At 33.5% G+C, this 72,089-nt stretch overlaps 2 protein-coding genes across 3 annotated transcripts in view; one reads left to right on the top strand and one right to left on the bottom strand.

Moving 5' to 3' along the window:
- Nucleotides 1-2,272, bottom strand: part of LOC123667525 (methylosome subunit pICln) — a 4,788-nt gene extending 2,516 nt beyond the window's left edge. The window contains exons 1-3 of the mRNA XM_045601412.1: nucleotides 2,151-2,272; nucleotides 1,939-2,079; nucleotides 211-300 (exon numbers count right to left, since the gene is read on the bottom strand). Of these exons, the coding sequence (XP_045457368.1) occupies nucleotides 211-300; nucleotides 1,939-2,079; nucleotides 2,151-2,272 (353 nt within the window). The remainder of the gene's footprint in view (nucleotides 1-210; nucleotides 301-1,938; nucleotides 2,080-2,150) is intronic.
- A 34,129-nt stretch (nucleotides 2,273-36,401) lies between these two features.
- LOC123667591 lies at nucleotides 36,402-70,195 on the top strand. Of its 2 annotated transcripts, XM_045601468.1 has the most exons (7): nucleotides 36,402-36,468; nucleotides 37,084-37,274; nucleotides 64,701-64,854; nucleotides 65,410-65,944; nucleotides 67,434-67,496; nucleotides 69,483-69,641; nucleotides 70,093-70,195. In XM_045601468.1, the coding sequence occupies exons 2-7, from the start codon at nucleotides 37,271-37,273 to the stop codon at nucleotides 70,177-70,179; spliced, it is 1,002 nt and encodes a 333-aa protein (XP_045457424.1). In that variant the 5' UTR covers nucleotides 36,402-36,468; nucleotides 37,084-37,270; the 3' UTR covers nucleotides 70,180-70,195. The 2 variants fall into 2 exon arrangements, 1 of the variants encoding a protein (XP_045457424.1); XR_006745451.1 differs by lacking the exons at nucleotides 36,402-36,468; nucleotides 64,701-64,854; nucleotides 65,410-65,944; ... (1 more) ...; nucleotides 69,483-69,641; nucleotides 70,093-70,195 and adding an exon at nucleotides 38,095-38,382 and having other exon boundaries at nucleotides 36,769-37,274.
- Nucleotides 70,196-72,089: the final 1,894 nt, after the last annotated feature.

The following is a 72,089-nucleotide window of genomic DNA, read 5'->3' as shown; positions in this document are numbered from 1 at the left end:
CTTATTTCTCAACCTAGTTACATAAAAAGTTATGTATATATGACATACTATGTGATTTACCCGTGCATCCCACTACACAATAAAAAAATACTATGTGATGAATCATGGGCACGCTCCCTATTTGGTTAGAAGCTATAACGCAAGGAACTTTCTACCAGTTTCTACCATTACAGGATTACAATAATTAGAGGCAAATGGTAAAATACTTACCGCAACTGTGTGATGGGTTGATCATCAGCATCAAAATCATCATCGTCATCTTGTTGTGCGTCTCCACTGCCTTGGTTTAGTTCTGGTAATCTAAAAACATTTAGGAAATGTGAATATAAATCTTTTTATCTTTGACGTCCAATTGTCCAATTGCCAAAAATTGCCAGAGAATTAATTTCATGCATTTCTTTTTATTAAAAAGAATATAATCAGCCTCAGCCTGTAATATCCCACAGCTGGGCATAGGCCTCTTTCCCCATGTAGGAGAAGGATCAGAGCTTAATCCACCACGCAGCTCCAATGCGGGTTAGCGGATATATTCCCTACTATAAGTAATGATCGCTATCAGGTCTACATGATAACAACCGGGACCGACGGCTTAACGTGCTCTCCGAGGCACGGTGGGGAGACCCACAAGGACTGCACAAACACCCAGACCACGGCAAACACCTGTATGGCCAATACAAATGTTTATCATGTGCGGGGATCGAACCCGCAACCAAAAAGAATATAATACCTAAAGTAAATTTTTCAGTGCAAAATTATATTAATATTAAACATGTGTGGACTTGTGGTGCTGTCTGTGGTGATCTCATGCAGGATTTTACTAATTTATAATAAAACAGTTTTATTTTTTTAATAACCTCAGATTCTTGCCAATTCTTCTTAGCAGAATATACATTTCGAATTTCTGGTTGATTTAATTATCACTACGTTTAATTCATCATCATCATTACAGCCTATACAGTCCACTGCTGGACTCATGTGTTTTGCCCATAGTCAGCACGCTGGGCAGGCGGATTGGTGACCGCAGTACTGGCTTTGTCGCACCGAAGACGCTGCTGCCCGTCTTCGGCCTGTGTATTTCAAAGCCAGCAGTTGGATGGTTATCCCGCCATCGGTCGGCTTCTTAAGTTCCAAGGTAGTTGTGGAACCTTGTTATCCCTTAGTCGCCCCTTACGACACCCATGGGAAGAGAGGGGGTGGCTAAATTCTTTAGTGCCGTAGCCACACAGCACTGCTGTGTATATGATAAACATATTTATTTAAACTTAGGCATTTTAAATAGATAGATAGATACTCTTTATTGTACACAACAACAATCAACACAATCACATAATACAAATAAAAAAACAGTGTACAAAGGCGGTCTTATCGTTAAAGTAGCAATATACTGTACAATACTTATTTATATTATATTTACTGTACATTAATGTGGCTGATATTTATATACAAAAATGGTATTTTTAACATGTTTTTTATTGGTTATTATTACTTTCCAGTAATTGGGTGCTAATGCATGGTAATGATGATGATGATGATATACACAGCTAAAACACAGTAACAACTGTATAAAATAGATAGATTTAATAAACAGACTTTAGATTGAATTAATGTTAAATAACAACCAAAATCCAGGCAGTAATGGAGCTCAATATCTGAAGCAGAAAACACGGTCACGCTCCTAAGTTTGTAAGATAAAGATAAATTATTAACACAGCTATATGGCATGTAACAAAGAAATTAAATGAATGATTTAAACTTTCTCATAGATTATGACAAAACACAGTTCATTTCAATGAAGACACAATTATTTTAAGCTAATTACCATAAAATAACACTTATACAAAGAATATTGTTCCAGTTATTATTATTGACTAACTAACATTTATCATAAAAGAAAAACAAAACAACAAAATATAACAAACAATGAGTTTCTTTACTGACCTTAGTTCGTAGTTAAGAACCATGTACAAAGCAGGCGAGGGGTCCTTTTGAATGGCGTGGAGAGAAATCGTGGGGTAAAGAAGAGCTATAGTAGGTGTTGGAGCACCCGAAGTCGTCACTCCACCACCCCATAACACGTTGCTAAAATAATTACAATTTTAAACATTCACACTTATTTATATTGATAAAAAATTTCTGATATAGATGCGTACTTTTCTGTTATACATAGCGTTGCTGTGCCTAACTCTTGATCGTTCACAAGTAATTTCGTTGAGGGTGCTTGGAATAACACACCTTCAGCCGGTACAGAGAATGTTGAGGATACAACGACCATTTTAACAACCTCTACGGGATAATTGATAAATTATAATTTGTATTATAATGCAAAAGTAGGCGACCAAAAAAGGTTTGTAGTTATAAATAAGCTAATTGTGAAAATGTAGAAACAAAATAAATTCACAAAAACACGTTTACTGTGAACTGCTAAAGAAAATAGACAGCTTACTTTATATAGGTATATATATATTTTGAAGACAGCCAATCAACTATCAAGGAACTATCCATGTAGCCAATAGAAAACTTTCAAAGATAATAGATAAAGAAGTAGACAATTACAGACATTAAATAATTAAAAAATTCCTACATTTATTAACAGAAATAAAAATTATAAAAAATATAAATAGCACGAACGCACGAGATAATCTAAATACCAAACTTTAATTGGAGCCCTGTGTTCACTTCAGCCTATCGCAATCCACTGCTGGACATAGGCCTCCACACGTTTGCGCCACAAACGGCGTGAACTCATGTGTTTTGCCCATAGTCACCACGCTGGGCAGGCCGGTTAATGGCCGCAGGGCTAGCTTTGTCGCACCAAAGACGCTGCTGCCCGTCTTCAGCCTGTGTATTTCAAAGCCAGCAGTTGGATGGTTATCCCGCCATCAGACGGCTTTTTAAGTTCCAAGGTGGTAGTAAAATGTGTTATCCCTTATTCACCTCTTACATACCCACGGGAAGAGCCTGACTAGCAGCAGTTGGAGCCCTGTGTAGAATATTTTATTAGAGATAGTATAGACAATTAAAGCTTATTTCTATTTCCGACTCAAAATACATATAAGTTTTATGAAATTTGATAGTACAAAATAATAATAAATTAAAAACTTTTATCTGTGGGATATCGTCATCCGTCAAATAGCTGTGGATACAGCTGGTGAAACAGGCATTTACAAACTTATGTATATATATTTTTTTAATGTATTGTGGCGTACACACAAACCTTATTTTTATATACAGTCTTTAAATTAAAACCTTCATGTTGATTTATATAATTATTTTATATAGAAGAAGAAATTTGACATGTCACTAGAATTATTTAATTTAATTGTCATTCTGTAATTCTTAACTTACTGAAGAATAAAAGATAGTGGATTTATATAAGATTTTTATTTAATCGATAAATAATAACAAGACTTAATTGCCACTACACTGGTGACCCCGTATTGAAAAATAGGAACGGACTAAAAAGTAAGCATTTAAACTTTATACAAAATGGAAAAAAAAAATGTCGAACCTACAGAAACTGACGTTTTTCGTATCGGCGTAAAACCACCTCCATTTTGGGCCGAAGAACCTACAGTTTGGTTCTCACAGCTGGAAGGAAATTTCACATTATCTGGTATCAAAGATGACGATACTAAATTTTACTATGTTATTTCTACTTTGGAACAAAGATATGCTGCTGAAGTTAAAGATATAATCGTATCACCCCCAAAAACAGGCAAGTACGAATTATTAAAATCCGAATTAATTAAACGACTATCTGCGTCTCGCGAGAAAGAAGTCAAGCAGCTACTCATTCATGAGGAACTGGGTGACCGTCGACCTAGCAATTTCTTACGTCATCTACAGCGCTTAGCAGGACCTTCAATTCCAGACGACTTTACAAAAACGATTTGGATTAGTCGCCTACCTATAGCACTTCAACCCATTATTGCGGCCCAGAAAACATTAGATCTACAATCTCTCGCTGATTTGGCTGACAGTTTGCATGAGATAGTACCACGTACACCACAAGTTGCGTCGACGTCTACGTCTCAACCCGTATTAGAATCCATGGCTAAACAGATCGATGAGCTGTCCATGCAAGTTAACGCACTTAATACATACAGTTATACAAGAAGATCAGGACCTAGACGTCATCGTAGTCAAACTCGCGATACAAGCAGTACCAGATCACAATCCAACCATCAGAAGTTTCCAGTTTGTTGGTATCATTACACTTTTGGAAAAAATGCGAATAAATGTATTAAACCATGCGACTTTAAGTTGGAAAACTGCAAGTCGGTAATGGCGACATCCGACAGCCAAAATAACATTCCAGGTCGCCTTTTTGTCACAGATCAACGCACAAAAATGCAATTTCTTGTCGATACTGGTAGTGATCTATGCGTTTTTCCTCGTACGTGTCTTAAAGAACGACGCTCGCCAACAAATTACCAACTATATGCTGCCAATGGATCAACAATAGCTACATATGGTTTTGCTCACCTGGAATTAAACTTAGGGCTTCGTCGAGACTACAGCTGGCGTTTTATCGTGGCGGATGTAACCAAAGCTATAATTGGAGTGGATTTCTTATCACATTATGGTCTTATAGTCGACTGTCGTAACCAGCGTCTCATCGATAGCACTACGACGTTGACAACACAAGCTCATTCGGTATCATCAAGCACGATTTCATCAGTCAAGATTTTTCTGGGTAACTCGCAATACCATGAACTACTACATGAGTTTCTTGACATCACCAAGCCAGCGGGAATCGAACGTGTTCCTAAGCATAACACTGTTCATTATATTAAAACTACTCCCGGACCGCCAGTTTCTAGTTCACCACGTCGCTTGGCTCCAGACAAACTACTCATCGCCAAGAAAGAGTTTGAAGCCATGATCAAGAATGGAACAGCGCAACCGTCAAAGAGCCCATGGGCGTCACCGCTACATCTAGCACCAAAGAAAGATAACGGTTGGCGGCCATGTGGTGATTATAGAATGTTAAATGCAAGAACCATTCCTGACCGGTACCCGATCCGCAACATACACGATTTCACGCACAACATATCTGGTTGCCATATCTTCTCCAAAATCGATTTAGTAAAAGCATATAACCAAATACCAGTATATACTGAGGACGTTGCGAAAACTGCTATAACTACTCCTTTCGGCCTATTTGAGTTTCCATACATGACATTTGGACTCAGAAATGCCGGTCAAACCTTTCAACGTTTTGTCGATGAAATGACCAGAGGTATGGACTTCGTTTTTGCATATTTAGACGATTTTCTTATATTTTCACCTGACGAAACAACTCACAAGAAACACTTACGAGATATTTTTAACAAATTTCGAGATTATGGAATAGTTATAAATACTTCCAAATGTATCTTCGGAGCAACAGAACTATCATTTCTAGGATACCACGTCTCGTCGAAGGGAATCAAGCCTCTGGAATCAAAAGTAGATGCAATTAAACAATTTCCTGTGCCAAAAAACGTTAAAGAGCTGCGTAGGTTTTTAGGCATGGTAAATTTTTACCGTAAATTTCTACCTAATGCAGCATCTATTCAAGCACCACTTCATGCCTTACTTACTGACAATGTGAAAGGCGCAAAACCTATAGATATATCAGGCAAGTCATTAGAGGCATTCCAAAATTGTAAAGAAAGTTTGTGCCGCGCCGCTCTTTTAGCGCACCCAGACTTCAATGCAAAAATCGCAATGGTAACTGATGCCTCTGAAAACGCAATTGGCGCAGCGATACACCAGCGCAGGGGAGATTATTGGGAACCTCTTGGTTTTTTTTCACGAAAACTTAGTCCATCTCAATGTAAATACTCTCCATATGATAGAGAGCTTCTAGCGATTTACGAAGGAATCCGTTATTTTCGCTACATGTTAGAAGCTCGACATTTCACCGTTTTCACGGATCATAAACCACTATGCTACGCGTTTGCTACGCAGAAAGAAAAATGTTCACCACGACAATTTCGCCATCTTGATTATATTGCTCAGTTTACTACAGATATACGACACATTTCTGGAAAGGACAATGTTGTTGCAGACACGCTGTCACGCATTGAGGAAATCTCACAACCAATCGACTTAACACTTCTGGCGCAGTCACAGAAGAACGATTTAGAATTGAAGCAATTGATTCAAGGCAAAACATCGTTGAACTTACGGAAAATAGATATTCCTGGAACTCAGCTGCAATTATACTGTGATGATCATAACAACACATTAAGACCTTTCGTTACAAAGTTGTTTCGCTACGACGTATTCAAAAGTTTACATTCCCTAAGTCACCCAGGAACGAATGCGACAGCCAAGCTGGTTTCACAACGTTTTGTATGGCCCGGAATAAGAAGAGATTGTCGTAAATGGGCAAAATCTTGTCAGGCTTGCCAGCGGTCAAAAATAACCCGTCATGTAACAACAACTCCTGGGACATTTTCCTTACCACGTTCGCGATTTACGACAGTCCACTTAGACCTGATAGGACCCATGCCTATTTCTAACGGCTACAAATACTGCCTTACAGCCGTGGACCGTTTCACAAGATGGCCAGAAGCTTTACCTATAATGGACATTACAGCAGAGACGGTGGCAAAAGCCTTTATATCTGGCTGGATATCTCGTTTCGGTTGCCCTACCACTATTATAACAGATAGAGGAAGACAATTTGAATCAGCTCTTTTTAAGCATCTATCTGACATGGCTGGTTTTGAACACAAACATACAACTGCATATCACCCTGCATGTAACGGCATGGTTGAAAGATTTCATCGACAGTTAAAAACAGCTATTATTTGCCATTCCAATGCTAGTTGGACGGAATCACTACCATTAGTACTGCTTGGTATTCGAAGTGCACTTAAAGAAGATATCGGAGCATCCTCTGCCGAATTACTATATGGCGAAAGTCTTAGACTTCCTGGAGAGCTATTTCAATCTTCTACAAATAATACTCAAGACGTAACGGAATTTATAACACGATTAAAATCTATCACTAAAAGCGTCAGACCTCAACCAGCTTCCAGACATTGTAACAAGTCTGTCTTCATTTTCAAAGACCTTTTTCGGACGAGTCATGTTTATCTTAGAGAAGAAGGCACAAAGGGAGCTCTTCAACCTGCTTATACCGGACCACACGAAGTGTTAGAAAGAAGCAGCAAAGTTTTTAAGATCATCATAAAAGATAGACCAGTTACTGTATCAATCGAAAGACTCAAACCTGCTTATATTTTAACAGAAGATTTCGAGCACAGAGATGATAAACAGCCCATTCCTACTCCACCTCAGATAAAAAACAGTGAAGAGGATAAATGCCAAAACGTGAAATCACGTTCAGGAAGAACAGTGCGCATACCTAAGTATCTAAGTATTTATACCTAAGTATCGCCCGTAACGGTCTCTGGAGGGGGGTGGTGTGGCGTACACACAAACCTTATTTTTATATACAGTCTTTAAATTAAAACCTTCATGTTGATTTATATAATTATTTTATATAGAAGAAGAAATTTGACATGTCACTAGAATTATTTAATTTAATTGTCATTCTGTAATTCTTAACTTACTGAAGAATAAAAGATAGTGGATTTATATAAGATTTTTATTTAATCGATAAATAATAACAAGACTTAATTGCCACTACAGTATGTTCGTGGATAACTTCGTCGTTTATTAACCGATTTTGATAATTCTTTTTTGTTGGAAAGGGAACCAGGATCTTATGATGGTATCCTAGAGAACCCTCGAAAATTGTAGTGGCGACTAGTGCGTTTGTTAATTTTTTTCGTCTACTTACGTTGTATTACTTGTAGATGTAATTGAAGTTGGTTTTTTTCGTTGGCGAGCAAACACAATTATTGTACTTTTTTTTTCATTCGGCTATAAATCCAAAAATATTTGTTTGATAAAATTATAAACTTCTTTTAATAATAATGATAAATCTTGTGCTTTAAGGGAGTTTCACAATGAGCGTAACATGCATAAAGTAAATATACTATTTTAATCGATAGGAATAATACTGTATTCGCTTGAACAACTCTCCTATTAGGCCATTTTTTACAAGATAGACTGATTATATTGTCCTATCCATAAATGATAGACAATTACCCTCGCTTGCTCTTTTGTAGAACTATGAAAGAGCAATATATCGCACATTGTTTTTATTACACATAAAATGATTTGAGCAGGTTTTTCGATCCAAATTCTCTTATTAGGATTTCTCAAGCAATTATTTTTATTTCCCATTCAATTTAGACAAAACCTTAAATTTTTTTACACCTAATATTATTTATAATCTAGAACTTCTTACAAATAAAATTATTGTTACATATTATTCGAAAAGACTCGTATTCACACCCATAGGATAACCTAAAAAAACTTCGGCTGACCAATCCAAAGAGAGTCTTCAATGTTTTTTATTCTCAGTTGTCAAAACTTGAAAAATTTTGTGTCAATTTCTTAAATGTTGAAAATTGAATTATAAATTACACCTTTATTTCGTTCTCATTATTTATCAGAAAAATGATAATGATGTCTATACGTTTCCGTATAAATTGTGAATATATATTAGTTATAGGCAATAGGTTACAAATTTCGCCGACGCGAAACCTAGAAGTTTTCAGAAGAGAAGTGGGTATATTGTACTTTTTGATTTTCTTCTTAAAGAAATATACTTCTGCCGAAATGGTTATAATATATCGTAATTTCTAAGTAATATAATTTCGTTTTATCTTATATTTTATATCGAAGGCTAAACAGACAATTTATCTTGAAAGTACTGTGACCCCTTGCCTTTGGCTAAGCTTGATATATTTCGTCGATATTCTAAATTAAAAACACGTATTTGACAATATATATCTAATCTAATAAAACTTTTGATTACAATGAAACAACTTTTTCGGATTTTATCGCGGTTTATTAAGTTTTTTAGATGTCCGACGTTTCGGATACTTTAGCACAACCATGGTCACGGGGGGGTTCAGAAAAATTTGTTTCATTGTAACGAGTGAAATTCGCTTTGAAAACCTTTGATATCTCAGCCGTGGCAAACATCGCAAAATATTAAAAGGACTATTTGGTTGCAGGAAAGATAATCGGCAGTGTAGTAACCTCTATAATACTGCATTGAAAAGTTACAATGGAGAAATAGTTCAGAAAAAAAGACTAGAAGATCCCATCAACAGTTCTCATCAATATGTGAGGTAAATTTATTAACATATAATATGTTAGTTACTTACGCCGAGTTGCACGAAACAAAATTAAAATTTAAGTAGAGATTAAACTAATTTAATCACAAGAATTTCATACAATTCTTGCGATTAAATTAGTTTAATCGCTACTTAAATTTTAATTTCTTTTCGTGCAACTCAGCGTTAAAGAACTAATTTTAACTTAACTTGGGTGTCAGAAGGTATTCTTTTGATTAAAAAATTTCAGTGAAAGATGAGCAATTGCTCTATTAATAATAATAATAATAATAATATAAGTATATTACAGACGAAGGTCCATACAAAGTAAAGCATTAAAAATAGTTTATGTAAAACAAAGAAAATACAACAAAAATAATCAATTTCAAACACGAACAAAGAATTATATCGATAACATTACATTAAATATATTTAACATTCATCAATATCCATATAGTATACCTACATTCATTGCATCATCACAAAGTAGTAGTTTTAACTGAGGTAGGGCACAGCAGGAATTTCCTGCTCAAAATATGGAGCAGCCCGACTGGGGTAGTACCGACCTTACAGAAGATCACAGCAAAATAATACTGTTTTCAAGCAGTATTGTGTTCCTGTTGGTGAGTAAGGTGACCAGAGCTCCTGGGGGGATTGAGGATTGGGTCGACAACGCGCTTGCGATGCTTCTGGTGTTGCAGGTGTCTATAAGCTACGGTAATCGCTTACCATGAGCCATACGCTCGTTTGCCGACCTAGTGACATAAAAAAAAATAACATGAAGAAATATTTAATTGGTATGTTATTAAGTTAAGATTGACAAAAATTCTATCCAGTTATAATCTACATATCCAGTTTGATATGGAACTGGTACATTACACTTGTATACTTATGATTTGAAAGTTTAAAACCTTAACAAAGAGTTATGTATTTGAATTTCATTAATACTTAGGTACATGTTATGTTTTATTGTGTTGTTATGTAATTAAGGAAGAATGGGACAGCATACCAAAAGAGTTTGTAAAAAAAAAAATTTCTACCATGAAACATCGAACAGAGGCTATTATTCAGGCTAGAGGGGGCAATGACTCGTCTTAAAAGATTATTATCTTCAAAGAATTATTGTTTTTTACCTTTTATATTAGGTCCTTACGTATGAAATTGGCGTTTTGTATGGTCGGAACATAAAGTAATTTTTGTTTGTTATTTGTTTTTAAATATATAATATATTTAATTAATCAAAGTATGTTCCATTGCTATTTATGCACTTTTGCCATTTTATAGTTAGTTCATTAATACCTTAACAAAAAAAAAAAATTTAGATGGTAATCAAAATGTTTGAAGGCGGTTTGGACTGCCCCATCGGATTTGAACTTTTTCCTTTGCAAGAGGCTATTCAAATTTCAAAAATAATGCTAATCTGTTGGAGCAAGTTCCAGGGAGTACGGTCGATTCCTTAGACATTCCAATTGAATCTCCTCTAATTTGGTAGCCGTCTGTTGTGCAGTGCGTGGTCTAACATTGTCCTGAAGCAGCAGTGGCCTAGAGCGATTGACTAGCCTCGGTTGTTTAGCAGCTAGCTTTTTCATCATGGTTTGCAGTTGCTGACAATAGACATCTGCCGTAATCGTCTGGCCAGATTTAAGAAAGCTGTCGTGAATGACATCGCCACTAGTCTTCTTTTTCTTTTATAATTGGACTCCTATAGGAATTGCCAAAGTCAGAGTGTTTTCCATCAATTACTTTTGAAGACTCTGCTCATAAGATTACCGTACTACAAGGTTATGTACGGTTTGCTTCACACCACTTATTCATCTAAAAAAAAACTAACACAACAAATGTTAGTAACTAGTAACGCCACTAGTCCACCAAACGCTCACAAGTAACTTTTTTTGAGTCAATTTGCGCTTGAGGCACGATTTGGCTGGCTCGCCAGAGTTCCGTCATTGCGAGATCGTATATGATCCACTTAATGATTGATTTGATCACCATGTAATGATTTGATTCAAAATTCCTCTATTATTGTGCCAGTTGAGTAATGTAACGCAGCAGTCTAAACGAATTTGTCGTTTTGATTATGTTTTAATATACTACTTGTCAAAAAATTGAAATATATTTTTTCTTTTGTCTGAGAATAAATACAATTATTTTGTATTCATTACAGCCTATACAGTCCACTGCTGGACATAGGCCTCCACAAGTTTACGCCAAAAATAACGTGAACTCATGTGTTTTGCCCATAGTCACCACGCTGGGCAGGCGGGTTGGTGACCGCAGTACTGGCTTTGTCGCACCGAAGACGCTGCTGCCCGTCTTCGGCCTGTGTATTTAAAAGCCAGCAGTTGGATGGTTATCCCGCCATCGGTCGGCTTCTTAAGTTCCAAGGTGGTTGTGGAACCTTGTTATCCCTTAGTCGCCTCTTACGACACCCACGGGAAGAGAGGGGGTGGCTAAATTCTTTAGTGCCGTAGCCACACAGCACTATTTTGTATACAGCAATTATTTTGTATACAGTTTAAAAATTATAGAAATTATATTTAATTAATGCCTCTTGCTTGAATGCATCTGTAATTCTGTATATATGTTATTTCATTGCTTAGTTAGTGTAATAGGCAAATTGAAATAAAATGGACATCTCCGGGGGGGCTCGGGCGTCCCCGCAGTCTCCAGTCCCACCCCCTTTCCGGCGCTGTGATTTGGTGAAAGTCTGGGAGTTAATAGCGTGGAGTCTCGTTTCACTGCCTTCTCACCTTCCTTTACTCGCCAACATTTATGACTAAAAGGAACAAAAACAAGGCATCACAGCGGTTGCACTCCCTCTCACTCTCAGTGCACCTCTCCAACATTTGAGGTTTATACGCTGGCGTCTCCGTAATCTTGAATACCCCAGCTTCTCCAACTTATGGGTTTTGGTGGACACAGGAGTGGATTTTTTTTTATCTGTGTTTACCGTTCACACAGCGGAGATCTGGAAACAATCAGGCTTATATAACACCTTAGTGAGGCGGCTGATGCGGCTCAGCACCAGTATCCTACTGCTCAATTGCTATGAGTGCTGCTCTCATCTTTGAGATGGCTCAGCCAAGTACCAGGTGAAGCTTCTTGAGTCAATTGAGAGACAACCAGACGCTCTGCGTTACGCCATCCTTATATGGTTGACATTCCACCTATACGCTCTAAGCGATTCGCTAGTACATTCTTGATCCGTACGGCCAAAGAATGGAACTCTCTACCAGCGTCTGTGTTGCCGGAAAACTATAACTGGTGATGTTTAAGTCGCGAGTGAACAGGTTACTTCTAGTTAAGCGTGTTCCATCTTAGACCGCATTTTCACTTATCATCATGTGAAATAGTGGTCAAACACAAGCCTATCATTGTATAAAAAAGTCTATATGTGAGTGTATATATGTATAATTTTATATTACATTGTATTTCATTTTAATTTATATCACAATTATTTGTACATTTTCTAAGCGGTTTTCTATGCCCTGTCCTATACCCAAAGGTTGTCTGCAAGAAATCGCTATTTTTGCGATAAGACCACCTTTGTACATTTTCCTCTAATTGTACTACTTTTTAACCGACTTCAAAAAAGGAGGAGGTTCTCAATTCGACTGTATTTTTTTTTTTTTTAATGTATGTTACATCAGAACTTTTAACCGGGTGGAGCGATTTCGACAATTTTTTTTTAATCGAAAGGTGGTGTGTGTCAATTGGTCCCATTTAAATTTATTTAAATGTTATTATTGTTATATTATTATTTGAGATCTAACAACTACTTTTCGAGTTATATCTAATAATGCGTTTTTACTTGACGCTTTTTTCGTCGACCTACGTTGTATTATACCGCATAACTTTCTACTGGATATACCGATTTGGATAATACTTTTTTTGTTTGAAAGGGGATATCACTAGTTTAGTACCATGTTAAGGAAACCAGGATCTGATGATCCAGAGAAATCGAGGGAAACTCTCGAAAATCCGCAATAACTTTTTACTGGGTGTTTCGATTTCGATAATTTTTAATTTAATGAAAAGCTGATATTCATCATGTGGTCACATTTAAATTTTATCGAGATCTGATAACTACTTTTTGAGTAATCTTTGATAACGCGTAGTTACTTGACTATTTTTTGTCGATCTACGTTGTATTACATGTTGATGTAATTGAAGTCGGTTTTTTTTTTTCGTTTGTCTGCAAACACAATTATGTATCTTTTAATAGTATGCAAGAGGTAAAGAATATTATGGCGCCCAACGTGGGGCTCTAAATAGCTCTTTTTAGCGATAAGACCGCCTTTGTACACCCTCCTTTAATTGTACTATTTTTGTTTGTATCTTTTAATAGTATGCAAAAAAGAATATTCTTATTATTAGAAATAGAATATGTTCACACCTTACGACTGTATCAAATCAGATATTTCTTTTCGTTATTGTTAGGACAAGGATAGTTCAAAGTAAAGAAAAAAAAAAGCTAAATTTACGGTAATAATTGCGGTACGTAGTTTGCTAAGTTAGCTGGAAGACCTGAAGCGGAGGTAAATAATTGTTTTTGCTCGCAAACGAAAAATACCAACTTCATTTTACATCGACATGTCATACAACATGATTAGCAAAAACAGTTCACTAAGTCAAAAGTTACGAGGTAATACACATAAAAAAAAATACAGTCGAATTAAATCTTGCTTTCTTTGAATTCGGTTAAATATCACACACAATAAATAGTTAAGAGGTAAGGCATAAAACATGTGAAATTGAAAACCTACTTATTTGAATTTAGAAAAAATAATGCACATAAAAAAATTACAGTCGAATTAAATTTTTCTTTCTTTGAATTCGGTTATATATCACACACAGTAGTTAAGAGGTAAGGCATAAAATAAAACATGTAAAATTGAAAACCTACTTTTTTGAATTTAGAAAAAAGAGAAAATGTATTTTTAGAACAAATACGTTACAAAATGTGTGTCGAGATAGACCAATACATAGATCACCTCGCCGGCGTTACCTACAGGCTAAAATTGTCTCGTGGATTTAAGACAAAAGTGGGGTCAATATTGTAGTGTGAGTAACAACTAAGTTTAAAGCTTGGATACTATCATTATTTGGTCCAGTTAATCGACTTCCAAATAATTGTGTTTGCAGACAAACGAAAAAAAAACCGACTTCAATTACATCGACGAGTAATACAACGTATATCGACGAAAAAATAGTCAAGTAACTACGCGTTATCAAAGATTACTCAAAAAGTAGTTATCAGATCTCAATAAAATTTAAATGTGACCACATAACAAACATCAGCTTTCGATTAAATTAAAAATTATCAAAATCGGTACACCCAGTAAAAAGTTATTGCGGATTTTCAAGAGTTTCTCTCGATTTCTCTGCGATCCCATCATCAGATCCTGGTTTCCTTATCATAGTACTAAACTAGGGATATCTTCTTTCTAACAAAAAAAGAATTATCAAAATCGGTACATCCAGTAGAAAGTTATGCGGTATAATACAACGTAGGTCGACGAAAAAAGCGTCAAGTAAAAACGCATACATGATAACAACCGGGACCGACGGCTTAACGTGCTCTCCGAGGCACGGTGGGGAAACCCACAAAGAACGCTCAAACACCCAATCCACCCACCACTAATTTGTATACAATACGAGTAAAATCAAAAGAAACCCATAACCGTATTAAAATTACAACTGTCCGGTGTAACCGCTTACCATAAGCGGTTGCCGTACCTGATATACGGCTGCAACACCAGATGTATCGCAAACGCGTTGCCGACCCTCCTCAGGGGCTCAGACACCACCACAGGAACACGTCATTACTTGAGAGCAATGTTTTTTAGCTGTGATCTTCTGTAAGGTCGAGGTACTACCCCATTAGAGTTGCTCCAGATTTTGAGCAGGACATTTCTTACTGTGCCCTACCTCAGTTAAAGTAGAGTATGGTGGATTGATAAAATGAAGAGAAGATACATTACGATCTCCTAGAAATCGGCAAGTTTAGAAATTCGTTATCCTAATACACATACCCACTTGACCAATTTTTGATTTCTTGTTCTATAACGGTGTGACGTGTATAAAAAAAGGAAAAATCTTCTGTAAGGTCGAGGTACTACACCATTAGAGTTGCTCCAGATTTTGAGCAAGTGTTAAGAAATACATATAAAATCGCACCTTTTCATGAGACCATTTGTCTTTTGAAAGTAATTTGTTTGAATTTTTGTTTCTTTTTGCAAGAGTACCAACAATATAAGTGTAATTTTTTGCTAGGAATGCGGTCTGGTTGTTGTATGGGCTTTAGTGGCGTCGTAGGTTGTATCTATATAGGAATTAATTCAGTGTTGTTTTTTTTTTCTTCCAAGTGAATTGAACGAGACGTATCGTGTATACGTCCATATGCATATACAGTTGAATCTGTTTATAATGACATTGAAAGGAATTGACAAACACGTCATAATAAGCGGACGTCATACAAAGCGTTTTGTGAAAAAAAAAACCTTTTAATGTGTTATGTATTTTAATAGAGAAACATCGTAACTACATATTATATATAACTACTACTACTAACTATATATTATAGTATACACATACATACATTTTAATCTTACAAACAGACACTCCAATTTTTTTTATTTGTATAGATGTAATTTTATGTGCAGGTAAAAATTATAAAAAAATTACAATAGCTGACTGGGCACTGGCATACTCGGTACTGATTTTTTTTTTTAAATCGTGAATATATCCTTTTTTTTATAAATCTTGTTCAGACAATAAGGAACACAAAAAAGATCCAATTGAATGTAGTCGTTAGGAAATTATGCGCTTATACATTTCAGCGATAGCTTTTATTGATATTCTTATTTATGGTTAAAGAACACAAAAATGAACTTACATAATTGTTCTTGCTCGCAAACGAAAAACGACTTCAATTACATCGACAAGTAATAACAACGTAAGTAGACGAAAAAAATTAACAAACGCACTAGTCGTCACCACGATTTTCGAGGGTTCTCCTCGATTTTTCTGGGATTCCAGCATCAGATATTGGGATATTCATCAAAAAAAAGAATTATCAAAATCGGTTCATAAACGACGAAGCAATTTTCTTAATTTGCATTCCGTGAGAACCTTTTACAAAGTGTTAGAAAGGTTACGAGGGTGTGTGTTTTTATATTCGCGTATTAGGGGTATTGAGTAAAAATAAAAACACAAAATTATTTTCCTTTTCAATATGGACTTGCAATACATATACATTTTTCAGACCTTTCCATTAACTTATCTATACCATCGCATCTGCATGAAAGCAGTATTATTTGGCTGTGATCTTATGTAAGGTCGAGGTACTACCCCAGTCGGGCTGCTCCATATTTTGAGCAGGAAATTTCCTGCTCTGCCCTCATCAGTTAAATTACATACCACTATCTGTTTATACAGATACTAATTATTTCCCTATCATTATCATTAGATAGATGGAAACTAAATGTGTTCGTTTTAAAGATATTAAATCATTAAATAAATAATAATATAGCTTTCAATTACCGCATTTTCGTACTAATATTGGACATCATTCGGTTTTATATAGAATTCTGTCATCCTATAATGATTTATGTCCAAACTTTGATATTTTCAATGGCTCCTTGGTCACGGCCAAGAATGTCGTTCATAGATTGGTTAAATAGTTTTTTTTAAAATAGTTTTAAATATTTATTTTGTGATTAGTTTAAGCTGAACATGTCAAAATTGCATGCTGTGTTCACTGTAATTAGAATGAACATTGTACACCTTTCAAATTGTTACATACACAAACCTTTTTTTATATTGTATCATTCAATTTGTGAACCGAATAAAAAAAAAAAAAAAAGTCGGGCGTTTGATGTATAGAATTATATCTGTAGATATCTAAACTAATATTATAATGCTTTAAAGTTTGTTTGTTTAAAAGAGTTAATCTCAATAATTACCGGTTCGAATTGAAACGGACCTAGGAAGGCTGTGGGAATTTTTTTCTCAAATTAACGCAGGTAAAACTGCGGGGTACAATTAGTAACTTATAATTTTGGCGCAGTTAATGACTTGTAGACGGTGTATCGAAGACGATCGATGACGTCTATATATGGAAAACATGTTGTACATGTTATTACATGTCGTCGGTTAAATAGAAAAGCGACATTAATCAAAAATAGTAAATATTGCAATATAATTTAAAGTTTTTACTTTTATTCAGATTAATTATTTCTTATAATTTTTATATTTACACTAGCTGCGGCTGCGTCTTCGTTCGCGTGGAATTAAAAAAAATTATTCAGTTCGCAGAGCTACAAAATAAATAAATTTCTAAAATTTAATTAGCCTCAGTTACTCCTTACTACATCAGCTAATCTGCCAGGGAAAATCCCGTCAAAATTTGGTCCAACCGTTTCAGAGATTAGCCGATTAAACGCATCGCAAGCGCGTTGCCAACCCTACCCCCAATACCACCCAGGAACTCTGGTTACTCACCACAGGAACACAACACTGCTGAAAAGCAGTATTATTTAACTGTGCTCTTCTGCCAGGTCGAGGTACTACCCCAGTCGGGCTGCTCCAGGTTTTGAGCAGGATATTTCCCGCGATGCCATAAATTATTATTGTTGAATACCTAATTTGTTATGATGCGAAATAATGTTCATTGTAGTAGGTTTAATTCTGAATCGAATCGAATCCTTTTAATTTTTTGTGAGAGTATTTACTTAATTACTTCAGAAAAAAAAGTAATGTTTAGAATATAACGTATAGAATTACGTTATTGTGTGTACGAATGTCTCTTGTAATATATTGCATTTTTTAACGATTTAATATATTTTTGTATATCTTTAATTCGTTTTTATAATGCAATTAAAATTATCTAATGTAGGTATATCGCGTATCCGGTTTTTGATTTATTTTTGTATTACTTTAACAAGCTGCGTGGTTTTTCCTGTGTATTCGGATTCATAATTATCAGATTGATAAATATTTAACTAATAATTTTTCATTTATTTACTTTTCAATATATATCAAAAGATTACTTATCAAAGGATTTTTAGAATATCAAAGGAAAATTTCGATTTCCCGGAAATTAATACGTTCAAATAACTATACTTTCAAATTCTAATAAATTGAAATGTTAATATTAAAAATTAAATGTAGTATATATAGTAAATAATTTATTTGATAACGTTTTATTTTTTGTTTTTGGTTTATATCGATTGCAGATACAATTCTTGAATAGTTTTATACTTATTTCCAATATTACTGCTATTTTTCGTATTATATTCAAAAAAGGGTACACCTGTGTGGCTAACGGCAGTAAAGAATATAGCCACCCCCAGCAGCGTCTTCGGTGCGACAAAGCCGGCCCTGCGGTCACCTACCCGCCTACCCAGCGTGGTGACTATAGGCAACACACATGAGTTCACGCCATTTTTGGCAAGAAATTGTGAAGGCCTATGTCCAGCAGTGGACTGCGATGGAGGCTGAAATGTACTTTTATTAAATTAGTGTAATTTATTAGTGTAATTCACGTTTATTTAACTAATTTTAAAATAAACGAAATAAGCATAAATGTTCTAAGATTACGTCTATGATTACGTAAAAAGAATCGCTTGTAAATGTGAAAAAATTATAAAAAATATCGCTGTAATTTTATTGTTTCTACAAAACGATTTCAATATGCTTAGATTTTTAATATTTGGTGAAAATGTACCGTCCATCAACCAAACGGCTCCACGCTATCAGCCAAGATTACATTCTGTGATTGTCGCATGTTGCGTAATACTAAAATAATCACGGCAAAAATATTAAAAAGAAGAAGTAAAAAAAAACCATATAAAACCTTTTTTGAATGTAAAGAACTTTTTTTTTAAATTAAGAATAATGAAGCGATGTCTAAATTTAATGTAACGCAGTTATGTTGTAGTTATTATTGCGTCGGTACGTATAAAACAGTTTTCCTCTGTTCATGTTTTATATTATAGTACGTATTAAAACTAAGGGACTTGGCTGTTTTAAATTGGATACATGCATGCATCTTATTTATTTATTAACGCGAGGAAGATATCGCAACGAGCAACTAGCTAACACCTATACGTATCCCCGCTACGGCAGCCATGTTGAGCCGCACCACTCGCCCGAACCCGCCAGTTTCACGCGGGCGTTCAGACGTGTGAATCGTATCCGTACTCGACTTACCATCCTACACGCACGACGCGACGTTCGAAATTTAAAAAACATAAATTTTAAAAATATTATATTTTTATTTTAAAATGGTACGGTCAAAAGTTAGTGACGGTATACACAGCGACCAGATAGTGTCCGAAGTCGAGAAACGGCCGTGTCTGTACGACACGAATCATAAAAACTATGGGGACAGGACGGAGAAGACTATATCCTGGGAGGAAGTATACGAGAAAGTTGTACCAGGATGGTGTATGCTAGGACCGGCGGAGAAGTTTGCAGCCGGTGAGTTTATTACCTTGCCGTTTTGAGGAGACGTCGACTCGGGCGAGCGCGTGCGGCGTTCGCTTGCTCTACAACCGGTCAGCTTGCAATTGTCGCGTACGACTTGCGTGCTCTTTGTTCGGTCGGATGCTTTCGAAATGTACCCGGTTCGAAGTAACGTTTGCGCTAATATGTACCACGTGCCTATTTAAGTTTCGATAATTTTCATCAGCGCAATTATCTGTATAATTAATTCTAAATTTAAACGTTCGCTAGAATCTAGGAAGACGACGCGACGGTGCGTTCGTGCGGAAATTTCAAGTTCCAAGACGTAATATTGCACCTCGAGAGCACCGCGCGTCGAAAACTTTACTTGAAATCATCAAAAATATGTAACAAATACGTATAATTACTTATATTTAATTAAGTAGCTTAAAAATGCCAATGGCGTTGTGGGAGCCATTAATCTGAGGATAACAACTGTACATAATAATAACACGTCTATAGTTGTATATCGCACGTATTTATCCTTGCGTTCGGAAAGGGCGTCATCTTGCAGTGTTAATGTAATTTGAAACTATTTAAATGCTTTTACTATCTTATTCTGTATATTATTTCAAGTACCTATCTGCAGTGACGTCATCAATGTATGCAGAAGACTTAAGTTTATGTAACTAATAATTTTTATTGTTACAGTAGAGTTTTTATTTTAAACACGACACGACTTACGAAATTTGTGATAATTATTATCTGTTTAGAGTTGAGAAAATTATTCAGTTAATAATTTTTATTTCCCACAGATAATAAAGTCGTTTCGAGTAATTAACGTAACTGTTTTAAAATTGTTTGTTTTCGTGGACAAAAAAAATTCTGTTTGCGGATCATGCTCAAGTTAGAGTATAAGTATAGTTAATTTCATTCACTTCAAAATTTATATCAGAAATATTTCTATGCGTATGTTTATTTAGTAAAATTAAATTTAAAAAAATACATTAAAAAAGACAATCTCGCAAAAATAAATCGTCTATTAGTTAGTATCTAGCTATTGTAATCAATTAAACTAAAACAAATATTTTGGTTTAATTTTATAATTATGAAGTTATTAAATATAACTATACCTTTTTGGTTTACGATAATTTTGTGCGATAAATAACTAGTAAAAAATGTCAACCTGAGACCTAATTGAATAAAGAACGCTGCGTAATTTGCTTGATTTTTATTTGAGAGGAAATCTAAGGAACTTTGGGAAATACTTAAAATTCGAATTGACAGAATATATTTTTTAGTTATTTAGCTTTCCCGGGAAATTATTGCTACATCGCCACAAATACTTATTTTCATATCAATAATCTGCGCTCTGACAAAAACTCGACCAAGTATTGTAGCTAGTACGCGTCGCGTCAACCGATCAGCGGAAAAGTTTGTGTCTACACTATTTACGACGTATACATTACTCGCTCGATTTCGTAGTATCAAATTGACTGGCGAAGTAAACGAGCAATGTGTACGGTTAATAATGAAAATGTCGGGTTTTGAATTATCGTCTAAGAATGCAGTGGCGGGTACGGTGCGGCGTTCGTGACTCAATCGGCGCGAGGGGCCGGCCCATTGCCGTCCCGATCCACTCTTACACTTGTACGAACGTTAAATTACATTGCGGATACAATACTATATTTAATTATTTAAAACACTAAAAAAGCGGTAATGTAAATTATTAACTAATTACTAACTTTTTTCGAAATTATTATTCGCGAATCCATTTCGTTCTCATTGCAAAGTATGATGGCGTTGAAATTGATAATCGTTTGTTTTTATGAACTATATTATTTATTATCTTCATATTTTTATTATAATGGCTACTTTTTTGTTTCTTAAATATGCCAATAGATCATAAAAATGTATGCATATTACATGTATTTTGTGTTCGAGATTTGTTTTCATTTGTTTTATATTATTGTAATTGCAAGCGTTATGTTACAACTATTATAAATATAGTTAGTCGAACGGCCGCAAACAGCGCATTATTACTTACACAAAATGGCCGCAAGTCCGCGACTCACTTTTATCTAATAGACCGCGATTTTGTAATTTATTATTTCTAGTATCGTTTTAATTTATAAACACTAAAATGTAACATCCGGCGGCTTTTTAATTTTTTTTGGTAGTTTTTTTTTTGTTTTCTTGTTGCCAATATTAAAACTTTAATATCTTTAATGACTAGCATACCCGCGCAATTTAACTCGCAGTGACGTAGGTAGTAAATGGTTTCACAGATTATGTCAGTCATTGTCTGTTGTTTTACAGACTAAATAACGACCATGTCTTTAGTTATTTAAATATTTTGGCTTCAATGTCGTAAGCAGACTGCGTAAACGAGTAACAATTGTATACATTTTATACTTATACAGTATACATATTTTAAAAAATATAATGTACAGATTGGCCTCGCTTACCTATATTATAAATAAATTTATATATTTAAGATTATATGTTCGTAATATTTTAAAGTACAATGTGTTTTCTCATGACACGTATTAATTTAATAACGACGATTTCTTTGTGATTTTTTTCCTTTTGTTTATTTAAACACCGTTTAATGTAAACTATTTAAAATATCAAAATAAGTAATTAAATAAATATTTTTGCTTTTGGTGTTCACTCCTTAAGAAACCATATGAAAACAGTAGTATGAAAAAAATATATGGGAGTGCCATCGTAAGAAACAAGTGACGCTAATGAATGGTTAGTGACGTTTTCGCTTTTTTTAACCGACTTCCAAAAAAGGACAATGCTCAATTAAATTTAAATTCGACCACATGCAGGCACCACCTTTCAATAAAAAAAGAAGAAAAATAGATATCGATCCACCCAGTCAAAATAGAGAACCTCCTATTTTGGAAGTCAGTTAAAAAAAAAACTAGAACTCGTATATTGTCATGCAATTAAGAGATAACATAGGTCCATTTTTACAACGTTACTTTTAGATTCGAAAAAATGGCAGATAACCTCCCATACAAATATAAACGACCCCTTCACTATCTTGAGGTTCGAATTTGAAACACATATTATTTATTTCTACTCAAATGCTCATAATTAATACTACTACTTTCTTAAATGAAGGAAAACTTGTAAAAATTTTCATTCTTATTTTTCCCCACTTAGGGTAGAATTTTCATAAATATTTTCAAACTTTCATCTCCTTATCTCGAGGTCAATCAACGTCTCACGGTTTCAAATGTGTATTTATTTTTAATCTAAAGGAATTGGCTGGCACCCTTTCCCCATAAATCATTGCCCATACAATTACTTGAAAATTAAGAAACAAGTTTTTTAATACAAAAATAATTTATCATATCCATATAATAGATATTTGTTACTAGAATTTTAAATTCATAATTTTTAATAGGTATAATAAAATCGAAAATCAAAAGATTCTTTTTTCGAGTAGGCTTCATACGGTCGTCATATTACAGATTATAAATTATATGTATACTAGCGACCTCTATCCCTCCACATTTTTTTACACGATAAGTAATCATCTACTGTCTTAAACTAAAACCTCCGAAACACACTACATCTTATGTTATACATATTATTCCGATCGGTTCAATAGTTTTCGCACTATAACCGAACAAATAAACCTGCTCTACATTTATTAGTATTATTCTAATGAGTCACTTACGCCGAGTTGCACGAAACAAAATTAAAATTTAAGTAGAGATTAAACTAATTTAATTACAAGAATTTCATACAATTCTTGCGATTAAATTAGTTTAATCACTACTTAAATTTTAATTTCTTTTCGTGCAACCCGGCGTAAGTAACAAAATAGTTTTTTGGTCACTGTTTTATCATCATCAATATTATTAAATCATGTATTTATATTTCTTTCTTATATTGTTATTTCTTTATACTTAGTCAAATATATTCTAAATAAGATGTTATGTTATTAGCTGCATACCGTGGTTTTATCTGCGTATTTCCTTCCACTTCCACTTTTGACTAGCCCGTTGGCGCAGTTTGTAGTGCTTGCTGCTTACCGTTACCCTGCTTTCTGCTCCGAGGGTTGTGGGTTCGATTCCCACCCCGTGTCTGGGTGTAATATTTATTTATTTATATATGTAGAATTTATATGTATGTTTATCGAAAAAAAAAAAAATGTAGCTATACCAGTCTGCTATTACCCATAACACAAGCATTAAGTTGCTTAGTTTAGGAACAGACGACCGTGTGTGTGTGTTGTAGATATTTATTTATTATTTGAGAAACGTCACGATTAAAAGTATATATAGCCTATGTGTTGTTTTGCATTCTCACTTCCTTTCGCATTTATTATATTAGTAGGATAAAGATAATGATACTTGAGCGTTTTTAGCGTAGTTTTTTCTTCATTGCGTACCTATTGACTGACTCATACAGTCACGGCAAAAGGCGCGTGGCTACAGTTTAAGGCCTTACACGTTTATTTTAAATTTCGAAACGATACCTCTTTTAGAATGTTAAATAGATAAGAAATGTATTTTCTATAATAATATATTGAATAAACGTAAAAGTGATTAAATATAGTATCAAAATTAATATAAGTGAAGTCGCGTGGCGTCAAGAATTTCTTTATTCGAATTAAGTTTCAATAACTCTTGAAATCGTCGTTTAGTACTTAATTTTTTTTTTCATATGAATCTACCACCGATTGGGACTGTAGATTATGCTTAGGAGAATCGATAAGAATCTCCTCAGTTACTCGTTTAAAATAAACTGTCAATCATTATATACGTAAATTTAGCAATGTGTTTTGCTTGAAATACAGAGCCACTAAGCCCACACATATTTGTATTACATTGTTAGACGATAATTTTATTTTTAACCTTCCTGTACTCGCGAATTGGACTCACAGAAGATTGATATCGTCCTATCCTTTCCATTTTATCCAAAGTCTTGGAATCTATAGTTAGCCAACAACTCTATTCATACCTTATTCCAACTCTCTATTATGCATCTATCAATCTGATTTCCGTCCCTCCCGCAGCACTGTTTTCGCGCTATTGAATGTAACGGAGGACATTCGGTGGGCTATGGATAACACCAGACTCACTGCAATGATTTTGCTAGACTTCAGTAGCGCTTTCAACTCTGTAGACTATGACATACTTCTTGGCACTCGTCGTGCAGTTAACATGTCACCTACTTGCATTGACTGGTTTCACTCCATATCTTTCTGGACGTCAGCAGTCAGTAACGACTAATAACAACTCATTGAATTGATTGAGCCTTACTGCTGGTGTCCCACAAGATAGCGTACTTTCACCGCTACTTTTTTCTATTTTTATTAACAATACTTCAAATGCTATTTCTTCTCCCTTCCACCTGTATGCAGACGATTTACAAGTGTACCGATATTTTGGGCTGACTGAGTTACATGAGACTATCGACCACTTTAACAAAGACCTTGCTGCAATTTATCTATGGGCCAAATCGTTTGGACCTGTTATAAATCCCTTAAAATCTCAAGCAATAATTATCGGTAGCAGCCGTCTGAGAAATCGTATTGACTGGGAATCAAAATACCTCCTATCTTGTACTGTGACACACTGATACCCTATTGTGACAAAGTTACAAACTTAGGCTTGACTGGATAAAAACTTATCTTGGATAGCTCATGTCAGCGAAGTCAGTAAAAGGATGCACTACACTTTCCACTCTCTAAAGCCTCATCAATACTTTCTTCCACTTAAAACTAAAATTCTGCTTGCGCAATCCCTTCTTTTACCTATCCTCGATTATGCAGGTGTTTGCTATTTAGACGTGACACAAGAGCTACTTAATAAATTAGAGCGTGTACAAAATCTTGCGATACGCTTTATCTTTGGTTTACGAAAATATGATCACGTCTCCCAATTTCCTACTCAACTTAAGTGGCTCCCAATCCACCTTCGCCGTGATATACACATCTTTTTTTTTCTCTATAACATACTCCATGATCAAAATTCTCCCTCCTACCTTCGGTCCCGTTTCCATCTTCTTCCTACCCCAACACGTTCTAGGAGGTCTTGCATCACATCGATGCTTGAAGTCCCCAGACATAACACCAACTTCTTACTCAATTCCTTCACTACGCTGCAACGCTTTGGAATCGTTTACCAAAAGTGATCCAAGAAAGCACTTCAATTTATGCTTTTAAGAACAAGCTAAGAAATCATCTTTTCTCCGAATTCAGGAACCTCTCATAATGGATATACTCCCAATGTATGTATTTATTTATGTATGTATGTATGTATGTATCTATCTATTTTATGTATGTATGTACATGTTCATGTAAGTGTGTATGTAGTCAAGTGCACATGTATTTTATATTATTAATTCTTAATAAGTTTATAGATTCATATTCATTATTATTAATCACTCTTGCATTTCTGTGCCCCGCGATAACAGCAATTCTCATCACCATGTGTAGACTGGTAGAGATCTCTTCTAAATATAAGTTCGCCCTAGCCAACTTTCTTTGTAAATATGATTTTTACTTGTTTCTTTTTTTTTTTAAGTGCATTAAAGAATATAATAATGAACATAATATAATACCCTGTTCTTTAAAAAGAATACCAATAATGCTTGAAAAGTATGATATTAAAATGACAGACGAAATTAAATCTCGGTCTGAGATTACCGCCCGCTAGTATGTGTGTAATGCTTTTCCGCTCAAGTATACGAAGATTAATAATATAGTTTTAGTTGAATTTGAAGATATCTATGAAATATAAATTTATTTAATATTTGTTAAATATTTCTTTTATATTATACTAGCGACCCGTCCCGGCTTCGCACGGTTGAAAAAAACTAATAGTGTTCTACTATATTATACATATAAACCTTCCTCTGGGATCACTCTACTTATTGAAAAAAAAACCGCATAAAAATCCGTTGCGTAGTTTTAAATATCTAAGCATACAGACAGCGGGTAGCGATATAAGTTTCGCAAATAAGAGTTAATACAGGAATATAATCGTGAAATGAATTATTAATCGCGTTTTATCTTTTAAATTAATTGAGATATTAATATTAATTATCGATTTTAACTAATTCAATTAGAAAATAATGTTTAATTAGCTTAAATTATTTAGTATATTGAAAATGTATTAAATAATATTAATAAAGGAGTTATTATCTCTAGCTTTTACTTTCCGATCTCGTAGTATCGTATCTAGTAAAGAAGTAGCATGTGAGCTGTTTAATTACTTCATTAATTTTTATTTTCTGGCATTATAGCAACAATTTGTATCGAAAATAAAACGTTTGCCTTTGGGCATTTGTACTTGTATAATCTGTAGCCGGACGCCCCGACTCAGGTGTAAATTCTAGGAGGAACCGTTGAGTGTGAGGCGTTTATCATTACTATATTACAGTTTAAAAATGTACAAAAATTGGTTGTCTGTAAAGTTGGTTTACGGACGATAGTTTAACGTGACAACGTCATAATAGATGAGAGATAGATGCGGCGCAAGCGTACAATGAGAGTAACGGGACAATGAGTCATTTTCGTGCATGCAGCCGGCATTCATCGATTTATTAGACGTCACGTCAAAATATATTTAATACTTATAAAAGTATTAGCTAATAGTAGTTTTTACTTTCGATTCCGTTGGGTAATGTCTCGTAAGGAAGCTGTCTGAATCTTCAGTTATCTACATAACAAGTATCAATATAATCGGTATAGTTTTGCGTGAAATAGTCACAAACTTATTTCTCGATTTGAGCATATTAACAGAGAAAAAAAATTGATATCTATATAAATAAAAAATTAATCACTGAAATGTATGTACAATTTGGATAATTCCTTAATTTGCTGTTCCTTACTATCGGGACAGGGTCTATAAAAGAAGATTTAAATTATCGCTATATTAACGGAAAAAAAACGAGTGTGCTTTAGACCACACGACTGAAGTAAAACTTCTTTAGCAATAGGTCTCACTGTGTCTTAGATATACGAAACGTAACTAGCTACGAGAGAAAGAAAATGTGTGCTCGCACCTCTCTCTCTTGCTCAGCTTCCTTCACCCGATTACACTTTTCGTAACGCTCTCGTCACGCATTCACCAGCTTACTCCCCAAGTCAGTGCGTAAAGAAGTCTTACTTAAAAAAATATGGCGGTACACGAAGTACGCCGCCGGGTAGTACTGCAATAAATAATTTAAAAACCCCAGTTATCAATCTTGATTCTATAATCATCATTACAGCCTAAACAGTCCACTGCTGGACATAGGCCTCCACAAGTTTACGCCAAAAATAACGTGAACTCATGTGTTTTTTGCCCATAGTCACCACGCTGGGCAGGCGGGTTGGTGACCGCAGTACTGGCTTTGTCGCACCGAAGACGCAGCTGCCCGTCTTCAGCCTGTGTATTTCAAAGCTAGCAGTTGGATGGTTATCCCGCCACCGGTCGGCTTTTTAAGTTCCAAGGTGGTAGCGGAACTGTGTTATCCCTTAGTCGCCTCTTACGACACCCACGGGAAGAGAGGGGGTGGCTATTATATTCTTTAGTACCGGAGCCACACAGTACAATGATAAATACTTGATTCTATAATATTTAGACATAAATAACATCATATTAATTTATATCGAGGCATTGACGCATTGGATCACATCAACTGACATAAACTAGCGGTTACGATGACCGTTCATGACAAAATAAAATATTGTATAAATCCCGCTGCCTTTATTCCTAAAACGCATCGTTTTACTTACGAACCGTTATATTTGTAACGCCACGTGTTCGCAATTTAATATAGAAGCTTATACGTCATATAAATACATAACTGAGGTGGGGCATAGCAGGAAATATCCTGCTCAAAATCTGAAGCAGCCCAACTGGGCAAGTATCTCGACCTTCCAGAAGATCACAGCTAAATAATGCTGTTCTAATGCAGTGTTGTGTTCCTGTAGTAAGGTACCAGAGCTCCTGGTGGGATGGGGATACGGTCGGCAACGCACTTGCGATGCTTCTTGTGTTGCAGACGTCTATAGGCTACGGTAATCGCTTACCGTCAGGTGAGGCCGTACGCTTGTTTTCTGACCTAGCTGTATAAAAACAAAAACAAATGTTTGTTGCAATTTGGGTGTTTGTTTTTCGGACACAAGATTTCATCATATTGACGTGCGTTGAGTTTGAGACGATTAATTATATATTTTTATTTTGTAATATTGCGGACGGTTTTGAAGATCTGACTCATACATATACTTTACATTATACTCTTGGGTGTCGGTGTGTGTGTAAACAGACGCATAACTAACAGAGCGACGTGTAAAGTTGCGCATACGCATACATACATACATAGTCGCCAAATACTTATCATTGTAAAGAGTGCATGTTTGTCTTGTTTGCGCCGTTTCGTTAATTATAATATAAACTAATAATAAGTCTAAATATATATATTATTATTTTTTTGATATTTGTACGTTGTTATTTGATTTGTTATTAAGTTTGCCGGTGTTGCATAACATGCGTGTTCTTAGTGCTAATGTTTTGAAGTTGTCAACCTCACCATCACACTTCACTGTATTTTCTTATCATCAATCTGCGATATTGCTTTTCGAAACCTGTGGATCCAAGACGTTTTTTAATTGAAAGAAGTCCCAAATAAAACAGACCCTGTTTTACTTCCTACTGATAACTTATTAGTAACTTATACGTCAGATAAATCTTATCAAAAACTAATTAAATAAGCCCCAACTCCTGTAACTATGTAGTTATGTACACAACTGGTATTAACCGTATCGGGAGACATTTTTACTACATTCCTTATGTCAATGTGGGAATGGCATTTTTGTGACGAGTGAGCGAGATGCTTAATATGTGCGAAAGAGACGGCAATAGTGAAAATTATTGCCCGTTTAAAGTTTTATTTTTTGTTGAAATAACTGTTTTGTTTGTTTGCGAACGTTCGGACGCGAGCGTTTCTAGGATGTTATACATATCGCCCATTTGCGACAACAGTGTGATATATCAAAAATCGTAGTTTTACAAAAAACGACTTTTTAACTTTTGAATGACCATAACTCTTAAATTATGGTCAGAATAGCTTAATTGTGTATGAAGTGATTAAAGATAAACTATTATTGAATTAAAATATTAATAATAGGAAATAAATTTGTGTCTAAATTAATGAAATTATAGCGATTGAAAAAAAAAGAGAAAAGATATCACGTTGTTCTAGTAAAAAAATATATTTTGAAGATGGTAAGTTTAGTTGTCACGTTGAAGATGATGTAAAAAATATATTTGCCCATGTTATTTTTAAATAAAACGTTTATCTTGAAAATATTCTTTTTATTTTAAGAACAATACAATCAGTTAAAATGAGGTAATCATTGGAATAGGCGGACGTTTTGCTTTGCTATTGCAAATTGCACTTGTAAAAATATTATTTAAGTAGGCAGGTACTATAAAGGTATATTATATTTAAAATACTTATGCTCACTTTACGTTTTCTTTACCTAAAAACTAAAAATTATTAAAATAAACGTCAAACTCTCAAAACTAACAATTTCGTAAAGTGCTAAAAAAACAAAGGAAGAGGAACTGTAGGTATATAATATGTATACCTCAGTAGAAGAATATGTACCTACTAGTTTAATAAGTCAGTATAACAGACTAGTTATCACAATTAAATACTAAAATTATCAACGCAGTCGCACACATTACACACTTAGGGCTATTATAGATATTCATCAGTTCTATAAATTCATTCTTAATTGTTATGGTTTAAGCTTCGCCTTTAGTATAGTCATATAATAAATAATATAAATTTAACATTTTTAGTCAACGTTAATATAATAGTATCAAATTAAAAAATGTTATAGTAGTCCACTTCAGCTTATCGCAGTCCATTGCTGAAATAATCCTCTGCAAGTTCACGCCAGGCATTATGGCGCAAACATTTTTGGCTCAAACTTCTGGAGGCCTATGTCCAGTAGTGGACTGCGAAAGGCTGATGTGATGTGATTATGGCGCGAACTCATGTGTTTTGCCCATAGTCACCAAGCTGGGCAGGCGGGTTTAATGACCACAGGGCTGGTTTTGTCGCACCGAAGACGCTGCTGCCCGTCTTTGGCCTGTGTATTTCAAAGCCAGCAGTTAGATGGCTATCCCGCCATTGGGCGGCTTTATAAGTTCCAAGGTGGTAGTGGAACTTTGTTATCCCATAGTCGCCTCTTTAGACACCTACGGGAAGAGAGTTTTTTGTTAAAAACATTCTTAAGATGGATCTCATTAACAGCTTTCTTTTTTATTACCACAGCTTTTTTTCATTTGATCCGCGTCAGAAGTACAGTAGTAAATCGCATTCGGATCATCTTTTTGCACTCGAACTACTTTGATTTCAGATGTTTTAATGACCTTTTTGTTTTCACCCTTGTGAATTGTAAAATTCATTTGATTAAGAACAGCCTTAAAATCATAAATGTCACTTCGTTTACATGCATTGGTTCTGTCTTTTTTCTTGGAGCTTTGATGGCCCTAGGTCTATTTCTTAGTTGCCTTCTGAGTCTTCCTCGTTGTTTGTGTGCCCCTTAAGAAGAAATTTGTGTGTGATGGAGTTATTGTTTGGAAGGTTCAGCAACGCATAGAGGTAAATAGCAATCATGAACTTATCTGTGTAAGAAACAACACCCATTGCTCTTTGCCTTTCAGAAATCTTCTTTAAGTACTCCTAAACACAGATCAATCTCAACAACAGAGCAAATCAAACAGAGCAATCTCATTCACACCGCTATGAATTTGATTTGAGATCATAAATTGTCAGGCTTAATACGTTTAGTTTTATAGTAGTAATATCCTTAAAAAAATATCCTTGATATATATATAAGATATCTTTCTTCTTCTTAGTTCGCGACATCTTCTTTTCTTCTAGGTGTCTTAGATATTGCTTTTTTTTACTATCCCTGTCTTCATCTGTACTTATTTTATAGGCTTCGCAAAGTTCGCGTGCATCTTTTTTGAGAGTAAAAAAAGATATATTAAAATCTTGAGTAAATACGCGATAGAATATTATGTAATTTGCGTATAAAACGTTATGGGCTTTGCAATATTCAACGTAGTCTCGGTATATATCGGAAATGGGTTTATTTCCATCAATGTAATGTCTCTTGGAATTCACTCTGGATGTAATGGGACTCTATTTTTGGTATGGCTTTGATGAAAGCTTTGAGACCAATTTTTATAATTTCGTTAACCTGGTCATGATTATTGTGACATCCAAGATTATATTTAATTAAAAAAAATTGTATTTTTATTTTTTTTCTTTAGTGTGGTTTTTATAGGTCTATTGTTGACATTTAGTGTATTTAAAAAAAAAAGGTTTTACAATTTTTATCTTAACCTCAGATAATGTGAAAAAGAAAGCATTGTTGTTATCTCGCTTTAGTGCTATCGTTCCATCAGAATTAATTTTGACATATCGAAACTGTTCTGGTTTATTTACAGTTTGTAAAAACAAGTTGTTAGAAGTGATTAGGTTTCCACAGAGAAAATCTTCATCCATGTTGCTTTTTACTGTTTCATGATTTCATCATCATTCACAGTTTGTAACGAACTGTTAGAAGAGACCAGGAAACTGCTGCTGAGTCACTCGTCGGCTATATTGCGTTATGCTAATTGTAATATTCGTTTAGGCCTAGTCCCCATCTGCAAAAATAACTGGAGTTTAGTATTACTGTTTAGTGTATATAACGTGATATACAGAAATACCATTCAATTTCATTAACATACATTCTGCAATAACAGAACATCAACAAATGACCTACAACATTTTTCCGATATAAGAAAAATATTCAGCATCTACAACGTTACTATTCAACATGTCCGATGGTACTTCGGTTTTCTTACATGAATAGCGTGACATTAAAAAAAAGTCTCGTTAACTATGCTTTTTGTTTTACAAGAGCATTGTGACAAGCATGACGTGCCACATTGTCGAAAAAAATAAAAACATTATAAAATACTTACCTTTGTCACCAATACCGCGGTATCCTTGAACATCACGTTTTTTGTTTAAAAATGAAGAACACCTCACATCAAAGTGCAGGTGGCAACTGAACTGTCACGGTGTCGAAGCAAACTAGATCGCTAAACGACACAGTGCTATAACGTAACATTTTGTCTTTTTCTCTCACAGTATTGTTGTTTTTGGAGTAACAAATACCATATTTTTGGAGATAAAAGAACACAAGATCGCGATTCAGAATTTCTATAAAACAAAAAATCGTATAATTCGAGATGTCACACTATCGTCGCAAATGGGCGATATGTAAATGTACATACGCATGTTACGTTATGTATCGAATGTAAATTTTATACATACAGAATTTTGGTAAATTTATTATTTAGGATGTTTAAGAGAAAATAGTGTTTGTTTTTTTTTTATTACAAATAATAATATCGATTGCCCCAGTTTTGACGATTATTTTTATGTGACATATTTTTATTTATTTTACAATCAGATGAACACAATCAGAATTATACAAGAATCATGGCTAGCCCGGTGGCGAAGTTTGCAGTGACCCTGTTCCTGCTCCGGGGGTTGTGGGTTCGATTCCCACCCCGAGTCTGGGTGTAATATTTATATTTAATTATATATGTATATTTATCAAAAAAATGTAGCTATACCAGTTGGCTGTTACCTATAACACAAGCATTGAGTTGCTTACTTTAGGAACAGACGACCGTGTGTGTATGTTGTAAATATTTATTGATTTATTTATTTTAAGCCAATGCTCTATGTCTTTCCTAAATATTAGGAAATCAAATCATGGTTTTTTTTTCTTAACGTAAATATTACAATGTCGTCGTGTGTGTGTACACACACAAAGAATACCACAGTCACTCTTATCTGATGCGATGATTCCTTCTCTATTGTTAATTTATTCTCTTTTGTTTATCTTTACATATATTAATTATTAGAGTATATATTATATATTTAAAAAAACCACGTCGTGTCGTGGGACACCAGATAGGAACGTTCCTTATTATAAAATATTAATTTCAAGTTCTAGTCGAGGTATAAAGAAAATAATAATTTGGGTATACATTTTTTTATTATAAATTATATTGATTGTTTTATTGATAAAAATAAAATAAAAAAACTACTTTACAAATTTATCTTAATACCGTTATTGTATTTACAATGATTTATAAAAATATATAACAATTACCGAATGATATAATAATAATAGCTAACTGCGATAATAATAACACTCATTAACAGATTAAAAATTAAATACGACTAGAGTAAATATGAAAACATCTCCTCAAGTTCTCCAGCCTAAATTTCATCAGGCTAAAGTGTGTATTAAATTATAAAATATACATTTAAGAACAAGACATCCATCCAGCCTTTTAAGAATAAAGTACCTGACCTTTAAAATGAGTTAGAAAAACCATCATAAAATTTAAATAAGTAACAAAATCAGTTTAAAATGATCTTATGTCTAAACAAAGACCAATATCTTTTATACATAATATTTTGTACCGACACGCAATTGCGTAGAAATCTGTGATCTTGCTGGCTGTGACCTGAGATGTGACTAATATAAAGGTCAGCGTTGACTGAAAATGCGTAGCGATAGATGTATTAAGGCTATACTTTATTGTTAAGAACAAATATTTGTTTGATATCGATAAACTATAAAATTTGTGGAAGATAAACAGATTTATACTCTTTGCCGCAAGTACGTTAAAATATAAATAAAACTATCAACTCTAAAATAAAACTAGAGTAACCTATGCCATGTTCATAAAAGCGAGCGAAAATGGCGTCTGTATTATATAAATGCTTATACAATAACATAATCTGCTAAGAATAAATAGGTTGTAATCACGGTACTCAGCGTTGTCTTGTAAAACTTTAATTATTTTAATATTTTGTCATATACGAACTTTCAATTAAGAAATATTAAGATACTATATCCTCAACATGCGAGCGAACTTGTACTTTATAAGTAATTTAAACGTAAATTAAGGATTTTAATATAGACTGGTCGATAAATTTTACTACTTTTACTTTTATGCATAATTTTAAAAAAAATATGAGCATTCTGCACTCGTTCTCTGTATGAACTATTAGTTTGCGAATTTCCATACTCCTCCGACCGCGCGATTTTCGTAAAAAGGGGAACAAAATTATTGCCATATATGTTATTAATCCGCCTTATTACTTAGCTGTATGAAAAATAGATTTTGGCAAATTGTCAGATCTACCCGATATGTACACAAAATTTCATAAAAATCAGTCCAGCCGTTTCGGGGGAGTATTGTAACTAACATTGTGACACGAGAGTTTATATTTTAGATATAAGATTTTTCACTGAATTTGTTGTTCAATCACAATAAAATATAGCCTATGTCACTCCTGAATAGTGTAGCTTTCTGTAGTGAAAATTAGTATTTAGTGAAAGAATTTTCGTGATCGGATCAGTATTTGCGAAGATTACCCCCTACAAACAAACAAAGTTAGAAACTTTACGGCTTTATAATATTAGTATAGATTAAAAAAAAGACAGAAACGAGACCGGTAGAGTTACAAAGTGTATTTCGTGGGGAAATATTTTTACGTGAAAATAGGATGAAAACGAATTTTTCCAGATAAAAGACCCAAATTATAGATAAACATCTCATCAAAATCGTCAAAGCCGTTATTGAGAATGTACAAGTAATTTTTAAAATGAAGTTGTTTTATTAATTTACTTATTCTTGTAAAAGAAATTATATTTTTTAAATTCATTAGAGTTGATGCTGGTTGTATCATTGTATGATTTACATAAGTATGTCGTTCAACGAATATATACATATACCTATATATTATGAACTGCGCAATTAAATTGTTTTGAATAAACGAAAGTCGTGTGTTCTTGAATAATTTCTTATTAGTTACTTAAAATAATTGTGTTTGCTCGCAAACGAAAAAAAAAACCGACTTCAATTACATCGACGAGTAATACAACGTAGATCGACGAAAAAATAGTCAAGTAACTACGCGTTATCGAAGATTACCCAAAAAGTAGTTATCAGATCTCAATAAAATTTATATGTGACCACATGATAAACATCAGCTTTCGATTAAATCAAAAATTATCAAAATCGGTATAACCAGTAAAAAGTTATTGCGGATTTTCGAGAGTTTCCCTCGATTTCTCTGGGATCCCATCACCAGATCCTGGTTTCCTTATCATGGTACCAAACTAGGGATATCCTCTTTCCAACAAAAAAAGAATTATCAAAATCGGTATATCTAGTAGAAAGTTATGCGGTATAATACAACGTAGGTCGACGAAAAAAGCGTCAAGTAAAAACGCATTATTAGATATAACTCGAAAAGTAGTTGTTAGATCTCAAATAAATTTAAATGGGACCAATTGGCACACACTACCTTTCGATTAAAACAAAATTTGTCGAAATCGGTCCACCCGGTCAAAAGTTCTGATGTAACATACATAAAAAATACAGTCGAATTGAGAACCTCCTCCTTTTTTGGAAGTCGGTTAAAAACATGATGCGTAACCGAAAAGCTTTTAAAACATACACATTAATACATATGTATAATTTTATAAAATATAAATAATAATAAAAACAAAACAACAAAAACAATTATCTTTTGAAAATAAGAATATTGTGAGCTTATTTATTAGACGAATCGATTCTATTTATATCTTTATAAAATGTATTCGTTCCATGGCAAGCATTCTGGCAAGCGAGAAACCTCATTCGGTGAGTTTGTTTGGAGCTGCGCAGTCAAGTGCACGAGTTCGTATATATCAAGCGTTGTTTCGGTGCGATTGTCCGAACGGTTCCTTATTTTTAATTTTAATATCTGTGCTCGATACCTAATAGTTAATCTGTGGTGTTCGCGCGCTTTTTTTTATTTGTGATATTAGTTACGCGATTTTAAGGGCCTGTTTCACCAATTTTGGCTAACACTATTTGACGGATGACGGTATCTGACAGTAATTTTTTTCGATCCTTTATTCTTTTCCACCGTCCAATTCTACTATATTTATGAGATATTTCAATTCGCATAAATTAATATAAAACCCTAAACTAGCCCTAAAGGGCCTATTTGACGGATGACAGTTTTCGACAATGAAAAGTTTTTGATTCATTATTTTTTTATACCATGGAATTCTAGTATATTTATGTGATATTTCGATCCCCAAATATTAATCTTAACGTTGCAGTTGATTAAATGATGAGAAATAGTACCTACTGGCCTTTTCTTGCTCCCGCAGTCAAAGTATATTTGTATTGTCATCCGTTAAATAGCATTATCCACAAATGGTGAAACAGGCCTCGAGTGTAATGTTTTGTTGGAAATAAATTACTTTTTACGATCAACGTCATCACATTTCATATTGTGTGAAAATTTGTTAAGTTTTTAATTGCACTAGTGATATTTTCCGTTGTGGATGTTTTCTCAAATGTGTTAAAATGGATAAAAATAAAAATCATATCAATTAAATAAAGATAAATATGTAACAGTTTATTTTTGCGAAAAAAGAAAACTTGTAATTGTGAACAATTTTCGTTGAAGTTTAATGTTGGTATTGCGCAGATATTCTCAGAATATTCAACAAAATGGGTACGTAAAATTACTTGTAATGTTTATATTATTATTATATTATAATATTTTTATTTATTGTTCGTTATTATATTCGTGAGTGTATTAATTCTAAAATTAATATTTTTATATATATGGAAAATTTACTCTATACTATATTCGACTCACAATCAGTAAAATATTTTAAAAATAACCTTGAAAATTGTTTTGTAGGCGATTGTTTTGATACATTTAAATGGTTAATTTAAATTAGGAAAAATAAGTCATTACAAAATGGACTCGATTAGTGAACAATACATAAATAAAATAAATTGTTACATGTAAATGGAAAAGTATTTTAACGTATAAACATTGGTACATATGTATATGTATTAAAAAATATGATAAAGAATATCTTAAATGTAGAAAACATTCCATTATTTCCAAGTATTAATACTTAAATATTAAAATACAGACGCCATTTTGTTCATGTTATAGATAGCAAAAAGTGCTCTTATATTATTACTGTATAAAAAAATTCGTTTCCGACTCCGCGAAATACCCATTTTAATTAAATTTATTTATTTTTACTAGATACCGAATCCGGTTTCCTTAAAAGTTTATATCATAATATAACTGATTTTAAAGACAAAATGATTGTTAGAATTTGAATTTTTTTGTAAAAAAAAATTAAAATTTTTAAGAGGAAAGTATTATTAGATCAAATCAAAGGTCAGATTATTATCTTACGCAAGACATAAAACCTACATGTATAAATGTGTCTTTTAACTTAACCTTTTAAATTAAACAGTCTTTTTAGAATAATTAGTAATTACTAGTAGGTAATAAAAGCATCTTCCAGCTCCATGGCTTACAGCTGACATCAAAGCTCTGTAAGACCAGAAAAACGGCCAAAGCGAAGTACAAGACCAATACAAGTTCGTCTAATTGGGAAAGGTATAAGAAAGCTTGTAATCGCTGCAACAGGGCATGTAGAGACGCATAACGACGCCATATTAATAATTCTGTACTCGAAGAAACAAGCTAAAGTATGGAAATGATTAAAATCACTTGGAGTTGGCCAAATCAAAGAGACTGTACCTTTTAATTCTGTCGACCTCAATAGCCTCAATAATAAACTAAACTTTACGAATTCGTGTACTATCGATTGTACCACTAAGTCAAATACTATTGCATATCATTCAGCCATACAAACTCCCTTTGAATTTTCTTCTTTTAATTTTTATCAATTATCCGAGAGTGGTGTTAAAGAAAACGTACTAGCAGTTTGTTCTAGCGCAGTAGGCTGTGACGCCGTTAGTCGTAAAATGATCACCCCTATCATTGATCACATCATTCCTACCATAACACACATATTTAATGAATCCTTCTCTTCCAGCACTTTTCCTTCCTGCTAGAAAGACGCTCTAGTTATTCCCTTACCCAAAAAACCTAATCCTTCCGAGTTCTCCGAATTTCGCCCCATCTCCACCCTATCTTTCTCATCCAAGGTTTTAGAGCGTCTTGTACATCAACAACTAACATTATTCCTTTTTCCTCGAACAATCTCTGAAGTCCTTTCCAATCCGGCTTTTGGAGGGGTAGCACGGCTACTGCTCTCGTCAAAATTTTTAACGACATTAGACATGCTATGGAAGTATGGACAACCGAAATCTTACCGTGTTGGCATTACTTGACTTCAGTAAACACCATGGACTTTGATATTTTGCTATCTGTCTTGCGTTCCTTTAATTTATCCCCACTGGTTATTGATTGGTTCCACAGTTACTTGTTTCGGCGCCGGCAGCGGTTACGAGTTCAAGATACTTTCTCTGACTGGGCTAACGTCATTGCCGGCGTACCGCAAGATGGCGAGTTGTCTCCTCTCTTATTTTTTTTATTTATCAATGCAATCAGCAAAAATATTTCTTCTCTCTACCACCTCTATGCGGACGATCTTCAAATTTATACCCATTCTAAGCTGGCTAACTTACCCTCAAGTATCAATCAACTTAATAATGACTTAAATAACATTTACAAATGGAGCAACTCGTTCGGGTTAAAAGTTAATCCTTCAAAGTACCAGATCATTATTGTGGGTAGTCCGAAGTTGATCAGTTGTATAGATTGGTCACTATACCACCTGCAGTATTTAACGATACTATTCTGAACTACAGCAAGAATGTTAAGAATTTGGGAGTAACTCCCCTCAATTAACTGAACTCAGCAGAAAGATGTTTGCAGCCATCGGGTCACTTCGTCGTCTTCAATTCTTTCTTCCTTTGCCTACTAAAATTGTATTAGCACAATCACCCCATTTACCGATTCTTGACTATGCAGATGCATGTACCTTAGATATTACAGAGGAGCAACTGAATAAGCTTGAGTGACTCCAGAATCTTTGTATAAGGTTCGTATTTGGCTTCGCAAATACGACCACGTCTCCGATTTCCGCAAGAAACTCAAGTAGCTCCCGATTCGTTTTCCCAGGAATACTCATGTTCTTTCCCTTCTTTACTGTGTACTTTTCAATTCTGATGCCCCTCAATACCTTAAAGAACGGTTCACGTATATTTGCAATTCCCATGAACGTTCCCTTAGATCTGACTCCAATTTACTTCTAAAAGTTCCTTCTTATTCATCCTCCTTCTATTCTAATTCCTTCACTGCTAAAGCTGTTCGCTTTTGGAATTCTCTTCCGCTTCATTCGATAATTTTCAAAATTTAAACATACATATTTTATATAAATACCTATGGGGAAGTACCTCGACCTTACAGAAGATCACATCAAAATAATACTACTTTCAAGCAGTGTTGTGTTCTTGTGGTAAAGTGACCAGATCTCCTGGGGAGGGTCGCGGGTAGGGTTGGCAACGCGATTCTGCTGCTTCTGGTTTTGCAACGTCTATAGGCTACGGTAACCGCTTACCATCAGGTGTAGATAAAAAAAAAATTATCCAGACTCGATGTGGCCATCGATACCAAAAACTGGCTGAAAAACAGTACTGCCAACTTCACCAACATAATTTAATAATTGTGTTTGCTCGCAAACGAAAAAAAAACCGACTTCAATTACATCGACAAGTAATACAACGTAGATCGACTAAAAAATAGTCAAGCAACTACGCGTTATCAAAGATTACTCAAAAAGTAGTAATCTCGATAAAATTTATATGTGACCACATGATAAACATCAGCTTTCGATTAAATTAAAAATTATCAAAATCGGTACACCCAGTAAAAAGTTATTACGAATTTTCGAGAGTTTCCCTCGATTTCTCTGGGATTCCATCATCAGATCCTGGTTTCCTTATCACGGTACCAAACTAGGGATATCCCCTTTTCAACAAAAAAAGAATTATCAAAATCGATACATCCAGTAGAAAGTTATGCGGTATAATACAACGTAGGTCGACGAAAAAAGCGTCAAGTAAAAACGCATTATTAGATATAACTCGAAAAGTAGTTGTTAGATCTCAAATAAATTTAAATGGGACCAATTGGCACACAAAACCTTTCGATTAAAACAAAATTTGTCGAAATCGGTCCACCCGGTCAAAAGTTCTGATGTAACATACATAAAAAAAAAAAAAAAAAAATACAGTCGAATTGAGAACCTCCTCCTTTTTTGGAAGTCTGTTAAAAAGGTCGAAATTCAGAAAAAAGATCCTTAAAAACCTTGATACGTACGTTGAGGTAATTTTTTACATTAAAAAGTTAATACTACCTTTCATATGTGTATTTTTAACCGACTTCCAAAAAAGGAGGAGGTTCTCAATTTGACTGTAATTTTTTTTTTTTTTTTTATGTATGTTACATCAGAACTTTTGACCAGGTCGACCGATTTCGACAAATTTTGTTTTAATCGAGAGGTGGTGTGTGCCAATTGGTCCCATTTAAATTTATTTGAGATCTAACAACCACTTTTCGAGTTATATCTAATAATGCGTTTTTACTTGACGCTTTTTTCGTCAACCTACGCTGTATTATACCGCATAACTTTCTACTGGATGTACCGATTTTGGTAATTCTTTTTTTGTTGGAAAGCGGATATCCCTAGTTTGGTACCATGATAAGGAAACCAGGATCTGATGATGGGATCCCAGAGAAATCGAGGGAAACTCTCGAAAATCCGTAATAACTTTTTACTGGGTGTACCGATTTTGATGATTTTCAATTTAATCGAAAGCTGATGTTTATCATATGGTCACATATAAATTTTATCGCGATCTGATAACTACTTTTTGAGTAATATTTGATAACGCGTAGTTGCTTGACTATTTTTTCGTCGATCTACTTTGTATTACTTGTCGATGTAATTGAAGTCGGTTTTTTTTTCGTTTGCGAGCAAACACAATTATTAGTTGATACGCTCGTAACTGTACTTTGTTGTGTGTTTTATGATTAACAAAATAAATAACATATATGGAACTAAAAATCAACGTAAATGTAAATAATAATAATTTTAATATTAGATCCATTATTTTGAGATTATCCCTACGTAAACGGTTAAACCCCGTTTCAGTAGCCCATATTACTGTAATGATATATTTAGGTTTTATTGCGATCTAAAACTGTCCGAAAAGGTAATTTGAAAATCATTATCTAAATCTATCTATATCTTTTACTTGTATTATGTAACTATCGTACCGCACAGTTTCAAGTTTTTTTTTCAATTACGCGAACGATTTTGACGTATTTGATTTGGTCATACAAAATAATGAAATTATATCAATGAAGAATATATTTTTCTAAGAAAATGTTATCAAAATCTTATATTTCAAAGTTTAAATCTTTTGTTGTTTTCTATGATGCGTAAACAATTCTATATTGTATGTCTTTAGTTCACGTGACATCCGTTCGAAAAACTATCTGTACAATTAAATTAAATTATATATTTCTAAAACGACGTGCACAATTCCGATGAAGCGTGAATTTATAGTAGCTCGGTAATAAGATAACCTAAGGAGCTACAAGATACATATATGTAGTAATAACAATGAATCATCGAAATATTTGTACGTGCCTAATTTCCAAACGACTACCAAATTGGATGATTGTTTTTTTGTGTTCATTATTGTCAAAACAAGGTTCATATAAGAAGAAATCGATATATACACGAAAATTAAAAAAAAAACATATGGCTAATCAGATAGTAATAATAATAATATAATAAATATCTACACAAATACCGTCATCTGTTCATAAAGTAAGCAACTTAATGCGTGTTATAGGCAACAGTCGACTGGTATAGCTACATTTTTTTTTATCACTAGGTGGGCATACAAGCGTACGGCTCACCTGGTGGTAAAAGATTACCGTAGCTTATAGACGCCTACAATACCAGAAGCATCGAAAGCGTGTTGCCGACCGAATCCCCCCCCCCCCCCAGGAGCTCTGGTCACCTTACTCACCAACAGGAACACAATACTGCTTAAAAACAGTATTATTTTGCTGTGGTCTTCTGTAAGGTCGAGGTATTACCTCAGTCGGGCTGCTCCATATTTTGAGCAGGAAATTCCTGCTGTGCCCTAACTCACTTAAAAGCTACATATATATTTTTTTCGATAAACATACTTATAAATAATACATGTATAAATAAATATTTATATTACACTCAGACTCGGGGTGGGAATCGAACCCACAACCCTCGGAGCAGAAAGCAGGATCACTACAAACTGCGCCAACGGGCTAGTGATGTATTTATATAGTATTGTATATACATAGATACGTAAGTATATAATAGTTCTTACGGCCGGTTTCAATAATCTATCCCTAGTTATGTTTAATAGCGATAGATTATTGACACAATTTGTTAGTGTTTACGTCAATATAATACGGATTAAGCTAGTCTATGCCCAGCCCAGCTGTGGGATATTATAGGCTGAAGCGTTACGTCGATATTCTATCTCTAGTAAGCAAACTCAGAGATAGATAAAGTATAGAAACTGGGATTTAATAAACTTCAAAAGTTAGTTTAGCGACAGAAGTATTCGTATATTAAGAATTACTTCGTCTGTTACACGCCGCGTTGAATGATATGATATATGATACACAATGTTTTAAATTAACTTTATGAAGTATTAACGCGAAATGCTCATTTTCCACATTTACGAATAATAATTCTTTTTACTTCGGAACAAATTATAAAATACGGAGAATAGAAAGATATTTTTAATTATAATGTAATTTTATAATAATTTTAATTTTTAATAATATGAGTCAAAAGTGCTTTTGAAGCCTACTCGTTAATAATTTTAGATTATTTTTTGTATTCATAATAAAAAATAAATTAATTAAATACATTGACTAATTCGGGGTGCATCGGAAAGCACGTTAAGTTGTCGGTCTCGGTTGTTATCATAGACATGGTAGTGTAAAATTTTGAAATATGAATTGGCGTGCTTTGTGTCCAACGGAATCAGTGGGTTACCTGAAGCTGACTATGACAGTCTAACTTATGCGTAAAAACAGAGACTGACTACATAAACATAGTACAACGTGGGTAGTCGAAAAAATAATTATATACGCATTATTAGCGATAGCTCAAAAACTTCTCGTTAGACCTCAATCAAATTTAAATGGGACCACACGACGTTCCTTTTTATATCAAAGGAAGATATGTATTAAAAATAGTCATTCCCTACACACATATTAAGTTTGAGCATATCTTTGCTAGTCGCGAGCACTTCCGATTGACAGGTAATGTATACCAGTTTGGCCTGAAAATTCGGATTACTTGGACTTGATTATGATTTAATTCTTATTTTGTTAGGAAACAAATTATGATTTTTTAATTATATATGACGTGTTAAATAAAAGGTTATGACATATATGTTAAAAAACAGAGTGTGTATTTAAGCTAGACCGCACGGCACAATTGAAAAAAAGAAAGAAAACTTCACTGGCAATCGCAATCAAGCAATAACGCAGTAAGTCCTGAGTTCGCCCGATTTACCTCAAACGTGACGGATCAGCCTTACTACCTACGAAAAAAATGTGTGTGCGGTGCGCCAAAAGAAGATTTCACTTCAATAAAAACGAGTTACAATGAGATTTTACAATATGTATTATGTTGTGTGTGGGATCCCGCACGGGATTGATCAATCCCGCGTGATTGAATAAGCTGCGGGATTGCAGTCTCTATAGAGTCTTGTATATGCGAAACTGCAACAAAAAAAAATCTTATAATATTCTAATATATAAATACTAAATCTCTAAACAACGTGATAATTAATTTCGTGCGGTTAATTTGTATTACACGTATCGCTTCTTCCCGTGGGAAACCATGTTATATATGTAAGCTGAATCTATGCGCGTTGCATTTGCAGTGTCGCGTACAATTTAACACAAGTATTTATGTAGCTTATGGTTAGTGTTTTCAGTTAATAATATTTCGAATTTTAATATTAATAAGTCGAATTTTAGGACAAAATGTTTAAATTAACGGACAGAATGTTTTTAAAGTCAAGGATATCTACGATTTTGCTATAAATTTAGGGCTTAATAATCGTGACGAAATATTTTTTGACTTTAATTAACAATTATATTGAATTATAATCCAGCATCTCGTCGATTTCGCAAAATAAAATCCGTTTTGTGAACTCGTAGAACTTAAAATTTTAGGGGTAAAGTAAATTATTTCATAAGTATAAGTAATAAGTAGACAGAAGGTTTCTTCTTTTCATTTTCATGTTTATTAATACTCTAAAGTTATCCATGTACTGTGTATAGTATTTGAGGTTGTGAGGAACAGGGGTTTTATTATTTTAATTTAAATTATATTGTATTATTTTATACTATTTATATTGTGAAAAAAATTGAGGCGGACTTTTCGCTTAATTGCGATAGTTTCCTATAGATTATTTCCAGGCAATAAGAAGCGCAGTACGTTGGTTTAACGACAGTATATTTGAAACCCGTAAATACGAGTTTATGTATATGATTCAAATTCTCGGAACGCTCATTGGTGATTCCTCAATTATTGCTCTAAACAGCGTTGCTTTAGATTTGAGATATACTTTATATTTTTTGTTTTATATGATTTTTACACTTAGCAATATAGTCCTTGTCGATTGGTGAAAAAAGAAAACATAATTCCGTACACAGGCAGAACACAACGTAATATGTCTGAAAAACAGAAATTTTACATTTGCATTGAAATAATTATGTTATTTCAAGCATTGTGCGAAAAACAATGATTCTAACTTCGTTGAAAATGTCCGCAGGAAATTAATGAAATGTACTCTAAAGATTTTGATTTTCATTTAGAATTGAATCAGGGATTTTTATTTGGAAACGGCTTCATTATAAACTATTTTTATATTAAAAACAACACGGAGCGGTTTTAAATAAGGGTTAAAAATTACATACAATACTATTAATGATGATATAATCGTAGAGTTAAAATGGTTGAGGGCCTGTTTCACTTGTGGAAAATTTTTATCATGCACATAAGTTACGAATAGACAGCAGGAGATAGAATAGGTCGTTAACAATTTTCGATTCACGTTTGCGAATATAAATCTATACAAATAAATAAAATTGGAGTCTGTTTGTAATATTAAATCCATCGCTTTTACTAAATGCATATTATAGATGTATACACGGTACATATACCAAAGTAAATTTTTTTTACAATTTTTGTCTGTTTGTGCCGCCTAATCTCTGAAACGGCTGGGTCGATTTTGACTTTCACTAGCAGATAGGCGATGTAATAAGGAGCAACTTAGGCTACTTTTATTTTATAAATTTATTTATTTTGTAACTGCGAACTAAAAAATAACTTATGTTAAATTCTACGCGGACAAAGTCACGGGCACAGCTAATAATATGCAAATATAATTATTTAATTACGCCGTACGTCTGTACAAGATCAGTTTTCTTGTCACTTCGCTTACATCCTAATTTTATAGTATGTCACTTGATAGTCGCCGAATCAAAACTTGACGGAACTTACCGCGATTGTCATTTTAAAACTCCCGATGTTTCGGCGATGTTGCAGATACCACGGTCACGGGCTAGACAGGCTTAAAAACATAATTACCACTTCGAGTTAACGTCATTTATGGCTATTGTTCCACTCCTGTAATGTTTTAAAGCGTATATCAAGGGATTAACCTAACCTAAAACAATTTTGATATTGAAATAAAGGTAATAATTATATTTTCTCGCAAACAAAATAAATGCTGATTTTAATTACATCTACATGTAATATATGTAGACGAAAAAACAGTCAGACAAATACGCGTTTTCAAAGATTACTCAAAAAGTAGTTATCAGATCTCGATCAATTTGACGAACAACACATGACAAGCATCAGCTTCCGAATAAAACAAGAATCATCAGAATCGATCCATCGAGTAAAAAGTTCTGAGGTAACAACACACGCACACAAATAAAGTACAATCGAGTTGAGAATCTCCTTCTTTTTTTGCGTTGGTTAATAAAGAATGCAAAGATAATGCTTTAGCTACTACGTTTGTCTAAATTAATTAGAAATGCCTAACATCAGCACTAAAGCGAACAAATTTAAACATTAAAATTTTTAAAATAAAATTTTAAATTTATGTAATTCAGAAAACTCGTTTAAATACATTTATGAGCATTAAGTTTCGAGTAAGTATTACATTTAGTCGGCGTATCATGTTTATTGTTATTTTAATTATAACTCGTTAAATATAAATATTATAAATTAATTAGCCGACGCGTTGCATTAATAAAAGATTTTTGTTGTAAGCAAAATAGATGAGAATGTAACGGAGTGTATTTAGTTTCATTAGGTAAATTATTTTATTATGCATCACTGTTTCACAATAAGGATATTCGTCGAAAGTCAGGCAAAAATATTTTAAGGGTCTAATTACCCTTTTAACAATCGGTTTAATTTTTTTATCTTTTATTATTATACAACTAGGTCGGTAAACAAGCGTACAACACACCTGATGGTAAGCAATTGCCGTAGCTTATAGACGTCTGCAACACCAGAAGCATCGAAAGCCCGTTGCCGACCTTACTCACCAACAGAAACACAACACTGCTTGCTGCTTTGTAAGGTCGAAGTACTGCACTAGTCGTGCTGCTCCATATTTTAAGCAGAAAATTTCTGCTGTGCCCTACCTCACGTCAAGAGATCTTGATTGAGAAAAAAAAGATTGATATAAGGACCTGTTAACCGGTTCATGATAATGCTATTTGACGTATAACGGTAGCTAACCCAACAACAGGTGAAAGTTAATCGTATTTTTTTCTTTCACAACACCAAAATCACTATCTGTCATATTTTACTATTCGAAACCTATGATTCTCAATAATTCATTAGTTGAGGTGACACTGGGCTTTAGGGTCTGTTTTATTAGTTTATGATATAACATGTCAGTTACTTATTTTCTAGATAAACTTTATACTTTATAGCAACCGTTGTAGTCAGTCAGTCAGTTCAGCCTATTGCAGTCCACTGCTGGATATAGGCCTTCCCAAGTTGGCGTCAGAATTCCCGGTTTTCCACAATCCTCATCCAGCCTATACCGTCAATCTTACATAGATCGTCGGTCTAACAGGCTGGAGGACGTCCCACACTGCGTTTGCCAAAGGCACCAAGTCGATCATAATCCACCATAACAAGAAATTGTAACAATAGCTAACGACACATGCCACTGCTCGGCGTCAGCATGGCTGTGACGTCTACACGTGGGTAGCTTTTGCTTTTCGAACCAATGAAGCAGTAATAATTAGTATAATGTCGATATTCATGAAAATTTAAGTTCATTACGTCATTGGTTTTAAATTAAGTTGAAAGCGATGTCATTATTATGATGGTACTAATTAGATTATTATTTAGTGTATGTTGATATATTTATGAACTGGCTGACACGGCATATTTTTTTTTATAAATATCGTTTTTTTTTTACATAAAACCTCGTTCGGAATGCATATCGGATATATTTTTTATTGTGTTGGTATTACGGACTAATTATTTTATACTTTAAAAAAACTCAAATGAAATGAAAATGAAATTTTTCAAAAGCAGTTTGACAATTTCCAAAATGATGACGTACGTCGTGTCAAATAGTTAAGTAATAATAATGAAAGATATTTTTTTTAATCCGCCACATTTTAAAATATCTTTAAAATTAATCAGGCATCAACATCACGACCAAAGTGACTCATAGTTACCAATAGTTTTCTTATGACCGTAGCCGTTGCTTATATCGCGATCAAATCATAATCAATAATAGCCTTAACACGTTTCATATAACCTAATTTGACAGCGGCCTTGGGGCAGTACGCCATCGTTCTGTGAAAAATATGAGATACGAGTATGTCGAGCTTCTGTCAATGGGAGGTGTTTCGTTTTATTTGTTTTGAGATATTTATTAGGAAGTTAATGAAAACTACAGGACCCGGCGATTTTGGCGAAGTAAAACTTTTTTACGCACGCTTGATTTGTGGAGTAAGTTGGTGACTGCGTGATGAGAGCGCTACGAAGTGTGATCGGGCGAGGCGAACGGAAGTTGAGAGGAAATATAAGTTAGTGAAGATAGAAAGAGAGAGTTACGTTTCGTATATTACTGTAGGAGCTAAAGACGATTTACTTCAGTCGTGTGTTCCAAGGCTAGGTCGTTTTTTTGGAACGAAGTTCCTTACGGCAGGCTTGACATTTGGCTGGGCGACAAAACTGAAAAAAATGTGATACTAAAACCGTAAGAAAAATATATAACGGAAAAAGTTTTATACTGTCGACAAAAATAAACAAAGACATATGTTTTAGTTATAGTTTGAATTATTATTATTATTTCCTTTGATTTATTATATTTTACGGTATTTGTTATTTTCTAAAATACTAAATTTTCTAAATACTTATAAAATATTAATCGACAAAATTAAAAAAACAAAAAATCAAGAACTAGAAAATATATATAAAATTCAACATTTTTTTTTCAAATTGTGTCTCTTCTATACTATCCGAAGGAACTTCGTTCCTACCTGGTGACCCATGACACCACATAATTTTAATTATTATTTTGTTTCATATGTATCCGGTCTAAGTTTTCTTTGATTACATATCTTGACAATAACAAACGCAAAATAAATGACATAGGTGTATCCAAATGGGTGCGGTCGTTCAGAATGTATGCGCGTACATACATTTCAGCAATTCATTTTTTTTTTCAATAAATTAATATTCAACGTAATAAAGATAAATTGTTCGTTATGTTCATTGTAAACTTGTTTCTTCGAAGCCTATTGATGTTAGACACTGGTAGAGCTTTGTTTATTGAGAAAATTTAATGATTAATGGGCTAGTAGGCAACAAGACAGAAGAACTCAATTTCTAGATTTTAGCGTAACCACTCGGGTTAAAAAAAAGTTCTTTGTTATTTTGGACTATTGAACTACAAAAACAACTTACTTATCTGGAATTTTGTAAATGTAACAATAATATGATTTTTTATATTTAATAGATGAAAGCGAAAAAGGTGCCACCTATTTTGTCATACGTCGGAACCGAACAAATTATTCGGTTTTCGGTTTGTCTGAAAAACGTAATAGTATTTTTTTATCATATCTAATGTATAAGATAAACTTTTACTGTTCATCGTCGATAAACAAAACCAGCTTAGTATCATAAACCTTAAATTTCAATATTAGTTGGCACTCATTACGATCAAAATCATGAAATAATCATTCTTGCAATTTCAAGAATATAGATTCTAAATGCAATTGCACGTATAAAACGTCTTATTATAAAATTAACGTCGTTTATGCTGTCGAATTTACAAGAAATATAACTTTACATAAGGAAATAATTGTGTACAAGCAAATGTACATACTATGAATAAAAATCCTAATATGAATCAATCTTTTTATGAAAATGAAGCATGAAAATATTCCTCAACTTTATCTGAAATTTAAACTAAGCAATCAGAATTAAAACAATACCTACGCGTCGAGCGTCGATAATAGTAGTGGCGCATCCAAGTTGTAACCGGCTTAATCATGCATTATCTACATTAGCGAAGATTGGCATAAAAATATTCAATAATAGTGGACATGTCGGATTCCAAGGGGTGTCGGATTAGACAGGGGTCAGATTACCCAGCGATCACTATATATCTAATATTATACTGTTATCTAAAATATTAATCTATCTATTATAAATAAAAATGAATTGCCGAAATGGATTTAACGACTGCAACAAGTTGGATAATTATTATTTTTTGTTTTCGTTATTAGGAACGAGGCTTCTGTAAAAGAAAATTAAAAAAAAAAATCGATTTACTTACTGACGGACCTGACAATTATGTAAAAAAGAGTGACAGAAATTAATTTAAAATAGCACATGGTACGAAAACACCGATTACAGAAATAAATAATTTGTCTTATTCAAAGTTAGTTAAAAACATATTCCTCGATTCGTCATTATCATCGAAACAGTTGATTAAGGACGCTATCACATTTTTCACTCGCTCAAGTTTAGGTATTTAAATCGCAACACAATAACATTACGCGTACGCACACATTGATACCGCTATCTGCTCGATTTTGTACCGACGTAACTAATCTTGGTACTTGAAAGTATTAATTTTTAATTTTACTGGTATTGATTACTAAATTTAGTTGTAAGTTTAAAGTCGAACTTGGTAACTGTTACTAAGAACCTACTATTCACGGAACCTCTCCCCTACTCTGTTTATGACGATGTCTTAAGGCGTCAGGGTATCTACTACTCGTTCGTCGTACTATACAATAAAATATAATAGATAATACGCTTATTTTTATAATACAAAATCACATTCAATTTTAAGTTATATTATTATAGTTTTAACATTATAATAATATAAACATAACATATTTTACGTAAACAATCTATACAAATAAATAAAATTGGAGTGTCCTTTAGTTATATTAAAATACTGCTTTTTGCTAAATGCATACGGATGTATACACGGTCCATATACCAAAATAATATTTTTCCAATTTTTGTCTGTCTGTCTGTCGGTATGTTCCGGCTAATCTCTGAAACGGGTGGACCGATTTTGACGGTACTTTCACTGGGATATATCTTATGCAATAAGGAGTAACATAGGCTGCTTCTATTTTAGAAATTTATTTATTTTATAACTCTGCAAACGGAACAATGATGATGATGATGAATGTAAATTTAAAATAAAATAATTTTTAACAAAAAAAAAACCGACTTCAAACAGGAAACTTCTTCAATATTATAAAATATTTATTTAATCATTTCTGATTAACTAAATCAAAATACGAATTACTTTGTACTAAGTAAGTTTATTTTTCACTTTTTAGTTTCCTGTTAGAAGTCGGTTTTTTTTGTTAAAAATTATTTTATTTTACAATTTTTAGTGATGGGTAGACCTAACAAGGATGCTTTTTCTCTTATGTCGGGGGTCCGGAAACATAGACAATACACAAGCACAAACACCCAGATCATGACAAACATCTTATATGGCCAATACAAATGTCTGTCCTGCGCGGAGATTGAACCCACTAACGCCAGCGCAACAGCCAGTGCTGTGACCGCTGCGCTAACGCGTCGACATACTATGAGTAAAGTTCGCTATCAGGTGCACGTAATAACAACCGGGACTGACAGCCTACCGTGTTCTCCGAGGCTAGGTTGGGAGAACCACAAGGATTAACAACTAGATTGAAAATAAATATTTGTATAAATATCCACTCCAAGCGGGAATTGAACCCGCGACCGTCAGTGTTTAGGCGCCGCCGACGCGGCACATGCACCATTATATCAAAGCGGTCGTCAAACAGCAAAAGGTAACTGCTATAAATTGTTGAGAAATTCCCTCGAGTGTTTATGGGCTCCATCATCAAACCTGGTCCTGTGACACAGATGACCACACAGCAGGTAATTCCTCGAATATCTTTCGTCTCCATCATCAGACTGTAATACACTTGTAACTCATATAGGTGCAAAGTTCTCATCGATAGAAACGAATTAAGTTCAAACAGCAGGTAATTGCTATAAATCGTTAAAGAGTTCCCTCGACTATCTTTTGTCTCCATCATCAGACTGTAATGGCACTTATAACTAATACAGGTGCAAAGTTCTCATCAATAGAAACGAATTAAGATCAAAAAGCAGGTAATTGCTATAAATTGTTGAAGAGTTCCCTCGACTATCTTTCTTCTCCATCATCAATCAGATCGACTCCAGACCTTTATTAAATAGTAGTGCTTTATAGTACTTAATGAAAACATGATTAAATTTACTAGTCACCCGTACGATTTTTGAAAGTTTCCCTCGATTTCTCTGGGATCCCATCATCAGATCCTAGTTTCCTTATCATAGTACCAAACTAGGGATATCTCCTTCCCAACAAAAAAAGAATTATCAAAATCGGTTCATAAACGAAAAAGTTATTTCCGAACATACATTAAATATATATATATATATATATATATATATATAATCGAATTGAGTAACCTCCTCCTTTTTTTGAAGTCGGTTGAAAAGAAGACAAATTGTAAAGATTACTTATTATTATTGATTATTATATATAAACCAGATGCATAGCAAAGACAATCGATTGTGAAGTATCAATTTCGTCCAAGCACAGTACACACAAAAAACTCATTTTTTACGTAATTATTACTTGCGCTGAAGCGATACAGCCGTGCTTCCATGAGCGCGTTTCGGCGCGGAATGACGAACGACGATGGTTCACTTGTAAAAAATGTATGAAGAAATTTGAGAGCGTTTCTTATTTTTCTCATAAATGGAAATATTATTTATTTTTATATAAAATATCTAGCGCTACGCATAGAGGACTAAATAAGCAACAATTTCTTAGTGTATTTATTTTTCTTAGTGCAGTGTATTTAGGCTATAATGGTTCCAATTCAGACCCGTCTTTTTTTAATTTTTTGCGATTTCTGTGATGGTTAAACTGTATTTGTGTGAAAAGTTTGTATGGGGCTATAGAATTTTTATGGTCTCACTCGGAGATGAATATATTATCTTTCATTTGAAACCAAGATATCCTCTCAGGGTGACTCCTAATTACTTAAAATGGTACGTGAAAAACACTGATATTTGTAGAAAAATGTGATAGCGTCCTTAATGTCGCTCGACAGCTGTTGTTTTCGATGCACTTGGTCCACGTGTACGTCGACTGCGGATCTTCACGTGCGGTTTGAAGGTTGGTCACAGCTTTACATCTGTAGATGTTTAAAGTCTTACCACTTGCATCTTTGGTTGTATTACAAAGACCTGTGTCATCGTTTGCGGATAACTATTTGACGTATGACAGTATCCAACAGATAAAAGCTTATGATAAATATAAATAACGTTGTAATTTATTAATTGACGAGAAACAGTTCAGTTCTACCTTCTGCTATTCAATTCCATTCGTTACTTATGTGACGAATAACTATTTAACTAAGGTAGGACACAGCAATATCCTGCTCAAATATGGAGCAACTCGACTGGGGTAGTAACTCAAACTCACAGAAGATCGCACCTAAAAAATACTGCTCTGAGCATTGTGTTACTGTGGTAAGTAAAGTGACCAGAGCTCTTGGGGCGATTGAGGGTAGAGTCAGCAACGCGCTTGCGATGCTTGTAGTATTGCAGGCGTCTATAGGCTACGGTAATCGCTTACCATCAGGTGAGCCGCACGCTTGTTTGCCGACCTAGGGCTTTAGAAGGTTTTAAATCGTTATTTTACAAGTTTATGATTGTATTATTATGTGAAAAAGTTAATTGTATATGATATAATTACCACCTACAACCGTTTCTAAATGTAGATTCTAAAAACAAGAATCTTCATTTTCAATTATTGTAAAATTAGTTTTTGATTTTTGATATAAAATAAATCGACTGAGACGGCGATCGATTGTCTCTTGGCAAGGAACGATAACTGCCACTTGCTTTTGTTCACTATCTTGACTGAAGCCACTTTATTGATTGAAATAACTAAAATATTATTAAAACGCTTTTACGTTATAGTTACCTATATATATATATATATATATATATATATATATATATATATATATATATATATATATATATATATATATATATATATATCATCATTACAGCCTATACAGTCCACTGCTGGACACAGGCCTCCACAAGTTTACGCCAAAAATAACGTGAACTCATGTGTTTTGCCCATAGTCACCACGCTGGGCAGGCGGGTTGTTGACCGCAGGGCTGGCTTTGTCACACCGAAGACGCAGCTGCCCGTCTACGGCCTGTGTATTTCATTGCTAGTAGTTGGATGGTTATCCCGCCACCGGTCGGCTTTTTAAGTTCCAAGGTGGTAGCGAAACTGTGTTATCTCTTAGTCGCCTCTTACGACACCCACAGGAAGAGAGGGGGTGGCTATATTCTTTAGTACCGTAGCCACACAGTACATACTTCGCACCTTCATGTCATGGGCTTAAAATCGTGCTAGGAGAAAGAAGCCTATGAAAGATCTTGGCCATAAGTTAACATAATTTTTTTATTGGCTAATTTAGATTAACTAATGACTGACGTTCTACAGACGCGACGACTGTGGATCTTAAAATGTTACTGTGAACTGTTACTAATTAAATTAAAATCTATTTTTATTCTCAATCTGTTTATGTGAAAACGTTCAAATTGTTTTTCAATGGAAGAAAATTAGAGAAATTTTAATAATTATTCGTTAAAATTAACTTATCAAAAAAATAAAATAAAAATTAAACATATTTGATTGCTTAAAATTATATAAAATCAAATGATTACTTAACAAGATCATAAAATAACTAGCACTCATAAACGTGACCTCTTACTAATACTTAGTCGGAAAACAATATTTTAGGTAATAGCGAAATAAAAAGGAAAAATGTCTGCATACAAATCGCTAATTAAAAGAACAGGTATCCGCCGTTTGTATTATAAAAACGTTTATAACGCTTTAATTATATTCTGCTAAGTGTTTATTATTATTTACCACTATAAGTACATACATAATTATGTATGTACATACTAAGCAGTCCAGCTGTGGGCTGCGATAGGGTGGTGTGTGTGTGTGTGTTGTATATATACTAATGCCGTATGATATTTTATGCGTTATTATTGTATCAAATTAATTTTAACAAAGAATAATAATTTTCGATTAAAACGTAAAAATAATTGTGTTTACTCGCAAACAAATAAAATCGACTTCAATTACATCGACAAGTAATACAACTTCAGTAGACGAAAAAAATCAACAAACACACTAGTCATTACTACAATTTTCGATTCCCTCGATTTCTCTGAGATTCCATCATCAGATCCTGGTTTCCTTATCATGGTACCAAACTTGGGATATCTCCTTTCCAACAAAAAAAAGAATTATCAAAATCGGAGCATAAACGACGAAGTTATCACCGAACATACGTTTAAAAAAAATTATACGGTCGAATTGAAGTAACCTCCTCCTTTTTTGAAGTCGGTTAATAAGGCAGTACCAAGTTCACGAGGACAGCTTGTAATAAACGAACGACACTAAATTCATTGACTATTTAATAATACTGTATTCACGGTCTCAAAGATAAGATAACACATTTTAAATACCCACCATATAAATAATAATAAAAAAACAGTATCATAAGAAAAGAAAAAAAAACAACAAGTTTAGCGCGATCGATGGAGCTACGTTGCATGTTACACGGGAACTAATCAAAAATGAACTATGAAGTATAAATAGTATCGATTCACAACTGGCCCGTCATTCGATATTAATGGCTGTCGATTTTAATTTGACGTTATCTCGTACGAACTAATAGTTAAATTGTGGTGATTCGCGAAGTGTTCGGCTGTTTACTGGAATGATTTATTATTAGAGGATTTATGGACCAGTTGATGTGTGTATAAAACGAGAATTTCTACTTTTAGATCACCATATAATATACAATACATAATTGAAAGTGAATTCAAGGTGAAACCTACACTAGTATAATATATTTTATTTTTATGAATCGGTCGGCTCACAACCGTACGGCCAACATGATGGTAAGCGGTTACCGTAGCTTATAGGCGTTGCAATACGCGAAGCATCGCAAGCGCGTTGCTGACCCAATGCCCCACCCTCCCTAAGAGCCCTTCCTCACTACAGGACCACTACTAATTTCACTGTGGTCTTCTGTAAGGTTGACGTACTTCTCTAGATGGGCCTGCTGTGCCCTTACCTCAATAATCACTTAGACATCTAGTATTATAACTCTGAACTGCTACCAATTTTGTTCAGCAGATTTTGCGTGATACTGAATGCGGACTCTATATAACTCTTATAAAGATCCATGGTTCGTTTTTCCTACAAGTCTTTTATTTAGAGACATCGGCCAGATACTTTACAAATAAATAAAATTTGAGTGTCTGTTTGTAATATTAAAATAACCGCTTTTTACTAAAAGTACATTTATTAAAATGACATTTTTTACAATTTTTGTCTGTCTGTTTGTTCCGGCTAATCTCTGAAAGGGCTGGGTCGATTTTGACGGTTCTTTCACTAGCATATAGCTGATTTAATAAGGAGTAACTTAAACTACTTTTATTTTAGTAATTTATTAATTTATAACTCTGCAAACTGAACAATTACTTTTTTGTTAAAATCCACGTGTACGAAGTCGCGGGCACGGCTAGTTTTATTATATGTTTAGAACTTTATAGGAAATAATGTCGCCTTTGGTTTTTGCTTTCTAATAATTGTATTCAGTTAATATGTACTTATGCAACATTTACAATTAGAAACCTTGGAAATAATTTTGCAAAAAAGTTTATCATGATAAAAATATTATTATTTTTTAAACCGTCGGCGTCGACGTCGAAGCGATGGAGATACTTGGTACACGGGCGTTCAAATTGTCAGCACTGGACTAGGAAAATGTAGTTAGTTCCGTCATTAAAGTCCATAGCAGATGCAATTTAAAACGCATAATCTCTATCTCTATCTCTATATATATATATATATATATATATATATATATATATATATATATATATATATATATATATATATATATATATATATATATATATATATATATATATATATATATATATATATATATATATATATATATATATATATATATATATATAAAAGCGAAAGGTCATTCACTCATCACGAAATCTCCGAAACTATAACACCTACAAACTTGAAATTTGGCAGGTAGGCTCCTTATAAGACGTAGGCATCCGCTAAGAACGGATTTTACGAAACTCGACCCCCAAGGGGGTAAAACGGGGGTTGGAAGTTTGTATGAAAGTCCTATGTTTTTGAAGTAAGAGACTTGAAATTTAAAATGTATACTCTATAAATGATGAAAAGGTGTCCAAATAATGTATCTTTAGAAATCAACTCCCTTTTGGGGTTAAAACGGGGAATTGTAGGTTGACTCACTCACCACAAAATCTCCGGAACTATAACAGCTACAAGCTTGAAATTTAACAGGTAGATTATTGGGCGTAGACATCCCCTAAGGACTGATTTTACGAAACTCAACCCCTAAGGGGATAAAACGGGGGTTAGAAGTTTGTATGAAAGTCTTATATTTTTGAAGTAAGAGACTTGAAATTTAAAATATATGCTCTGTAGATGGTGAAAAGGTGTCCAAATAATGTATCATAATATATATATATATATATATATATATATATATATATAAAAAAGGAAGAGTCACTAACTCACTTATCACGAGAACTCAAAAACCGCTGGATGGTCTATCCATCCGGATTGGACCAAGATAAAATTTAGCAGGGAGGTAGATTATAGTTAGCAGACATCCGCTAAGAACGGATTTTACGATATTCCACCGCTACACATACTACATACAGCCTGAAAATAAAACTAAAAATGTGGTGTATAGAGAGGTTTTATAAAAAATAGCTATTAAATTATACTAAATTGTGCAGCATTGCAAGTGACTGAAATAAAAAAATAATTTGTGTTAAACATCTTAATAGTAATGCATATCTTCATAACCACGCGGGTTTTTAGTTCCGGCAACAGTTAGTGTAACGCTTCAGCCTGTAATATCCCACTACTGGGCATAGGCCTCTTTCCCCATGTAGGAGAAGGATCAGAGCTTAATCCACCATGCTGCTCCAATGCGGGTTAGCGCTATCAGTTGTACATGATAACAACCGGGACCGACGGCTTAACGTGCTCTCCGAGGCACAGTGGGGAGACCCACAAGGACTGCACAAACACGCAGACCACGGCAAACACCTGTATGGCCCAATACAAATGTTTGTCATGTGCGGGGAGCGAACCCGCAACCGCCAGCGCAACAGGTAGATACAATCCATGGCTGTAACCGTTGCGCCAACGCGGTGTCGCAGTTAGTGTATTATAAAACAAAGTCCCCAAAAGTGTATGTGATCGATTCGCTCAAAATCTACTGAACGGATTTTCATGCGGTTTCATCATTGGAGAGAGGGCTTCACCATTGGCAAGGGGAAGGTTTATGGAACGGCTAAGCCAATTTTGATGAGAGTTTCACTGGAAGTTTGCCGGGAAAACTTTGTGACACACTAATTTCAACGCGGGCGAAGCCGCGGGCACAGCTAGTAATATATATGTACATTTATTTTATATACCTATGATTGTGTGTATATTAAACGCTTAAATTATAGCTGTGAGGTATAGCATTAATTACTCATTGTACAATGCCGTAATGTATTATAGTTGGTAAATAATAGTTGACAACCTCCCACTACTGGGCTACGGCGTATTCTTAAAAAGGGAAGGAGAAAGATCGTGACTCAATTTTATCTCAAAAACAAGCAAATTTTCTAAAGATGCGTACGGCTTACACAATCATCTCAAAACAAATTATGTTGGTAAAATAACGCCTACTGTTAATAAAATGAAATTAACATGTAAAAAGTTATTAATTTACATTTTATCTCGAATTTGTTTAAAAAATTTATTTAAATGTTCTATATTTGAAACGGCTGAAGCGATTTAGACGGGACTTTCACTGGCATGTAGCTAATGTAGTAAGAAGTGACTTAAGGAGTAACTTAGGCTACTTTTATTTTAGAAAATTGTTTATTTTATAACTCTGCGAACTGAACAATAACTTTTTTTGTTAAATTCCACGCGGACGAAGTCGCGGGCACAGCTAGTACACCTATAAAAACGTGTCTGTTATTCGTAACTTTATATGTACACTTTAAAAATAAATATATTTACTGATAGTATCGATGGTGTATCGTTTTAATAAATAAATAAACCCGTCCGATAAATAATTGGGTGTTTAACACTCTGCGCACTCGCTATCAACTCGTAACTAGCATCGAGATAAATACGTATCGACAACCGGCGATTATTGTAATACGCTAATAATTCTGAATTTTTTATATTTATTATCGTAACGGCGGGCGTAAAATTGTACTGACGTTTTGTGTCACCTGGTCTGTTATGTAACCGTGGCCGTTGATAGGGTTATTTAATAGTTTGATAGGGTGTTATGTTTTTGTATAAATTATATTATATTATTTGTAGGGTAGATTTAAGGATACGTTTAGAACTTTTTGCTGAATTTACCGTATGTTGTTTAATAATTGTATATATATATATATATATATATGTTATGTATTTATTATAATAGTGTATGAATTTGTATGTAACAACCGACCGTATGTGAATATTAAACATATGTATTTGTGTTTATATTTTTCACTCGAAAATTATTCGAATTAACTATATATATATATAAAGTTAACAAAGCCTGCAAGATAATGTAAATACAAAATGTATAAAATATTTTAAACTAAATGACTCATTGCTAAAATTTAAAAAAAATATATTATAGATAAGTACTTCATTCTTTACAGTCAATTCCGTTTTTTTTTTCTCGTAGTATAAATATTTGAACTTTTTTGTTCGAAAATAATATTTTATTAAAAAGTTACTTGTTGTTAGACATAACAGCAAATGTCGGAGTAAGTGAATAAATATTTTTTTAAAATTATTGCTCTGGATAATTGTGTACTGCGCTAATAAAAGGTTTGACGTAATACACACGTAGTCATACGTCATCTTATCACTGCAACAAAAGATTAATTTCCAAAAAAAAAAATTACCAGGAGCTCATAAATAGTACGGAGGTGATGACCTAACAGTATATTTATCTAATTAGAGCGAAGCACACTTCGCTTACAATAGCCAGCCTCTCTATCCTAACTAAGTTGAAGCAAGAATTGTTGTATACGTATAGAAAAGGGTCTAGTACTTTTCACTGAACATTCCTTTTGGCTCGAACGAAAACCGTTGAATAGAATATTTTTGAAGTAACTTCTTTACGCACGCTTGACTTGGGGAATGAGCTGGTGAATGAGTGATGAGAGCGTTACGAAAAGTGTGATCGGTTAAGGCGAACGGAGTAAGAGAGGTGCGAGCACACATTTTCTATTTCTGTCTTTCTTTCATAGCCAGTTACGTTTCGTATATCTAAGACACAGTGCAGGCCTATTGCTCAGAAGTTTTACTTCAGTCGTGTGGTCTAAATAAAGCACACTCGTTTTTTTTAATTCGTCTCGTTTAATACATATATTAGCTGCATCAATGGCAATGTTTAAACGTCAAACGGAATAAGAATTACTGTACTAGATCTAGACTTAATACCGGTCGTCTTTAATTCAATTATTACGTAAAAAAAAAAAAATAATTTTGTTATTTCCTACTAAGGTTCCATTTCTATCATACAAAATCTAAAAATTAATCAATAATTATTATTTGAAAAATCTGTATGAAGTGTATCACTTCAAGTTAAAAAAATGTATATTTGAATTTAAGGGGATAAAAAAATAATGATAATTAAGAATTTTAATAAGATATATGATTACATAGTGTTTGAACTGGTAGCAGAAATTGAAATATTATTGTAGTATTTTAATTTGTTACAATTAAATAATGTACTTTAAACATTGAGTGATACGGCTTGATTTTGTAATCGAGGGTAATCTGTCATTGATAATTGTTTAACGCCGAGTTGCACGAAAAGAAATTAAAATTTAAGTAGTGATTAAACTAATTTAATCGCAAGAATTGTATGAAATTCTTGTTATTAAATTAGTTTAATCTCGACTTAAATTTTAATTTTGTTTCGTGCAACTCAGCGTAAAATGTCTACATTCAGACCGTTTGATGGATAGGGTAGTACGACCAATTGTGTTCTGACTGTAGGATATTATGAATTGATATAGCACAATTAAGCTAAATGTAGCGTCAGAAGGATAAATACGTTAATATAAACTTGATTTATATTTTTTACAATTAAAACAAGATTATAGAGTAGACTCAAGCTACCCAAGCTCTCCTATAGTTATTAATTTATTAATTATAAAAAACTATTTAGTATATTTAAAAGTTTAATAGTGTTACTTATACTTTTGTTATAATTATGTATTCATATATTAATAGATTGGGCGTTACTTATTGCTTTGAATGGCGTTTTAGAAAATAACTCGAACTCAAAGCGAAATCGCAGTCGTTGCAGTCGTCCTTCTTAGAAAGGGGGAGACGGAGGGTGTTTGGTGGGGGTTGAGTAGCGCTTTTAAATGAAATGACTACCGATGTAAGCTATATAAAATCTCTCTTTTTATATACATATAATATATTTTTTATGTTTTGTTTGTTTTTTTTAACAATATATGTTTTTAATAGTTTCAATGTAATACTTAAGAAAAAAATATTTTTATTGCGAAATAACACAACACAATATTATATTCCTATTTATCATTCATTTTCCCGATTTTGCGTGATTTTATTACCGTTCTTGTATTTTAATATTTTTTAAATGTTTTAAAATGATAGTACGTATAATTTAATACGCAAAATAAATAACAACAAGTCTATTAAAATAACGCAATATCGATACGTGAGAAGCTACGCGTTGTACGTTTATTAAAAATACCTAATGAAATGTTTTTCCCGTTGATTCGCCGGCCTTCAACTTGACTCGTCCGATCGCGTCTCGACCTCGGACTGCAAGTGAGCGTGGCCACATGTTCGTATTATACAGGATATTTTGTATAATTCATACAAAATATAATGTATAAGTTAATTTTTTTACGTATATGATGTCGAGGGTATGTAATTTTTTTTTTATAATTACTGAGCGACAGTTTACTGGATGGATAATTAAAACAAATGATTATTTGTGCGAATTAGTATAACTGGCTGACACGAGGAACGTTAACCGTTTTTTTTTTTTTTTCAGAGAATATATATATTTTTTTATTTTTTTTTAAACCAAACCTTGTACATGACGAACCTGAACATAACAAACAAAAAAAAATACATATCGGCGATTCATTTTTATTTATCGCTCAATACTTTACATGATTTTACTATTGTAAAATTGTAAAGTATTAATTTCCGAACATGATCGCTCTTCGATAATGTCTCTTATCATGCTTCGTGTACGTGATAGTGATCTATGGTATTTTTACAATAAGGGCAATCGTAAACCGTACGCACACTAAATAAATAGAACTAAAAATTAGTTGTAAAGTTTTGATGGATGTGTCTTGAGGATTTTTTTATTGCAATAAATGGTGATTGAACCAGATTACTGCACCTGAACTACATGAGATACGCGTTCAACTAAACAGACACTTCAGCTTTATAAAATTACATTGTTATATGGTATAATTTTAAAATTGGTTACAAATCATAGTGCTGATGGTAACCCTACTAAGACATGAATTAAAATAGGCTGTTTATTATAACTTCTCTAAAAATTATTATTAGATGACGATATTGATGTCGGTGTAGGTGTCTAGAGATATCTAGAAATATTTTTTATTTATTAAATTTTTCCTTACTATATTATTTTGATTTGTACTCTAATATAGTACTCCTGTGGGGGAATTGGGGATAGGGTCGGCAACGCGCTAGCGATGCTTTCTGGTGTTGCAGACGTCTATAAGCTACGGTAATCGCTTACCGTCAGGTGAGCCGTACGCTTGTTTGCCAACTTCGTTATATATTTAAAAAAAAAACTTGAACAACGTCACGAGTTCTGCAATATCTGTAAATACTTAACGTCACGGATGGTGACAACCTTCCCATATATTACTAAAAATGCTGAAACAGACTCCACCTTCGTTTCCCGAGACTCTTTCGTCCTTTTGTCACACGAAGCCAATTTTGTTTGATCACTATCGCAAAATAACAAACTACGCCATAACAATTAAAAGTTATTAGTATGAATAATTTAACATTTTATACATATAAATAATTAAATGAATAAAAATACAAAGTGCTTAACATTTTATACTTTATATTTTGTTGTTTATAATCAAGCAATATCTTTGTAATAATTTTATAATCTGATCGATACAGGTTACTGTTCTAGAAATACAGTGCACTATAAAACTATTTGTTTTTGAAGTAAAAACTTCTTTACGTAAGCTTGACTTGGAGAGTAAACTGGTGAATGTGTGACGAGAGCGTTACTAAAAAGTGTGATTGGATGAGGCCAACGAATTATGATAGGGAGATATAAGTTAGTGAAGATTGAATGTTTTACTTGTAGTTGTGTGGTCTAAAGCACACTCGTTTTTTATTGATTGGCACTGCATAACCTATTCTGTTGTATTTTCTTTTCTTAAAGTAAATAATATATAACTGAATTGTTATATAATATACAATTGAACGTGTTACTCAGGCTTATCAATATATATTACAAGTTATCACAGATATTGATAGAACATTGCAATGTTACTAGAAAATTTTATACATGTGACGCCATCTCGTTCGCGCGAAGTGAACTAATATTCTTTATAAACCGTTTAATCTAGGAGAGGAGACGAGGAAACCCGCCAACTCCCAGCGGCGTTAATCTCTCATTATTGAGACAGGCTTCCGTTTAAAAAGCGTTTAGTTCCATTTACTATGATGTTGATAAAAAAATAATTAAATACATACTTGTTAATTATTAACTCGCTAGCCGGGCGAACAAGGTATCCACATTTTTTTTTTTTTGTGAAGGTATCGATTTTTTTTTTTAAATTTTATTTTATACAAACGCAGTCCAGACAATGAGTGATTCGAAAAAAAAAAAGAATTATCCAGGTGCAGTCGCTCGTTAGAAATACAGTAAAAAGCTAAAATGAAATATAGTACAGGCCGAAAAGTAAAACCATTAAACCATGATTTTTAACTGTTTATTTTTAATAATCTCTCATCTATAATTGTTAATAGTAATAAGACGTCATTTTGACGACAATCTTATATACAATGATTTTTTGCCGTTAGATATAAAACTGTATGGCTTAGGACCGCATTATGCGTGACCGAGCTTTAGAATAGGTAGAGTACTGAGCATACATTTTTAATAACTAAATTACGAATTCGTCTATCGCAAATACTCCTATGTTATATATTCTTTCAACAAATTAATACATTAAACAAACAAAATATAATGTTATTCTCTTTTAATTGTTTACAGGTAAAGAAGTGCAGAAACGATGGCGTTCCATCAGAGATTCATTCACCAAATCATATCGCCAGGGTAAAATCCAGCCAGACCAATGTCCGCCGGGCAGCAGACGTTACCAGTATCACAGGCAAATGTCCTTTCTGCTACGAGCTCTGCAAAATAAGTAAGTGACTGAAATACGAGCGTATAATGACCCACTGTTTTACGCTACGCTTCAGCCTGTAATATCCTAATTCTGGGCATGGGCTTCGTTCCCCGTGTTCCTACACAAAAAGGCTTAGACCGTAGTTCACCACTATGATAGCGATTGCTGTTGTTTATAACAACAGCGACCGGCAGCTTTCCGTGCGTGCGAGTCAAGGTGGCAAGACCCTCATGGACAAAAAACTCCATGTCCATCCCGAGCGAAAATCGAACCCGCAATCGCCGGTGTATGTGCGCTCACACGGTGACCTCACCACTACACCAAAGCGATATGTTATTTATCTGCTCACTATCATTATGTTTCATTATTAGTATTAAAATTCGAGCTCTTCGAGGTGGAGGCTCTCGTTGAGGAGACCAACAAAGACATAAACCCATACATAGACTAGAAACAAACATTTCTTTAATTAAGTTTTTTAAAGAATTTATAACGTTCATTATCTTTTAAAACAATAAACTTAAACTAATATTATCATAGCCTCGTTCTGACCACATATTCACTATTTTGTTCCAGAAAACCTAGATACTCGCAGGAAAAGTATGAATCTTTCTCCGAAGTTTCAAACTCACCCCAACACCCGCCTCCAGAAGATATACCCCGTTTGAAAAACGAAATCGCAGACAAACCCCTAGACTTGCAAACCAAGCCCAACCCAGAACGGTTCCAGACCAATGATAAGAGTAGCCAGGCGTCGTGTGAACCAATAGAAATTAAAATTGACACAAACACAATATTGCCCGGAGACCATTTCAACGATGATAAAATGTTCATGAACTCTCTACTTCCCTTATTTAAAAAAATGGACGACGACACTCGTCTGTTATGCAGAATAGAAGTTTTGAAGATAATCAGATACGCTCTACAGGGCCACAAGTCCTTCGAAGCATTGAAAATGGCCGAAGACAACTATTTTAAAGAGAAAGTTAATACGATTTTAGCTAAGGATAATAGTGCTGTAGATAGTTCATTAAGATCCAATTCTACGGAATCGAGATTGGCCATGACAACACGTTCGGCTGATGGAAGCAGACCTATCAGAAAACGAAGGGCGAGCTGGGTAAGTCAAATTAATTACTTGTATTTATTTGATTTTATTAGGATAGCTGACAGCTTATTATAACTATAACTAATCAATACATATAATAAAAATGTAACCGGTCGCTGTCTGTACATTTAAGATAAATGAGAAAAAATTGGGACCTGGATTTTTGACTGAGATAGGGCTGCACAGCAGGAATTTCCTGCTCAAAATATGGAGCAGCCCGACTGGGGTAGTACCTCGACCTTACAGAAGATCACAGCTAAATAATACTGTTTTCAAGCAGTATTGTGTTCTTGTTGGTGAGTAAGGTGACCAGAGCTCCTGGGGGGATTGGGGATTGGGTCGGCAATGCGATTGCGATGCTTCTGGTGTTGCAGATGTCTATAAGCTACGGTAATTGCTTACCATCAGGTGAGCCGTACGCTTGTTTGCCGACCTAGTGATATTAAAAAAAAAACTTTATCAATGCAAATAGCACCCAAAACAATGATTGCCAGAATTTTTGTCTGTTTGTCTGTGCGTTTGTGTACGCTAATCTCAGAAAATTTTATCCGACTTAAATGCGGTTTTTGCTAATATATTGTGATATTTAGTGTTGGATTCATATAAATTGGTTCATAAATAAAAAAGTAATGCCAAATTAAAAAAATCACGTTGATCATGTAGTCTCATTACTCCACGCGGACGAAGTCGCAAGCACAGCTAGTACAGAATAAAAATCAAAAAAAGTTAACAAGCTACCAAATGTAGATGTGGCGCCATCTATATCGCAACATACTGACTACTTAATTAGAGAAAAACTAACGTATGGTACATCGTGCTATCAGAGTTTTCAAAGTGATTGAATATGTATACCCGACAACACCCTTCTGGTCGGAGGATCCTCCCTTTTCGATGGCGGACGTGGTTCTTCACACCACGTTCCAAACGAAATAGAAATAGACTTATAGATATATACTTGATAACGGTTTGATAATTATCATCAACGACAGTTTAATAATTCGTCGTAATTTGTTTGTTCTCAAAACAAAAATTGATTCAAAAATTACTCTGAAGATTTCAGACTAATTTGAATTTCAACAAACAAAAACAAGTCAACCACCAGCTTTTGAATAAAAAAACGAATCATCATCATCGGTACACCTACTTTACTGGGAAGTTATGTGTTATGTATGAGTTTGAAGTGGTCAGTCTCCCCTGCGATCATTTCATTTATGAAACAATGTGTCAAAACCGGGGCGGTTCATTACTTTATAAATAAAACATTGAAAATTTAAAATACACTTAAACCATCAGCGTCTATTGGGTATTTCTGAAACTATTTTTTAGTAATTTATAAATGATGAAAAAGTATTCCAAATTGTCATCACTGTATCAAAATTTGAGGCTTAGTAGTCCTGACTTCTTGATCTATTTCTTATTATAAAATATTTTTTGGTAAGTTATTTTCTAACAAACTGTATAGTTATCATATTTTTTTTTTATTATTCTTCAGACTCGATCTCCACCACCTCTTCCGGAACCACCCAAGAGGCGAGGACCAGGACGTCCAAGAAAGGTAATTATTACAATAGCTATTTTATTGAACCACTAAAGTAGGGTACTTCAGGAAAGAAACTTATTTGGAATTTTGTATCTTAATAGTTAATTTTTTCATTGCAATTTACAGTTTTTTTATTACATATAAAAACACATTTTATCAAGTTGGCATTAAATAAAAATAGGTAAAAAAACTTTTTAAGTTAAACGGTTTTATGTTAAACATACATTGCAATGTTTAAGATAAATGTACTAAAAACCAAAAAATAATAAAATAGATACAGTCGTGGGAATTATAAACATATGCATAGACTAGACTAAAATAAAACCGTGGGGCACGTCAATTGTCTACAATAGTTGATTAAAATGTTTGTTTTGTAATGTTACACTATAATTAGGCAGTTTTTCAACCGACAACGATGGACGTGTGATAAGTAGGGCTAGAATGTGGAAACAAGCTAGCAAGCTCGATTATAAGCGATTTTTAGGGTTTCATAGTGGTGAGCGAGTAGTACTTTTATCATATGATTTGTCGATTAAAGACAAACTACGAGCAGTGAGTGAAACGATTCCTCGCCAGCCAGCAGTGTGAATGTCCAACGATAAACTAGTTGAAACATCTCTTTTATTTACATGGAGTGTATAACTATTGGAATTTCCATGAGCAAGAAAATAGTAAGTAATTTCCTCACCGTCTGCGGGCCAACTGCCTATTTTAACGACGAATTAAACGATTCTTCTATCGCACATTAAGTCGATAATTTGTAGACAATTGACGTGCCCCACGGTTTTATTTTAGTCTAGTCTATGCATATGTTTATAATTCCCACGACTGTATCTATTTTATTATTTTTTGGTTTTTAGTACATTTATCTTAAACATTGCAATGTATGTTTAACATAAAACCGTTTAACTTAAAAAGTTTTTTTACCTATTTTTATTTTCTAGTTTTTAGTTTTTATTTCGCATTCTGTTTAATTCATTTAGTGCTTCATTATTGCAAGGCCCATCTTAAATATTGAGGTTGTATAGTGCACTGTATTCTTCTTGTCAAGCCCTTTTATTTGATACCCATATTGGTGGGATTGATAAAAAATTGTTATCAGACATTTGGTAGCGGCGGCCAGCTTAGATTTCAATTTTGCATAGTAAATTGTATTCTACTTGTTGAGACCTTTCATTTGATACCCATGTTGATGGGATTGATAAAACCTAAGTTATCCGCCATTTTGTAGAGGCCGCCATCTTGGATTTTAATTTTATATAGTACATTGATTAAACTGGTTGAGCACTTTCATTTGATACCCATATTGATGGGATCGATAAAACCTACGTTATCCGCCATTTTGTAGCGGCCGCCATCTTGTATTTTAATTTTTTATAGTATATTGTATTCTGCTTGTTGAGCCCTTTCATTTGATACCCATATTGATGGGATTGATAAAACCTACGTTATCCGCCATTTTGTAGCGGCCGCCATCTTGGATTTCAATTTTTTATAGTATATTGTATTCTGCTTGTTGAGCCCTTTCATTTGATACCCATATTGATGGGATTAATAAAACATAAATTATCCGCCATTTTGTAGCGGCGGCCATCTTGAATTTATAATGATAATGAATAAACATAATTGTATTGTCACCAAAATCCAAAGTGTATACAAAATTTCAGATTAATCGGTTGACAGGAAGAGGGTGAAATTTGAATTACTAAATTTGACCCAAGAATAAAAAATAAAACAAACGGGGTGAGCTAAATAAAACCGTTTAATAATAAAAAGCCAACTTATAGAAAATTCGAGTTGGCGTAGTATAAATTGTTGGTGTCGAGGTGTCGTATAATACCAATGTGGACCGACAACTTTACATTCTCTTCGAGACACAGCAGTAAAAACAACAAAGAAAAAATTGAAAAAAAAAAATATTTGGCTTACTTGAATTTTAATAATTTATTGTAATCATTAGTTAAAAACTCACAGTTAACAAATTTATCTTTAACCTTTTAGGTCCGTCCCCCACCATCTGATTCAGATGAGGATCACCCCCAGAAAAAACAGTTTCCGAAGCTTAAAGTTTCACCTGTAGAAGTTTCCGTAACTCCGGAAGAGGATTCCTACAATAAAGCGACAAGTGTATCTCAATTATCAATGCCACTGTTTATGAAGGTAAATATAACTCTATACATTTTTAGAGTTCACTCCTTAATAAATGATATTAGGCCAGTGATAAATGTATTTTTATATATCATGGTAAACATTCTTTAGTAGCAAAGTCCCAGTCGCTTTTTAACTGATCGAAGTGAAATTTATATATTTCTTTTGGGTCAGACTACATTTAAAGAGAAATGTAACGCCCAGTACGTCAGTATCTTAAGCTAAAAAAATATTGTAATTAAATTTTTTACTCAAAGTGGAGACAAAGAGGATCAATAAAATATTAATGGGCACAAGCATTTTTAACGAAAATCTGTAATATGTATATATATATATGATCAGTATTAAATAAAAACTGAAAAAAGTACTGACAAATAACACATTATTTTTTTAAAGCTCCATTTTAACGTAACAATACATTTTTTTAATTAAATTATTAATGCTTTTTTATTTTTTCCATTAGATGTACAACTTGGCGCGTTCTAACATAGCACCCTCCTTAACACCTCAAGGAATGCAAGTTTCTATAAAAACGGAACCCATGGAGTGAATGCCATCAACGCCTTTAAGTAGCTTGTAAATGCTAAATTACCCTCCCATAAGATATTAGTTTTATAAAGAAAGTCTTAAATACTATTCATTTTTGTATATTATTATATAGGAATTTAAGATTAAATAGTTAGGTTTTTTAATCTATGATATTTCAAAAGCTGATTTTAAAGTAGACATCTAAAATTAAATTGTCTTAAACAAAAATGTTCTGGTAAATTCTACTGAGGATTGGAACCATTGAATTCGAAAAATATGTTAGGTTTTTTACCTATTTAATTTTTTTTTTATTTTTATAAGAGTGCTTTCAAATCTTGTCTTAGGTCGAATTATAGAAAAGTGGCCTTGAATGTTTATGAAAATAACTTCTTGATATAGAGCAATTTTATGCTATCATAAACTTCTGATGATTTATAATTTCTTTATCAAATATCAAGGTTTAATCAATTGAATATTTATGTGAATGTTTATTTATGGATTGATTCAGGTTGACCGAAGTCAGTAACGGTATGGATCTGTCAACATAGCCTTTATAATTTTTTTTACCAGGGTTTATACCCCCTCTGGGGTAATTTAATTTTAAATAGGGTAGAATCACATTATTAAGGAAAATAAATCGAGTATACGCAGTGTCGATACATCGACTTATCGTCAATAGATGGCGTTGATAATAATTTTAAGAATCATTGGTTTCATAATATCTATAGACCTAAGTTTTATGGTTGTAGAAGTGAAAATGTGATATTTGTTTAAGCTGTATACTTAGGGTTTTATGTTTTGTCTGTTTTATGGACTTTTCGTGTCTTCCTCGGTTTTTTTTTTGTTTTATGGCAATATTAGTGATTTAAAGTTTATTGTGAATGCATTTGTATGATTGTATAATTGAAAATGAGGTGAGAGTTATGTATTAAGTAAATTGTCAAATGAATTATTATATGTATATATAAATACTGTCATATGCTTGTACTATCGTTATTTATGTCATTTTTTACGGTATACAGAAGTTATCAAATTGATATTAAAATTTGATTTCGTTTATTATCCATCAAGCAGTTTTGCCTCCTATAATATTTGTATCAGCAAGTGAGTCGGAGAAGACAATTGTGTGTATGTCAAACTTATCTATTTATTATTTCTTTATATATATATATATATATATATATATATATATATATATATATATATATTTTTTTTTTCTTTTTTTTTTGTCATCTGTAAAAAGTCATTAAAGCTATGTTAATATGTACTATGAAACCCGTTTATACATATTACAATGTATATAAAATTCGTGATATAAATCAAAGAGTGCATTTTTTAGATTATAGAATGTATTGTGATAGGCTTTTTATAATATTTAGGGAATTAATTATTTAATTAATTGTAATTTTCGTTTTTGATTTCGTTTAGTTTTACATAACAACGTTGTGAATTTTCAAGATTAAATTTATCTTTATATCTATTATGAAAATAAAATCCTTTCAAAAACTGTTATTAGTCCGGTAACGTGTTACAGATTTTTACCAAGTCGAAAGATTTCCGAAACCGATAAATCTGTAATGTGTATTGTAATTGCAGCGCTGAAAGCGCTTTTTGTGTTTTTTCTGTGTTGGTAGTTTTTTATAGTGGCCTTATATATTATTATTGTATTGTTTTCTAATGTTTACGCGAATTTTACTCATTTAATGAAACAACTTTTTTCGGATTTTATCGCGGTTTATTATTAACTTTTGATTCCCGACGTTTCGGATACTTTACAGCAACCATGGTCACGGGAGGACTCAGACTCAGTCCTCCCTATAACTGGAATAAGCCATTGCCAATGATATTTATTATACGAAATTTACTTAAAAACTGCATTGAAATACATAATCAATATATAGGTCCACTATTATTAACTGTGAGTTGTTTACA

The sequence above is a fragment of the Melitaea cinxia genome, chromosome 28, assembly GCF_905220565.1.
Source record: "Melitaea cinxia chromosome 28, ilMelCinx1.1, whole genome shotgun sequence".
In the NCBI taxonomy this organism is placed as follows: Eukaryota; Metazoa; Arthropoda; class Insecta; order Lepidoptera; family Nymphalidae; genus Melitaea; species Melitaea cinxia.
The sequence above is the reverse complement of the archived record's forward strand: the minus strand, read 5'-3'. Positions and strand labels throughout refer to the sequence as shown.

Excerpts from the sequence above, each read along its gene's own strand:
- LOC123667591 (XM_045601468.1), top strand. Across the intron at positions 65,945-67,433 it reads GACCTATCAGAAAACGAAGG|ACTCGATCTCCACCACCTCT; the intron begins GCGAGCTGGGTA and ends ATTATTCTTCAG. Across the intron at positions 67,497-69,482 it reads GACCAGGACGTCCAAGAAAG|GTCCGTCCCCCACCATCTGA; the intron begins GTAATTATTACA and ends TTAACCTTTTAG.